The sequence below is a fragment of the Kogia breviceps genome, chromosome 10 (assembly GCF_026419965.1).
Source record: "Kogia breviceps isolate mKogBre1 chromosome 10, mKogBre1 haplotype 1, whole genome shotgun sequence".
NCBI classification, from domain to species: Eukaryota; Metazoa; Chordata; class Mammalia; order Artiodactyla; family Physeteridae; genus Kogia; species Kogia breviceps.
The window spans coordinates 18,241,575-18,313,663 of record NC_081319.1 but is presented as its reverse complement, the minus strand read 5'-3'; the positions used below and the strand labels follow the sequence as shown (position 1 = coordinate 18,313,663).

The 72,089-nt window shown below is 47.9% G+C and overlaps 1 long non-coding RNA gene across 1 annotated transcript; it reads left to right on the top strand.

Moving 5' to 3' along the window:
- The first annotated feature begins 51,194 nt into the window (after nucleotides 1-51,194).
- LOC136794972 (uncharacterized) lies at nucleotides 51,195-69,433 on the top strand. Its single transcript, XR_010842503.1, has 4 exons — nucleotides 51,195-51,628; nucleotides 57,372-57,499; nucleotides 65,736-65,882; nucleotides 67,144-69,433. It is a non-coding gene; the product is annotated as an uncharacterized lncRNA (long non-coding RNA).
- Nucleotides 69,434-72,089: the final 2,656 nt, after the last annotated feature.

Below are 72,089 nucleotides of genomic sequence, written 5' to 3'. Positions count from 1 at the left end.
CTCGGGGGCAGGGTGCAGTCCTGGCCACTCACCCTCTCATTCATTCATCCCACAAGCATCCGGGGGCACATTTACGAACCAGACGCCGTGCCGAGTTCTGCCCTGATGATGGTGTCCACACTCAGGCAAGTCCCTTGCCCTCTTGGGCCTCAGTTTCTCCGCTTGTCAAGTCCGGCTCGTGTGAACCGATACCCCACAAACACTTCTGTTCCCCTGCCTGTCTTTCCCAGCGCTTCCTTCCTTCCTCTGTGCTCCTCCCCCACTTCTCTTCACACTGGCGTCCATCCCTGTAGCCTGGAAACTCCCCACACCTCTCTGTCTTCGACTGCGGGTCTCAGAAACAGACCCCGAAGTGAGGAATCAGGCGCAAGTGACTTAGGAAGTGGGGGGAGCGGGAAACAGGACTGGGATGGAGGGGCTCCATCCTTCAGGGGAGTGTAGAGCCAGTGGGGGTCACACCTCAGAGCTGTCCCTGGACCAGGACCGCCAGGGCAGGGGAGCCAGGTGGGCCATACCTTCCCAGGGACTTCCAGCTCTACCTTGGCAAGGGCTATGGGGCTCCAGCAGCCTAAGGACAGCCCACGAGTGAGTTGGTGAGGGCTCAGGTGCGGGCGCGGGAGATGTGGCGCAGGAGTCTTGCAAAGAGATCCAGGAGGTAAGAGTGGAGTGCTGACGGCATCCACTACACTAACTAACTACAGACCACCCTGAACTGAGGTTCTTAAGACGTCGCCACCATCATCACCATCACCACCTCCTCTATGGAGCCCTTACTCTGTGCCAGGCACTGCCCTACACAGTGACTGCACAGTTGCTCATTCCTCTGAGGGGACGACTCTCTGAAGGCTTTTCAGCTTTCCTAATGTCCACCCCACCCACGGCCCACACACTGCCACTATTGCTTTGATCTTTCCTGTTATAAGCAAAACTACTAACATGTATGGAGACTGCAGACACGAACTATGAAAGCGGAATGCAGAAAAGTCTCCGGCAAGCCAGAGCACTTGAAATCTTCACTCCACCCCTTCTTCCAGACCTTCCTTCACTGCCAGGGTTTTGATAATTATCTGGAAGACAGAATGATTTCACTTCTCAAGCACTTGCACTCAGACTTTCCATTGGTCCTTTTGTGTGCCTGGAAAATTCTGTGCAGCACTGGAGATACACAGAATCGCACAGACTGAATTTTATGGTGATTTAAGGCATTTTTCAAGGGTATTTTGGACTCTACATGATATCCAGCTGACTTTAGAACCTAACCCTGTGTTAAAATGCAAGTCTGTAGCACAGTCACTATTTTGAGGCTGTGGCACAGAGAGGGCATATAACCTGCTTGGGGTCACACAGCCTAATCAGGGAGGCGGCAGGACTGTAAAGTGAGACCACACAAGCACCAAGCCCGTGTTCTTGATCGCAGGGCCACGCTGTGCCTGACGCAGAAGGAAGAGGAGCACACGGTGCTTTCTGGAAGCCATGGGGGGCTTGGTCACTGCGGACAGCGCTCTGAGCAGCTCTTGGCTCTGCCCCCTCCTTGGCCCTGCAGAGAGGAGATAATCCCTCATCCTTTTTTTTACCCAGCCTCCTGTGGTCCCTATTTGCAGCAGCTGCCTGACACCACCTCTGAAAGATGTTTAAGACTCTGCCAACCCGGTGTTTAATGCATGCAAAGCCTTTTCTAAAGAAGTCACTTAAAAAGATTACAGAGGACAGGATCGCCCCTCCCACCTCCAGCTTAGGAAGTCTTTGCAGCTGGCCTGGAGCTAAGCAAGGAAGCAGAGTCTTTAGCAGCCTGAAAATAAAGTGAGCCTTCATTGGAGAAATCACTCAGAATACCAGCTGAGGGCTCCATTCATTGAAATGTTCAGTAACTATTTGCTGCGTGCGGACCAAGTGCGAGCACTGCTCTGGGCGCTGGAACAGACTGGGGACTTGGTACCTGCCCTGCTGGGGCTTATGTTCCAGGAGAAAGTCCCCACTGTCAGGAACCCCACCTTCCCACATGCTTCCCTCACAGTAGGGGTTCTCTCTCCTGCTCTCCCCTGAGAACAGCTCAGATACCTCTTCTCTCCCATAGCATTTTGGGGAAGCAGATAAGGTTCGATCCAGCCCCGGGGAAGGAGCCAGTCTGGTTTCATTTCTTTTTCTCTTCAGCATCTGCTACCTCCTCTTCCCTCTCTGGAGAGAAGAAGGGGGGAGAAGAGGACAAGGATTAAAATGTTAGCGAGAGGACAGAAGAAGAAAAGAAGAAAAATAGTTGCGGGTGAGAGGAGGGGAAGGGAACAGAGAAAGGTCCAGGCTGACGGCACTCTGGCCAACCAAGTGACGGAGGGTGGGCTGACCATGCAACCACAAAAGGCCTGGCCGCCGCCTCCCTTGTGCCAAAGCACTCCAGGCACTGGAAGGACCAGGAAAGGAGGAGAGGATTGATGGACAGGAGGAGACTGAGGAGAAACATGACCTAACCTTGCAGCTGCAGGCTCCAAGGTCACCAATCTGCTCAGGTATTTAAAAAAATATGAAACAACCATCTTTCCACGTTTGTCAGCGCCCTAAGGCAAGAGTCAGCAAACTCTAGCCCATGGGACGTATCTCATCCACTGCCTGATTTTGTAAATAAAGTTTTATTGGAACCCAGCCACGCTCACCTGTGTATCATCTACGGCAGCTTTCACGCTGCCACGACAGGGTTGAGAGGTCATAAGGGAGGCTGGATGGTCCACAAAGCCTAAAATATTTACTAGCTGGCTTTTTGCAGAAAAAGTTTGCAAACCCCTGGGTGTTATTTCTAGGATCTCCAGCCTTCAGAGTTCTAAAATTACTTATCACTTCTTCAGTACTTCCTTTAAATTCACTCATCAAATATTTATTAAAGCTTACTGTATTAGAGTATTCTCCTTTGGTGGCAAGTGAGCTCAAGTGGGCTTAAGCTAAAAAAGAGGGAAAGGATTATTGTCTCTTGTAACTGAAAAGCCCAGGGATTGGGGCATGTCAAGTGTAGCTGAGCCCAGAAGCTCAAACTCTGACATCATGTCGGCGGCCAGGAGTGACTGGCTTCCAATCAACGAAACACGGGAAAGGTGATAAGATGTCACTTCCACAATGAGGTTACAAGAGCCTGTCCCCTCTGTCTTGCTAGCAGACTCTACTGCCTTCTCTGCTTGCATACTTTGATGATGCCAAGTGCCATATTGGAGAGGACATTGCTTTTTTCACCCAGCAAGAAAGGGAGGGTGGCCTCTGGCCAAGAGTCACCTAGAAACTGACACCCTCAATTAAACAGCACTTCAAGGGACTGAATTCGGCCAACAAAATCGTGAGCTTGGATGTAGATCCTTCCCCAGTCAAGCCTTCAGTTGAGACCCCAGCCTTGCATGACACCCTGATGGCAGTCTGGTTCCCCAGGATGACCATGTAGCAAAGGACCCAGCTAGCCTTTCCTCACAGAGCTTTCCCTCTCTGCGGGGAGCAACACCAGCTGGGCTTTCTCTCTAGAGAAGCTCTATGAGGAGGAAGGCATCAAGGTGGTGGTAATTTCTTACGCAGCAGTAGACAATGAATACATTGCCTAATCCCTGAGGGAGACTGCTAAAATAGCTTTTAGCTTGCCATGTTGCCATCACCAACTACACTGCGATTCTGTATTTTTAAAAGAGCAGGATAGGGCTTCCCTGGTGCCTGGTGGCGCAGTGGTTGAGAGTCCGCCTGCCGATGCAGGGGACGCGGGTTCGTGCCCCGGTCTGGGAGGATCCCGCGTGCCACAGAGCGGCTGGGCCCGTGAGCCATGGCCGCTGAGCCTGCGCGTCCGGAGCCTGTGCTCCGCAACGGGAGAGGCCACAACAGTGAGAGGCCCGCGTACCACAAAAAAAAAAAAAAGGGCAGGATATTACTGGGACAGTAGCAGTTATCCACAGAAGCTATGGAGGTATTTATTCCTGGGGGGAGAGGCTGGCATCCTGGATTAGGGCCATGGCAGAAGGAATGACGGGTAGTGACTGGATTCCTGGTTCCTTCTTTCTTTTAGAAGTAACTTCCTTTCACTCGGTAACAATCACCTATTAGCAATTTGCAAGGTCCCCTTTGCCCCCTTATCCATGACCTGGTTCCCACACAAAGTTCCTAAACAGAAGCTCAGATCAGAAACACAGGCGTAGCAGGAAGACAGACTGGACACAAAAGCCATTGGCTAGTTCACAATCACACATTTCCTCTCCTTCCATCCTACTGACCTTGCTACTTGTGGGAGCTGGTAGCAAAGCGAAATCTATTTCCTGGGGAGTGGAGAATGTCTGTGACCCCAGATGCAGAAATAAAACTTACCCTTTAAATTGTCTGCAGAAATGAAGAGAAACCCTGGTCCCTTTATAAACGTTTTAAATAGAAACAGGACAGATTTGGGGGTCTAGACATGAACTTTACGGTTAAAAATCCAGCTAGCCCAACCCTTCTAAGTCGTCACTTGGGGAGTTTGGAAAAGGCATAATTTTAAGTGAGGCTGAATTTATGAGCATTGTAGTTATAGCAACAGACACTTGAGCTTCTGGGAGGCAGGTCTATGAGACTGTTACATAACAGTCAACTTCGTGGTGAAAAAAATGTGGGAACACCAAGGCTGCTAAAAAAACATATATAAAGGGACCCAAAGAAAAGGAGATGGCGGGGGCAAGAGGAAGAGCAGTGAAGGCTGGAAAGGCTTTTCAAAGAACATAAGGAATCTTTTTGCGAAGGGACAGAAGCTTCATTTTGCAGGCTTGCTGCTGCCAGCTCAGGCGTGTAGGAAGAAACTTATCAGACAAAAGAGCAGACAAAAATATGGAGGCAGCACTCGAGGGGCCAGCCAAGTGGAGGATTAACAAACAACAGAAAACACATGGATTGTGGAAGGAAGATCTTTGGGTCCAGATAAGGCCCAAAGGAAGACCCTGGCCATTGTAAGGGTGCTGTCAACCCTGTTTTCTCTGCTGATCTCCCCGGTTCTGAGGCATTTCCTATCCTGGTGAGCCTTTTCCTTGGGATGCAGGAAAGCCAAGGATTCATCTCCCCCAGACTTCAGCAATCATGCTTCCTGCCATATGAGCCTGGTCACCAGATTGGTACGAGATCGTAATTTCAGGGTTGTTAGCAGGACAGAAGAGCCTTCAGAATCAGGCAAGAGGGAGGGTCTTGCCTGGCCCCTCGATTTAAAGGGGCCCTCTGGCTCTCCTCTGGCCTTGGGCCTCCCCACATAGAGCCTATGGGACCAAGGGGCTGTGCCCATGTTTGCCTCAGGCCCTGCTCCTCCTACATGCCCCTGTGGGCTCCTGAGACACCATAATTTCCTACCCATGTGGCCCCGATCCTGTATCCAGGACGCAAGTGCACTCCTCCCCTTCCTTCGTCCCTGGGAGACCAAACCTCCCCACCAGCGTGCACACCCCAAGCCTGAGAGGTGACTGTATGCAGGGAGGTGGGGACAGAGCATGGATACACAGGCCGGAGTATCCACACGCGAGAGAGCCCGCAGGGCTCTTCACGATGAGCGATGCGGCCAAGGTTGCAATAGGAGACTAGTGGCTGGAGGCCAGAGGCATGGAACACTGAGGATCCTGAAGAATCTAAATTCAGTCCTGTCACTGCAGGGCATTAGGATGGAGGGAAGAACCTATTTTCCATAACAATCTGCTGGTGAAAAGTATCATTTTGAGACACTTAGATGTAGCATATGTGGACCCCCGTCTGTACTCGCGCTCCAGGATGCGCAGGATTAGGGGCCCAGCCTGAACGCAGAGCTGGCAGTTCTGCTCTGCTCAGCTCCCTTCATCCTGGCCGGAGAGGGCAGGGCAGCTGGAAGTGTGAAACCCTGTCCCATTGTAAGGCCAGAAACCGGAGACTTTTGAAAACTATAAAAACCAACGAAAATCCACTGGATCCTCTGCTGGGGCAACGGGGCCGGTTCTTCAGAGGCATTCCTCACTGCATGAGGCACACGACGGCTGCAAAGAGTCATTACCCTGCTCTGACGTGCGCCCGCTCCTCCAGCGCCTTCAACCATCCCCTTCCCCGTCCCCCCCACCTCCCCCAGCCACCCTCACTGAGCTGCCTCACACAGCGCATGCAGAAAGCAGCCTCTTGTCTCGGCCTCAGACCCTAGCAAGAAAAATCAATAGCAGTTTGGCCCCTGGCCAGCCTCACGTCACTCTGGACAGGCTAGTCTTATATGCCGTCCACCAGATGAAGCCAGGGCGCCAGAGCCTTCAGACAGCAGGAAGCCCAAATCCTCTTCCTGGGTGACCCTGGCACAGCCTGATTTCCCACCTCAGGGACCTGCTCTGGCCCCAGGTGCCCCAGCCAGGCCGTGTCTCCAGCCCAAGGGACAGCCCAGCCCTGCCTTTGGCTGTCAGTGGGCGTAGCCGTGACCCGGGCTTGGGCTTGCTAAATGAATGGGCTGGGCCTCTGGCAGTCCATCTGCATGTAGGCTGGGACCCGCCCTAAGGGACCACAGAGCTGGACCCTTAAGTTTGGCCCCATAACAGAGCTTCGATTGTTAAGGAGGCCGTGTAGACTCTGGGGTCTGTTCTTATGTTTCATATTCCAGCCTGGAGTCCTAGGGACTTGTGTCAGTGCTAGGTTAGGAGGGAGGAGGGGGCAAAGACTGCAGGGGGAGAAAAAGGATTTTATGAAAACTCCATAAGGCTTTTCTGAGGGGGAATTGTTTTTAAGCCTCCTTTCTCATACCTACTTCCCTCAGGAAGACACAAATTAATAACAACAGCTTTCAGTCAGGGCTGACGCTGTGCCAGGCTAAGAATTTGGTTCCACTTTTCCATTTACCTTTTACCACTACAACCTTACAAAATAGTACTTTTTTCGTCAACTACACATTGTGGAGGAAGAAACCGAGGCACAGAGAGTGTCACCCAGACAGTAGGTAACAAGGGCAAACCAGGGTTGAACCTGGGCAGCCTGACGACAGCCTCTGGCTCTTAACCACTGAACCATACGGCTCTGATTGGTTTGTTCGAGAACCTGCTTGGATCGGGTCTGCAGTAGAGTGGGGTTATAACGCATTAAAAGATCAAGACATGATTGTAGCTCCGATCTTCCTTTCCTTCCGTGTAGCCAGGATGTAAAACAATATCAGACCTGGGTATCTGCAAGTCGGGGAAATTCAAGGGAGCAGAGCTCACCAGTTGCTCTGGTTTAAGACCTAAACATCTGAAACCTAAATAGTGTCCCCCCCCCAAATTTGCATCCACCTTGAACCTAAGAATGTGAACTTATTTGGAAGTAGGGTCTTTACAGATGGAATTGGTTAACATGGGGTCATAGCGGATTAGGGTGGGCCCTAAACAAAATAACCGGTGTCCTTATAAGAGAAGAGGACACTCAGAGGTACACAAAGGGAGAAGCCCTGGTGAGGACAAAAGCAGAGACTGAAATGAGGCAGCCTCCAGCCCAGGAATGCTAAGGATTGCTGTCAGCTTCAAAAGCTGGGAGGAGGTGAGAAGGCAAGGAAGGATCCTCCCCTGGAGCCTTCAGAGGGGGCGGGGCTCTGCCCATGCCCTGATACCGGACTTCTGCCTTTAGAACTATGAGAGAACAAGTTCTACTGTTTTAAGCCACCCAGTCTGTGGTCATCTTTCTATGGTAGCCCTAGGAAATGAGTGTACCAGTTTAGAAAGAAATAAGGTGTTCCATGTGGTCCAGTTAAGCTACTAGACTTGGCTGTGCTGCAGTTTGGGGCCCAGCTACCAAAAAGTGTGACTTTGCTTCCTATCAGCCATTATTCCACGTGCACATATCTCTCTTAGACTGGTGTACTGTCATCATTTTTGGGCTGCTCAGAATCCATTTTCCATTCTAGCCACACCCATATTTCTTTGGAGGGAATTATGTTTTCCTTGATGCAGGGAAATGCCTGGTGACCACCTCTCACTACAGAACTCAAAGGGACAGGCGCCCCCTCTCCATCCCCTAATGTAGCCAGAGGACAGACCCACTGTGTAAGCTCAGTCAAGTGGACTTCCTTTCCCGAGCCACTGCATAATGAAGGATCAAGAGCAAGGCCATTAAGTGCAGAGTGGACGCTAACACAGTTCCTGCTTAGAGACTGCTGCTGTCATTCAGGCCACCAGTCTCTTAAGTTGCCTTGGTCCCAGCCCATGTCCAAGTCTTATCCTTTGGCCCAGAATCCATTTTCTATTCTAACAACATCCAGACTTCCCTTTGGAGAACTACCTTCCATCATTCTGTGAGCATCTCCTATATGTCAGCTAGAGTTGATTTCTGTTGCCTGCAACCAAAAACTCTAACCGATATACACGAGAGACTAATGGAGAGGGATGCTTTAATCTAAGGCAAAATTTAGATATCTTGGGCCCCTTCGGACAAAAACAAAAAGTACCCTAATACTATACACATTTTTCTGCATTCCTGTACCACCGAGGGGAGTGTAAACTCATACAAAAACTTTGGAAGCCTTGCCAAACTTAGTAGATGCCAAGTTTAGATACTAAAACTGAATACATGCATAGCTCATGACCCAGAAATTCCACTTATTCAAACACACACATCTAACAGAAATGCATACGTGTGCATATGTATGTTCACCAAAAGACATGTACATCACAGCAACACCATTCATAATAGTCCAAAATTGGAAACATCCAAATATCCATCTACAGTAGAATGGATAACTAAATTGTGTTACATTCATACAATGGCATATACGCAGAAAGGAGAATAAACTGATAAACTACAGCTATACTCATTAATATAAATATATATCACAAACATAATATTGAGCAAAAGAAAGCAGAGCTTCAAAAGTCTATGGTTCCTATTTACATCAAGTTCAAAAACAGGCAACATGAAACTACAGCGTTAGAAGTCAGGATAGTGATTACCCTTAGGGGGAGGGTATCCTTATTAACTACTGGAAGGGGACAAAAGGAAGGTTCTATGGTGCTGGGAAGGTTCTGTTTCTTGGTCTCAGTGCTGGTTACATGGTGGGTTCATTTTATGAAAAACTCACGGAGCTGAACACTCATGATTTGTGTACTTTTCTGTGTGCATGCTACACTTTACTGATGCCCTCCCCCCACAATTTTACCCAGTTTCTTCATACTCTCTAACAGATTACTGAACTCCCCACTCCCAACTGGCCATTTGAGGACCCCTGAAAATGCAGCAGGTTGATAAGGTGTCAGGAGACCAGAGATGGGGAAATGAGAGTGCCCTCCATCATGCACAACTCACCCAGGGGAAGCAGTGATGGTACCTCGTACACTGCGCGTGTCCAGAAACATGGGCCCAGAGCAAAAGAAGGGACATAAAATGGCTTCTGCCACGAGTTACTCACTGGTTATATTCATGAGCACATGGTGACTTCTATGAATACTTATTAGGAAAAGATTCTATAAGAAGTCAGGGTCCTGACTTATAAGTGGGGTCCAGAGCTGGTAAAACCCAGGTACAAGTCACTGGTGCTGGCCTGGCAGCTCTTTAGCAATGCAATTCCACATAAATTAAAGATGGTGATAATAAGGAAAAAGAGTCTACTTCAAATAAAACCCACAGCTTCCAATGGGCCAATCCCTGCCGGTAGGGCAGTATCTAACATCTTCATGCATTCTCCCAGCATCCCTACGAGACAGCCATAAAGCCTACGAGACAGCCAAGGTTGAGACAAGGTCTCATCATTAAGTGGCAGGGTAACACATTAATTTTAAGAACACATATATTGAAATTAGACAGACCCGAGTTCAAATTCTGACTCTATGACTTATCAGTCATGTGGTCTTGAATTTGCCTCTTAATTGCATGGAGACTCAACTTCCTCGTCTTTAAAATGTAAATGACTGTGAGTATTAAACAAGATAATGCATCCAACGTACTTAGGAGAGTGCCTGACACACAGAAAAGACTCCATAAAGGAGAGCTGTTGTTGTTTTTCTTATTATTGACAACCTTATTATTTCACCAAAGAAAAATTACAGAACATTAAGAATGGTATTACATGTTTTCTGTAAACTTTAGAGTCTGCTAAGTACAATTCTCTGTGATGAGTTTCCTTGAACATGCGTTTGCTCTTGTATAGCTCTTCAGAGACAATGAAGATATAATTTCATTCATGCCTAGCACATAGTATTTTTAAATACTGGCCACCTAGCCCCACTGGCTCACACCTGCTGCATCCAAATTGCTCCCTTCTGTTAAGAGCCTCATCTGGGTATTAATCCCTGGAGCAAGGTGGGAAGGGGAGGGCAGGGCCCTTTCCCCATAGGTGTCATCTGTGATCGGAGAGAATGAAGACCCCTAACGGATTCCTGTCTGGGAGGCTACAGGAGCCCTCGGGATGCAATGAAAAAGTGATTGAGGACACTGTGGGAAATGTGTGGGGTCTCATTACCTTTTCTCTTAAAAACACATAAACCTGGCAAATTCCACATCTGTTTTGAAAAAAATTTTCTGAGAGAACAGAATAGCTCAAGAAAGGGCAACTGGAGGTGGTTTCAACCAACCATGTGACCCCATTTAATTTGGATTTAAAATTTTTTTAATTTTTGGAATTTTTTTCCTTTGCTAACATCTCTAACTCTAACGACCCATTTCCAAAGAACAACCAGAAGGTGCAATTATGCGGATATAATACACTTATATTTCTAAGATGCTCCATTTCTCACTAAGTACTCTGAAAACAGGGTCCTTGGATGAACTAAGTGTGAGGACACTGAATACTATTATCAAGGACATTTTGTTGCTGTCTCCCCAGCGACAGTTCCCCACTCTTCCACTTTTGATTGGGGATTCCACCTCCCCTTCTCTCTGAACGTGGAGTCTGGCTATGGATGGTATCATCTCTCCTTGAACAGAGCTTGTGGCCTTGGTCTCAGCCAATCAGCAAGCCATACTTCCCTCCTCACAGTGACTGGGTTACAAGTGGGCATGTGACACAGTGCGAATCAATGAGACACAATGAGGTTTTTGCTAGGGCTGCTGGGAAATGGGCAGATGCTCTTTCCCATTTGTTTACGCAGTGACATGCGATATTGCAGCCGCGGGCAGCCATCTTCCCATCATTAGAGGAGAGCCTGCCTGAGCATGGAACCAGCATGGAAAAGGCAAAATGAAAACAAAGAAACAGACCAGAGGGCAGACATCAGAAACAAGAAGAACTACAATCCAGCAGCCTGTGGAACAAAAAACACATTCACAGAAAGACAGACAAAATGAAAAGGCAGAGGGCTAGGTACCAGATGAAGGAACAAGATAAAACCCCAGAAAAACAATTAAAGTGGAAGTGGAGATCGGCAACCTTCCAGAAAAAGAATTCAGAATAATGGTAGTGAAGGTGATCCAGGACTTCAGAAAAAGAATGGAGGCAAAGACTGAGAAGATGCAAGAAATGTTTTAACAAAGACCTAGAAGAATTAAAGAACAAACAACTAGAAGAATTAAAGAACAAACAAACAGAGATGAACAGTACAATAACTGCAATGAAAAATACACTAGAAGGAATCAATGACAGAATAACTGAGGCAGAAGAACGGATAAATGACCTGGAACACAGAATGGTGGAATTCACTGCTGTGGAACAGAATTTTAAAAAAAGAATGAAAAGAAATGAAGACAGCTTAAGAGAACTCTGGGATAGTATTAAGCACACCAACATTTGCATTATAGGGGTCCCAGAAGGAGAAGAGAGAGAAAAAGGACCCAAGAAAATATCTGAAGAGATTATAGTTGAAAACTTGCCTAACATGGGAAAGCAAAGAGCCACCCAAGTCCAGGAAGTGCACAGAGTCTCAGGCAGGTTAAGCCCAAGGGGAAACATGCCAAGACACACAGTAATCAAACTGACACATAGTAATCAAATCAAAATTAAAGACAAACAAAAATTACTAAAAGCAACAAGGGACAAACAACAAATAACATACAAGGGAACTCCCATAAGGTTAACAGCTGATTTCTCAGCAGAAACTCTACAAGCCAGAAGGGAGTGGCGTGATATACTTTAAGTGATGAAAGGGAAGAACCTACAACCAAGACTACTCTACCTGGCAAGGATCTCATTCAGATTCAACACAGAAATCAATAGTTTTACAGACAAGCAAAAGCTAAGAGAATTCAGCACCACCAAACCAGCTCTACAACAAATGCTAAAGGAACTTCTCTAAGTGGGAAACACAAGAGAAGAAAAGGACCCACAAAAACAAATCCCAAACAATTAAGAAAATGGTAATAGGAACATACATATCAATAATTACCTTAAATGTGAATGGATTAAATGCTCCAACCAAAAGACACAGACTGGCTGAATAGATACAAAAACAAGACCGCTATATATGCTGGCTACAAGAGACCCACTTCAGACCTAGGGACACATACAGACTGAAAGTGAGGTGATGGAAAAAGATATTCCGTGCAAATGGAAATCAGAAGAAAGCTGGAGTAGCAATACTCATATCAGATAAAATAGACTTTAAAATAAAGAACGTTACAAGAGACAAGGAAGGACACTACATAATGATCAAGGGATCAATCCAAGAAGAAGATATAACAATTATAAATATATATGCACCCAACATAGGAGCACCTCAATAATAAGGCAAATGCTAACAGCACTAAAAGAGGAAATCAACAGTAACACAATAATCGTGGGGGACTTCAACACCTCATATACACCAATGGACAGATCATCAGACAGAAAATTAATAAGGAAACACAAGCTTTAAATGACACAACAGACCAGACTGATTTAATTGATATTTATAGGACATTCCATCCAAAAACAGCAGATTATACTTTCTTCTCAAGTGCACACAGAACACTCTCCAGGACAGATCACATCTGGAGTCACAAATCAAGCCTCAGTAATTTAAGAAAATTGAAGTTATATCAAGCATCTTTTCTGACCACAACGCTATGAGATTATAAATCAATAACAGGGGAAAAAACATAAAAAACACAAACACATGGAGGCTAAACAATACATTACTAAATAACCAAGAGATCACTGAGGAAATCAAAATATACCTAGAGACAAATGACAATGAAAACACAATGATCCAAAACCTATGGGATGCAGCAAAAGCGGTTCTAAGAGGGAGGTTTACAGCAATACAACCATACCTCAGGAAACAAGAAAAATCTCAAATAAACAATCTAACCTGGGGCTTCCCTGGTGGCGCAGTGGTTGAGAGTCCACCTGACAATGCAGGGGACGTAGGTTCGAGCCCTGATCTGGGAGGATCCCACAGGCCACGGAGTGGTTAAGCCCGTGCGCCACAACTACTGAGCCTGTGCTCTAGAGCCTGCGAGCCGCAACTACTGAGCCCACGTGCCACAACTACTGAAGCCCACATGCCTAGAGCCCGTGCTCCGCAACAGGAGAGGCCACTGCAATAAGAAGCCTGTGCACCATGGCGACAAGTGGCCGCTGCTCTACACTATCAGAGAAAAGCCCATGTGCAGCAACGAGGACCCAATGCAGCCAAAAACAATAAATAAAAAAAATAAATTTATAAAAATGAAAACAAAAAACAATCTAATCTTACATCTAAAGGAACTAGAGAAAGAAGAACAAACAAAACCCAAAGCTAGTAGAAGGAAAGAAATCATAAAGGAGCATAAATAAATGAAATAGAAACAAAGAAAACAACAGCAAAGATCAATAAAACTAAAAGCTGGTTCTTTAAGAAAATAAACAAAATGATAAACCTTTAGCCAGACTCATCAAGAAAAAGAGGGAGAGGACTCAAATCAATAAAATTAAAAATGAAAAAGGAGAAGTTACAACGGACACCGCAGGACTACAAAGCATCCTAAGAGACTACTACAAGCAACTCTATGCCAATAAAATGGACAACCTGGAAGAAATGGACAAATTCTTAGAAAGGTATAAACCTTCCAAGACTGAACCAGGAAGAAACGGAAAATATGAACAGACCAATCACAAGCACTGAAATTGAAACTGTGATTAAACATCTTCCAACAAACAAAAGTCCAGGACCAGATGGCTTCACAGGTGAATTCTATCAAACATTTAGAGAAGACCTAACACCCATCCTTCTCAAACTCTTCCAAAAAACTGCAGAGGAAGGAACACTCCCAAACTCATTCTAAGAGGCCACCATCACCCTGATACCAATACCAGACAAAGATACTACAAAAAGAAAAGAAAATTACAGACCAATATCACTGATGAATATAGATGCAAAAATCCTCAACAAAATACTAGCAAACAGAGTCCAACAACACATTAAAAGGATCATACACCACAGGCAAGTGGGATTTCTCCCAGGGATGCAAGGATTCTTCAACATATGCAAATCAATCAAATGTGATACACCATATTAACAAACTGAAGAATAAAAACCATACAATCATTTCAACAAATGCTGAAAAAGCTTTTGACAAAATTCAACACCCATTTATGATAAAAACTCTCCAGAAAGTGGGCATAGAGGGAACCCACCTCAACATAATAAAGGCCATATACGACAAACCCACAGCAAACATCATTCTCAATGGTGAAAAAATGAAAGCATTTCCTCTAAGGTCAGGAACCACACAAGGATGTCCACTCTCACCACTATTATTCAACGTAGTTTTGGAAGTCCTAGCCACGGCAATCAGAGAAGAAAAAGAAATAAAAGGAGTACAAATTGGAAAAGAAGAAGTAAAACTCTCACTGTTTGCAGATGACATGATACTACACATAGAGAATCCTAAAGATGCCACCAGAAAACTACTAGAGCTAATCAACGAATTGGGTAAAGGTGCAGGATACAAAATCAATGCACAGAAATCTCTTGCATTCCTGTACACTAATGATGAAGAATCTGAAAGAGAAATTAAGGAAACACTCTTATCTACCACTGCAACAAAAAGAATAAAACACCTAGGAATAAACCTACCTAGGGAGACAAAAGACCTGTATGCAGAACACTATAAGACACTGATGAAAGAAATTAAAGATGATACCAACAGACGGAGAGATGTGCCATGTTCTTGGATTGGAAGAATCAATATTGTGAAAATGACTATAGTACCCAAAGCAATCTACAGATTCAATGCAATCCCTATCAAATTACCAATGGCATTTTTTACAGAACTAGAACAAAAAAATCTTAAAATTTGTATGGAGACACAAAAGACCCCACATAGCTAAAGCAGTCTTGAGGGAAAAAAACAGAGATGGAGGAATCAGACTCCCTGACTTCAGACTATACTACAAAGCTACAGTAATCAAGACAATATGGTACTGGCACTAAAACAGAAATACAGATCAATGGAACAGGATAGAAAGCCCAGAGATAAACCCACGCACCTATGGACAACTAATCTATGACAAGGGAGGCAGGATATACAATGGAGAAAAGACAGTCTGTTCAATAAGTGGTGCTGGGAAAACTGGACAGCTACATGTAAAAGAATGAAATTAGAACACTCCCTAACACCATACACAAAAATAAACTCAAAATGGATTTGAGACCTAAATGTAAGACCGGACACTATAAAACTCTTAGAGGAAAACATAGGAAGAACACTCCTTGACAAAAGTTACAGCAAGATCTTTTTTGACCCACCTCCTAGAGTAATGGAAATAAAAAATAAATAAATAAACAAATGGGACCTAATGGAAACTTAAAAGCTTTTGCACAGCAAAGGAAACTATAAACAAGACAAAAAGACAACCCTCAGAATGGGGAGAAATATTTGCAAACGAATCAACAGACAAAGGATTAATCGCCAAAATATATAAACAGCTCATACAGCTCAATATTAAAAAAACAAACAGACCAATAAAAAAACGCACAAAAGACCTAGATAGAAATTTCTCCAAAGACATACAGATGGACAAGAGGCACATGAAAAGCTGCTCTACATCACTAATTACCAGAGAAATGCAAATCAAAACTACAATGAGGTATCACCTCACACCAGTTACAATGGGCATCATCAACAAATCTACAAACAAATGCTGGAGAGGGTGTGGAGAAAAGGGAACCCTCTTGCACTGTTGGTGGGAATGTAAATTGATACAGCCACTATGGAGAACAGTATGGAGGTTCCTTAAAAGACTAAAAATAGACTTACCATGTAACCCAGCAATCCTACTATGGGGCATATACCCAGAGACAACCAGAATTCAAAAAGACACATGCACCCCAACGTTCATCACAGCACTATTTACAATAGCCAGGTCATGGAAGCAACCTCAATGCCCATCGACAGATGAATGGATAAAGAAGATGTGGTCCATATATACAATGGAATATTACTCAGCCATAAAAAGGAACGAAATTGGGTCATTTATAGAGACGTGGATGGACCTAGAGACTGTCCTACAGAGTGAAGTAAGTCGCAAAGAGAAAAACAAGTAACGTATATTAACGCATATATGTGGAATCTAGAAAAATGGTACAGATGAACCGGTTTGAAAGGCAGAAATAGAGACACAGATATGGAGAACGAACGTATGGACCCCAAGGGGGAAAAGCAGGGGCAGGGTGGTGGTGGGATGAACTGGGAGATTGGGATTGACATGTATACACTAATACGTATAAAATAGATAACTAATAGGAACATGCTGTAAAAAAATAAAATAAAATTTTAAAAAAAGAAAAAAAGAGAAGAAAAGGAAAGGAAAAAAAACACAGAGGGAAAGCATGTGGCAGCTAAGAAAATGCTCCCCTCAGATCTCCTGCTGCGAGGAGGGCAACTGACTCATGGCCCAGCTATTGCTCTCTGAATCTCCCACCATTTTGTGACCAAGACCACTCTTCCCAAGGCTCCTCCCAGCCAATGGCCATCACGGTTGGGAAACTAGTCCGGGCCTATTACTGTGGGAGACGGGCCCATTGCCACACCCAACTACAAGGGACCTCTTAAGATTTTGAGCTTTCATACACGAAGGAAGAAGGGGCAAAAGGATGCTATGGACAACTAGGTATCTCTGTCACTGTTATCTAATGCTTCCGAGTTTTCAGAGCATTATTCAGGAAATTATGCAGAAGGCTCCTCGGGCTGCTTCTCACTGCACCTTTACCTAATAACTCCTGGGCAGTCTTTCTTTTCAGTGACCCTTACTCCCCATCCCCTATGCTACCATCCAAGTTACAACTCGGTGATCTTTCTCCTACTGTTGTAAACATAGCCTCTTGCCTCATCCCTCTCTCTGGCAAATTCACCCTGGTTAAGCCACCAGACGAAGCTTCCTAAACATCACTTTGCATACATTTCTTCCCACTTAAGCTACATCTTTGAGGAAAAGAACCACCTCCTTGATTTTGCCTGCCCTATGGGCTCTCCTTGATCTAGATTTTTCAAAACCATCTGAAACTATTCTCACCACGACCTGGTGAATGGGGCTACTTCTCTTCACCAATACACAACTCCTCACTGGCTTCTCTTTTGTGTCTATTACCCGTTGTTTGCCCCACGTCCCCTCTCCTTGAACTTCTCCTGGACTTTTGGTCTTTTGAAGACAAAGAACTTGACTACGTCAAGTCATGGGGGGGGGGTGGGGAGTGAATTGCAAAGACATATATATAGCACACTGGGAGACAGAAATCTTAAGGGAACCCAAGAAAGGTATGCTGTTGAGCCTCATGGAGACTCAAATGAACTTTGGGATTTGGCAAAAAAAAGATGGTTTGTTGGTTAAATTGTGGATTTTGGAGTCCGACAGGCTAGGTTTGAGACCTATTCTTCCACTACTAGTTGTGCGAGCTTCAGCAAATGAATTCAGCTTGCTTTCCACATTTAGGAGATAGGATAAACATCAAACCAACTCTGTTACGTTGTTGAGAGGCTAGACGAGATGATGTATAGAAGCCAATCAGCCCAGAAAACAGAAGGCACTCAGTAAATGGAGGTGGGTCTACCGTTTGACGTCCATCCGAGAACCAGATCACCTGGCCCTACCCACAGGGAGAGTCAATGGATCCTTGCTCCATTCCACCATTCATACGACTGTTACTCTGTCTCCACTTTTCTGTGGTGTCTCTGGTTCCTCCTCTCACTATCTACTGATTCTTTCCTCCTATTTTTTCTTCAAATCCTTCGGACTGGCCACTGCTCATGGTAGCATCTCTTGGACAGCATTTCCTGACCCTGAGCAGCTCCTATTGGCTGTTCCTGGTCAAGGGTGCACTCTGGTCCAGCCAGCCATGGCACACAGGACAGGAGGTCTATGATACCTGGTACTGCCATGCCCCTTAGCAGGGTGGGGAGGGGAGAGGAGACCGTGGCCACTAAAGGATTGAGCCATTGGGTATGTGTGGTGTCACAAACGCCTGCCCTGCATTTTTTCCTAAAGCACAGATGGAAGGAAATGACCCTTGTCTAAGCTCTACTCTGTACCAGATTCTGGGCATTTACACATCATGCTCTCCCATTCAGGGCTGCATTAGAACCCTTGTGAGCCATTCCTCCATTAAAAAAAAAATACTAAAAATTATACTTTATGACTATATTGGTATCAAGATGAATGTCATTTAGGCTGGATTCATTATTATATATTTACTATTATATATGTACTATTATTCTCTTCTGTTTTAAAAAGACATTTAAGTCACAATACTATTACAGGCCCCTAACAGTATCTGGGCCACAGAGACCATGTCTATTGGGCCTAATGGAGAGGTCGGTCCTGCAGCCATTCAATGAATATTTATTGAGCATCTACTATGGGTCAGGCACTGCTCTAAGTACAGGTTATACAGCAGTGAGGAAAACAGTCTCTGTCCTATTGGACTTTTTCTAGCATAAGCTCCAGATCATTCCTCGAAACCTCCGAATGAGGAATGGAGTTTTCTGAGGAATTTTCCCACTAGTGATTATGGGGAATTGGGTTTAAAAGGATCCTTCCTTCAGTTTCTTTTACATTTGGATTTAGGACGAAAAGAAAAAGTCACTAGACGTGCTAACTGAAGGGTCTACAGTTCATCTCAGTCTCTTGAGAGCAGTGACAGGTGGTGTGCATATCTGTCCCGCGGGGCTCCCTTCTAGAATGGACTCTTTTGGGAGGCAGTGCGGGGCAGTGCCAGGCAGCAGGCGCTGGAGTGTTCAGCTTCCAGCCGGGGCCCTTCCTGGCTGCATAGCTTCGGGCAAGGTGCCCTCACTGCAAATGTAAAACGTTCCCAGTGTGCAGGATTTTTATGAGGATTAAAGGGAGAACTCATTTGTAGCACACTGAGAGCTCAAGAAATGTTCACAATTAATATTCGAGGCTGCCAGAGCCTGAGAGGCCATCTGCACGCTGGGGCAAAGAGGAGCTCAGTCCATTAGTGATGTTGGCCGTGAACAGCTCATTGCTTCCATAACTGCTACCCTAAGAGAAAGCTTGGGGGGGCAGGGTGGGAGTAAGACCAGGGTGCCAAGACAAGGACGACAGTAAGATAGCCTGCATTGGCTGAGTGCCCTGTGGAGGGGTTCTGGGCTGCTGACTTGACTCACAGTATTTCATTTAATTCTCTCCAGTCAGTGGGGAGGTAGGCATTGTTGCTCCCATTTTACAGTAGAGCAAAGGGAGACCTGAGAAGGTAAGTAGGTAGGAGGGTACAGTGGAAGCCGCAGCCGTGTGGCCATCATCCTCCGTTGGGCTCTTCTCCTCTCAGTGGAGTTGGAGGTAGAAGTGAGAGACATCCCCGGCATGGGGGAAACCTGGCTTGCTGTTAGGATATGTTAAATCACACACTTCCCAACTCTGGCGGACAGGTGCTTTGTGGACACATCACCAATTCAAGGGAAGTGTCTCTGGCTGCTGCTGAAAGGGAATCTAGTACTTCCCTGGCACGTAACACTTCCCAGACCTGGGAAGAGCAGCGGAAGAGCTATGAACAGTGCTTAACCCTTTCCCCTCTTTCTTTGGGCCACTGAGGCCAGTGAGCACTTGCTTTTACCAAGCCTTTGAGTGGTTCTTGTCGCAGCTGCCAAGGACAATAACGGCAGCAGCCGTGGGGAGATTTCTAGAGGATGTTCACATCTCCACCTCTCAAAACTGTAAATAAAACAAAGCTCCCGCAAACCACGTGGCGTGCCAGTTTGAACCCCTCGCACTGAATCTCTGATTCCAGCCCCTGCTCACCTCTCCCGGCTCCGCCCCCAGGTCTCTCCACCTGACCGTTTGCTCTCTCTTAGTATTTCACTGCTCCTAATTCCTCAATACCCCATTCTGTTTTTTCCTTCTATGTGGTTTTTCAAGATGCCCTTCTCCACGGATGCCCTCCCCATTTGGCAATCTGCTCTTCAACTCCCAGCTCAGGGGTCCTTTCTACCAGATCCTTTTCTCTCCCAGTAACCCACTGCTGTGTAATAAAGCACCCCGAAGTCAGCAGCTCAAAGCAACAGTTATTCCTTTCGTTCACGGTTACTCAAGGTGCTGTGGGTTGCCGGAGCTCAGCTGAGTGGTTCTTGCTTGGGGTCTCTCACGCACTCGCAGTCAGATGACAGGTCGTCTGAAGGCTCACCTGGGCTGGGCGCCCAAAAAGCTCCTTCACGCAGCCCTCCAGCGCTTGGCTGAGATGGATGGAATGACCGGCTGCTGGGTGGGTATCTTTCAGTCTGTCTCCTCGTGCTGCCTTCACAAGGCTACGCTGGGCTTCCTTACAGTCTGGTGGCTCGGCATAGTCAGACTTTTTACATGACAGCTGGCTTCTCCCAGAGCAGGTGTTCCAAGAGACCAAGGCAGAAACTACACGGTTTTTTACGACCCAGCCTCAGAGGTCACACGGGGCCACTTCCACTGACTTCTGTTGGTTTCTCAGGTCAGCCCGGGTTCAGTATGGAGAGGGCGTACCCAAGGGCGTCAATGCCAAGAGGTGCAGCTCATTAGGAGGCCACGCTTTCCCATCTCTCCCCTTCTCTGCTCCCACAGGAAACAGGAATACCCCCAACCTCTGTATTTCTCCCAGGGTGCTACCGTTGCTTCTTTTTCTGCCTTCCCTGCTCCACTGTGAGGGCCATCGCTTGGCTGGTTATTTTTGAGCCTTCTGCGCCTGGTCTAGTGCCTGGCCCTCGCTGAACACAACTTCCCTTTGTGGAACTGAACTAAGCTACGACTCAGGGCTCCCTCCAACCCGCTTCCAGCCACCCCAGATGTACTCTAGCCGCCAACCAAATGGCTCCCTCACCTCCGGACTAAAGACAGTCACCCTGAAACCCAGACCCGCTCCAGGCCAGTCACAGGCCAGACAACATGGAACCAAGCATTTCTCCTTTTTTTCCCTTTGACGATAAGTTAATTCAGTTCTTGAAAAAGACACCAGCTGACAGCCCCACAGATTGAGAAACATATGTCTTCCTCCAGAGGGGCCCCTGCACACAGAGAAGCACGGGTGGATTCTGAGGAGGGCAGCTGAGTGTGGGCACACACAGAGACCCAGACTCAGACCTTGACTCCTAGGGGCCAATCCCGCCCCTCCAGAAACAGCCAAGTAGAGAGGATGTTTCTTTAACAAAGACATCACCTCCGGGCACAATCTGACAATCTGACAACCTGCCTGGCTTCAAGCTTCAGTTCTGCCTGAGTTCTTCCGCCTTTACTAGATTGGAGTGGGAAGAAAAGTGAAGAGAAAATTTATCTTGATACCAGAGACCAAGGGGAGGATTATGGGTTAAAGAAAAGAAAAAACGTCTTCCTTCAACAAGGTACGAGAGAAATAAACGTACAGCTAGTTCCCGCCTGTACAAACCACATGCACTCACCTTTCTCCAAATCATGACCCAATCCTTCTGCATTAAAAATAACAAATATTACAAGAGCTACCAATTAATGAGCGCTCACTCTAGACCAAGTATGTAGGTCACCCCGCTGAATCCACACCATTCTGGGAGGCGGCTGTGTAGCCCTCCCTTTCCCCCTGTCCCCAGTTTCCAAAAGACACTGAGAGGTCATCAGAGAGACAGAGGAGCCTGGCAAAGATCACAGAGTCTGTAAGTGGCAGGACCAAGACTCTCACCCCGGCCTGTCTCCCTCTAGAGCTTTGACGCTCACAACTGGTCTAGCAGCATCAGCACCACCTGGGAATTTATCGGAAATGCAGACTCTCAGGCCCCACATACAACCTACTGGATCAGAATCTGCATTTGAACACGGCCAGGTGGTTCTTTCACACAGTGGAGTGGGAGCGGTCTCAGCCTCTGTTCTCCAGGTCGAGGCAGTCCTGAGGCCACTGGCTCAACACACCAGCCTTGACTGGGGCTTGGGTGACGGGCGCCCATCACCCAGCACGTGTCAGCAGGCGCACATGTGACGGCTATCTCCAAATGGGGCTGAGAAGACAACGCTACTCCTGTCAAGCTGCTTCTCCCAGGCTTGGTCTTCGGGACGGCTCGTTCTGCAGTCCCTCCAGACAGCCCTGCCAATGGAAACGAACTCCCTTTTTTCTTTTTAAGGACTCTTCTCTTAATGTATAATTTACTTGCAGTTCAGTGCCCAAATCTTACTTGTGTAACCATCACCCAGATAAAGGTATCAAGCATTTCCAGCACCTGAGACGGCTGCCTTAGGCCCTTTCCCAATCGACACCTGCTTCATATTCACTCTTCAGCCCTTTACCATCATACTTTCACTTCAGCTGTCTCTAAACTTCAAATAAATAGAATGACACAGAATGTCTTCCCTTGCATCCATGTGCCGTGAGATCCAGCCATGCTGCTGCGTGTTTCAGCACGTCATTCTTTTACGTTGCCCGGTAGAACTCCACGTGTGACTGAACCACAGTTTACTGATCTGCTCCAGTGCTGATGGACATTTGGGTTGTTTCCATTTTTCGGCTTTTGTTGTTTAAACCGCTGTGAGTACTTTTGTACACGTGTTTAGGTGGACATGTACTCATTTCTCTTAGATAAGTGCACAAGCATCAGAATGGCTTTTATTCAGCACACAGGAGGCTTTATTAGCTACTGTCAGCTTCCCTAAGCAGTTGTACCAATTTATACTTCTGCCATGTGAAAGTGAGGCTTCCTTTTTAATTCCTGTCCCAAAGTCAGCCAGGATTCCATTACCCTGCACTGAGTCATCCTCCTTTGAAAAGGAGAAAGAAAGACTTGCTCCTAACTTCCTATCTGAGAGATGAAGGCATCACACGTCATCTGAAATCAACAGATTGTTCGCACACGTTTGTCTGACATCAGATACCAGATGCAGAGGCCTTTTACGGCGAGCTCCAACAGACACTTGATCCCAACGAGCTGCCACAATTGAAACTTTACAGCTTCTGCTCACATTAGAAAAAGGTCCCAAAGATGTAATCAACCTTCACAAACATATGGGGCAAATTTCAGGGCAGTGCACGGAGAATTCAGGGCACAGCTCACAGCCATGATAACCTGAAATAATAAGAGCTCCGTGGAGAACTCCTGGGCGGCCAGGAGAAATTACACCCTTGAGGTGTTCTCCACGTCAGAGGCCATATATTAACACACATTTCCCTCCGCGGACCCTGCAGTTTACTAGAAAGAGCCACGACTTGGGTCCAGAAGTAAGGGTTAGGGGCTCAAAGTCCACGCTCACTGCTCAGTGACCCTCGACCTGCCATTTAGCCTCTCCACGCCTCAATGCCCTTTCCAATAAACCAGCAGCTGAAACTCCTGGCTTCTCTCTTTCCCCTCCCTGACTCCTAACCTACACTTTCTTTTCCTCCACGCATTTAAAAAAATCTTTTTATTTTAAAATCATTTGAATCTTACAGAAGAATGGCAAGAAGAGTAGAAGGAACTCCCTTAAACCTCTCTGCCCGATGTTTCCGTTGCTAACATTTCACCCTATCTGTTGTAATCACTCCCTCAGTCTAAATAAACAGAAATTTTCCCTGAAATATTTGAGAGTTCATCGTAAACACCATACCCTCTTATCCCTAACATTTCAGCCTAAATTTCCTAAAAACAAGGACATCCACTTACATAAGAGAAAATGGGATTTTATTTAATATCAATACAAAACTATGATTTAATAACAGCCCCTGATTCAAATTTTGCGAATAGCCTCATTAATGCTTTTGTAGAGCTCCTGCTCTTCCCCAGTCAGGACCACTTCAGGACTGGGCAGTGCATTTAGCTGTCATGTTTGTATAGTCTCTTTTAATCAGAGACAGTATTTAAGCCTTTCTTTCTGTTTCATAATGTTGATGATTTGAAAAGGGCAGGCCACTAGTTCTACAGAATGCCCTTGAACTTGTCACTCTACACTCTTACCACACACAGATGCACAAATCCACAGAAATGAAGTGTTTTCCCTCCACCAGGCTTTTGTTGGAGCCAGCCTCTCCGCCGAACTCCCTTCCCTTCCTCTTTCCCCTGGGAAATTCTCATTCGGTCTTCTCTGAATGACCCCCGAAAGCTTGGATAAAAAGCCCCTTCCGTGGGTTGCCGCTGCACCCCGAGCTTAGCCCCTCTGGGCATCTGCCCAAGTGTACTGTGTTGTCTGTGTGGTGAGGAAGCACTGACCGCTGCCCTACCGAGGGCTCCCCCAGACACGTACAGGCAGGAAGGCTTTGCACACCAGCCCCTTTGCCCTACATCACCCGCTGTGTGCCCACGGCCCCCCTGCGGCTCACAAGTACCTGGGGCATTAGAGGGTAGAGCTCTCCAGGTTCCGTCAGAGTTGGCATGGCCACGTGCGACCAGTGAATCCTTGGGAAGCCCTGTGTGGATGGAGCAGCACTGCAGACATCTGCACATCAACTGGGTCCATGTGACAACAATAACTACAACAGCAGCAGGAATTTTAATAGCAAACGCAGAGCACTTACTCTGTGCTGTGCCTAAATTATTTATGGATATTAAAGCATTTACGGCTAAGAGGGAGATATTCTGGTTGTGTGTTGGAGGTGGCTTGTACTGGGTTCATGAGAACCAATTGTTAAATATTTAGGAATTTCACCATCTGGGTTTTAAACCATTGCGTGCTTGAAATTGACCACTGTGGGAGTATTTACACCACAGAAATCAGCAAATGCAAAAAATCAAAAGTTTTTTTTTTTCTTTTTCTTTTTTGGAGAGCTGATTTACCAGCACACTGAATATTGTAATTAGCCCCATTTTATAAATGAGGAAACAAAGCAAAGGGAAGTTATGTAACCTGTTTGAGGTCACATAGCTGGCATGTTAGCCATCTACTGCTGCACAACAAACTTAGTGGCTTTAAACAACAAAAATTATATTATCTCTCAGGGTGTCTGTGGGTCAGGAGTTCCGACAGGGTCTAATAGGGATAGCTTATCTCTGCTCCATGCAGAAGCCTAGAAAGCTGGGTCCCAGAATAAACTGAAGGCTCGCTCACTCACATGCCTGGTGATTGATGCTGTTGCCTGGGGGCCCAGCTAGGGCTGTCAGCTGCAATGCCTGCCCAGATGCAGTCTCCCCATGTGGCCTGACCTTCCTTATATCATGGTGGGTAGGTTCCAAGGGAGAGTGTCCCTAGAGAGAGAGAGAGACTGCCAGAGGGGGAACTAGATCCTTTTTTATGATTCAGCCTGAGAAGTCACACAGTATCCCCTCTGCCCACTCCTTGGTCAGGGAGGTCACAAGCCCTGTTTTGTATCCAAGGAGAGGGAGCACAGATCCCCCTCTCAGTGGGAGGAATGCCAGCCACGTTGTGGAAGATACAGTCTGACACAGCCAGTAGAGCAGTAAAGCAGAGATCAGAACCCACAGTCAGGCTCCGGAGTCGGTGCTCTTAACCAGGCCACGCTGGCAAGCGCTGCAGGCCAACAGAACACTGAGCCTGGGCCCAGCGCCCCTCCCAGGGTTCCTTCTCGTGTCTGCCCAGCACGCATCCACCCCACGGCCCCAGACCTCACTCCAGTCCATTTCAGCACATCTTTCGTCCACAACCTCATCCTTCTCTCTTCTTTCCCAAAAGACCTTGGAAGCCATTAAAACCAATGCCCAAATCATTAGTTATCGAAAACCTGCCAATGCTTTCCTTCTGTCAACCACCTTTGCCTTGAGATGACATATTTGCCTGGACTCAATCATGAGCGGCTTCCTGGAGGAGAGCTCGCTTTCCTACCTAAAACAGGCCAAATTCTTTTGATTCAGGGAAGAGACAGAAAACATAAGATTGTGGTTTCCTGGAGGCAGTCTGAATAACCGTACCCTAAATTATCTTCCATTAGACCCTTTGGGGCTCACTTAGTCACCCTGCTGCCTCCCGACCCGCCATGAAATAGGTGCTTTATTGATTTTATGAATGAATTGATAATAAGAGCAAATATGTTTTGAAGGGTTATTTGTGCCAGGTACCGTCCTAAGTGCTTTACAGGTATTAGTTCATTTCATCCTCACAAAAACTCCACAAGGCAGGATAACAATAATCCCGTCATTACCTCCATGTTACAGGTGGGAACACAGACACAGAAAGAATAAGTAATTTGCCCAAGATCACAAAGGTACTAACGGGTAGAATCAATTGTACTACCTTTCTTGACAGGAAGGAAAGAAGGAAGGAAGGGAGGGAGGGAGGGAGGGAGGGAGGGAGGGAGGGAAGAAAAGCACTATAATTCTTTACCCCAGGCCAAGGTATCCCCCTGCCAAAATGTGAATGCTATTTGGAGAGTCACTAAAAACTTCCTACCACAGTGCCTGAAATTCCCATATTTACATTCACGTCTCTGGATGAAGGTCCCCAGCTTACAAATGTCCTTCAGCAAGAACTCTTCTTCAACACCCTAGCAAGCACTTACGGATTAGCTCAAATCAATGTATATGTTAGAGTACTTTGGCAGGGTTCTCACACTTTGGACCCTCAAAATGGCAAATCTGAGGAAGTATAAACTAAAGAATATGGGCCGTGTTTGCAAATATATATATATATTTTTAACTCTCTCTGCTCGGATGAGATGTCACCTCAGGTAACAGTCTAATAACAAAAAATTCTTTAAAGAGAGAATTACAAGAGAAAGCTGAGCTTTGAAAGCAGGGTCAAGAGAATTCCTTCACCTACCGCACGGTGTGGCCCAGGGCTCCTGCTTCCAGCCCGAGGCTGAGTAAAGATTTATTGATAGGAAAGCCCAGAGAGGAGCCAGCTGAATTGTGAGAGTGGATTAACTCAGGGACAAAGTGACAAGAGGAAAAACAAGAACTACCCATCGGTGACAAGCCGGCCTTGGCAAAAGGCTCGCATAAATCTGGTGGCAAAAGGACGAGAAACTTGGAGGCCAAAGACTGAGATGTCAAACCCAGGAGGCACAGCCAAAGCGGCCTAAGTGAGCCAGTAGAGCCCTGACCTCTGGGTACCCGACACCAGGCAAGAAACTCAGCTCCTGAAAAGTGGTGTCAAGTCAATCACTGGGAAAGGGAGGCCTTTCTAACCCAAAGCTGGTGATCGCTGCATTAGTGTGGGCCCCCGAGGAGCAGGCCCAGACGAGGATTCAAGCGCAGGTGGTTTATTTCGGCGGTAAAGGAGAAACGGGTAGTGAAGCGGAGAAGGAAGACGGGTGAGGGCAGGCAGTTAATAAAGGGCGAGGTACCCGTCAGCGACAACTGGAGGTGACTGAAGCTTCATCCCATAGGGATTTCTGCAGGTGCTGGAAGCCTGGAAAAACACTCCTGAATGCCAGACAATAGGAGATTATGTCAATAAATCATGGGCTGTGCTCTCAACAGAGAGCTACAGAGAGAGAGAGGGAGGGAGAGAATTTAATACCAATGTAAGCAATTTTTCACAACAACCAAAACTTTCACTTATCTGTTCTTTCTCAGATTTTTCCATAATGAACACAGATGACTTGTTTAATCAAAATGATAGTCCAGGACTTCCCTGGTGGTCCAGTGGTTAAGACTTTGTGCTTCCAATGCAGGGGGCACGGGTTTGATCCCTAGTCGGGGAACTAAGATCCCATATGCCACGAGGCGTGGCCAAAAAAAATGATAGACGTTCCAGTAACAAAAAAAAAAAAAGAAAGAAAAAGTGCAACTCCCAAAGATAATAGGAAATTTGGTGGGTAAAAGAATTTTAAGGCAAATCCTTCTGGAAAACAAAGCCCCCCACCCTCCAATAAGGTCAGCATGGGTCCCTAGTTTATCTTTGGTACCAAAATACAATTTTAAAGGGAAGAGGGGTACTTCCACACAGACAGTGGGCTCAGAGCCGGAGCCCACCTCCACCTGCTCCCTGAATCAGCCAGAGATTTGCTGGGTTCTGCAGGACACACACGTCTGGTCCAAGGAGCTCTCCTGGCCAAATCTTGTCAACCCATGATGAGCTACCACCAGTGAACCCCATCTCTGCATGGTATCTGAAGAGTCAGTCTGGGGCCATATTGCCCTAACTTCCCCATCAAGCCCATGGTCCAGGGCCCAGCCTGGCAGGTCGGAGCCTGTTTGTCAAGGCCTGGCTGAGTGGAAGACTGCAGGCTGAGCAATGGGGGCGAGCCTGCTGGGCAGGACCAACCTGACGGGCAACCTGCTCAGTGTCAACACGGGGGCAGAGTCTTCTCCCTGAGAAACTGAAGCTACATTCCCCAGGGGAGTCGAGGAAAATCCCAGCTCTTTCATCATCCAGGGGCATACACGGACTTCCTTCCTGTTGGATGCCGGACACAGAGGCTTTGAATATTCTTGCACAGCCTGGTGGGGAGGTGGGGGAGCTCAAATCATTTAATGATCATGATGAGTGAAGCAAGAGGACTCATTATGATGCACATGGAAATGTGCCCCAGGTACAAAGACCCTCGGCTCCACACAGGAAAGCAGGTCCGGTGCCTCTTGACTCTTCTCCTACAAGGGTAAGGGTCTCCTGCTTCATTTAGGCAGTAAACTCCTTGCTCCCTGCTCCCCTCCCTCTCCCTGCAGTGGCCAGCCCAAACCTATCCCCCCTCTCCTCTTCACATAATATGCATCATCACTCCCTCCTCTTCAAAACTTTCCAAGTAAGTTCTCATTTTCTCAGTGCTTAAGGTTCAGCTTGATATTCATGGAAGAAAAGGATCTACTCAACCAATTCATACAAAGTATGAATGAATAAGGACACCTAAATGTTTTCAGCCAAAGGAATGAATCTCTAACAGCTGAATTCTACCATTTGGAGGCAGAACAGTAGGCAGAGGTTTGCTTTGTTCTGTTTAATATCTTCCTAGAAAAAAAATCCCAGACCAGATCACCTTGCAACCAGGAACTGGGTTCTCAACAGAATATAAAAACAGCACTGCCAACCTGAACCTCAGAGATGCATAATTTATTCAAATTTTAAGGGAACTTGAAAAGTACATCATAATAATAGCAAATATATATTGAGTAATTCTTATGCTATACAAATTATCTTATCTTACTCAATCCATGCAACAACTTTATGAAGTAGGCAGTGTTATTCTCATTCCCATTTTATAAATGAAGAAATTGTGCTTGGAGAGGATAAATAGTTCTCCTAAGGCTACAATGCAGCTAAAGAATCTGGGGCTGGAACCCTGAAAGTCTGGCGTCAGGGTCAGGACTTTACTACTGCATGAGTGTCTTCCACCTACTTTTTACCGACTAGGAAAACAAGACTGCATGGGTTACTGGGCATGGTGAGAACAATGAGTGCATGGCCAAGGTCAGCATCTTCCTCCTTCTTGGCATTAGTTCTCTTTCACCAGAAAGCAGGAAGTGCAATTCTGTGAGTCACACAGGAGGCAGCAGAGATCCTGACAATTACTTCCAACAAATTGGTATTCAAATATCTTTTAACAATGACAATTTCTGTTCTAATGAGAAGTTACTTGGAAGTCCAATATATCTTGCAGATAAACCCCAATGTTCACTGCAGCACTATTTACAATAGCCAAGACGTGGAAACAACCTAAAGGTCTATCGACAGAGGAATGGATACAGAAGATGTGGTACATATATACTGTGGAATATTACTCATCATAAAAAAGAATGAAACAATGCCATTTGCAGTAACATGGATGGACCTAGAGATTACCATACTGAGTGAAGTAAGTCAGACAGAGAAAGACAAATATCATTTGATATCACTCATATGTGGAATCTAATTTTTTTAAAAAAAGATACAAATGGGGATTTCCCTGGTGGTGCAGTGGTTAAGTATCTGCCTGCCAATGCAGCGGACACGGGTTGGATCCCAGGTCCGGGAAGATCCCACGTGCTGTGGAGCAACTAAGCCCGTGCACCACAACTACTAAGCCTGTGCTCTAGAGCCCGTGAGCCACAACTACTGAGACTGCGTGCCACAACTACTGAAGCCCACGTGCCTAGAGCCCGTGCTCCACAAGAGAAGCCACCGCAATGAGAAGCCCGTACACCGCAACGAAGAGTAGCCCCCACTCGCCGCAACTAGAGAAAGCCTGCGCACAGCAACGAAGACTGAACGCAGCCAAAAACAAATAAATAAATAAATAAGATACTAATGAACTTATTTATAAAACAGAAACAGACTTACAGATATTGAAAACAAACTTATGGTTAACAAAGGGGGGAAACGTGGCAGGGAGGGATAAATCAGGAGTACGGGATGAACATACACAGACTACTATATATAGAAGACAGGTAACCAACCAAGGATCTAGCATAGGGAATGCTACTCAATATTCTGTGATAACTTACATGAGAAAAGAATCTAAAAAGGAATGAATGCATGTATATGTATAACTGAATCACTTTGTTGTACACCTGAAATTAACACAACATTGTAAATCAACTATGCTCCAGTAAAATTAAAATTTAAAAAGTGAGTTACTCTGGTTGAGGGTGAGAGGGGGCAGCCCAAACTCGAACCTTGACCCGATGGTGGCCCCCGAGGCTCTCCCATGAAAGCACTAGGCTTGAAAAGCACATTTGGAAATCACTCCCTGTTGTAGATTATAAAAATGGCCAAAATTCTTTGTAGCCCTTCCCATCAAGAGGTGGGGTCCATCTTCTCGATTCCTAGCACTGGAGCTAGGGTGCTGACTTGCTTTGATCAAAAGAATGGAGTGAAAGTGTCATCATGCCAATTCTGAGTCTAGGCCTCAAGGAGCTTCTGTGCTTGCTCTTGGAATCCTTCTGCCACCAGGCAGGCAAGTTTAGGCTAGCCTGCTGGATGAAGAGAGCTCATGTGGGCCCAGCCATCCCAGCCCAGACATCATAAACCAAGCCACCAGCTGATCATGCCCATCTGAGATCAGCCAATTCCAGCCCAGACCATAAGGACTGCCCAGCTGAGACCAGCCCAAATTGCTGACTTACAAAATTAGGAGCGAAGTAAACGATGTTGCTTTAAGCTACTAAGTTTCAGAGTTATGCTCGTTATGCATATGTTGCTCTTATGCAGCAACAACTAAATGATAATAGTTCCCTGACAGAAGAATCTCAAAATAATGTGATGACCTTCCCCATGGGTCTCGAAATTCGAGGAAATGCACAGCAAGGAGTCCAACCCCAGAGCAGACCCTATCCCCAGTCCTAACCAAAGCCCTTCCCGATCCACCTATGCTTCCAAATGTGGGGGGCAGAGGCCAGACATGTCCCCTTCTGTGCTAACTTCAAACAGAATTACGATCACAGAGGGGGACAAAGACTCTATTACTTGGCCCCAAGAGGACCAAATGTCCAGCTAGAGAATTCCATTCAGAATCCACATGTGCAGAGAAAGGGCACCTCCCGGGTTCCCCACAGATGCCTCCAGGCTCATAGCACTCTTAAAGATTGGGGGTGGGGAAAGAGGTGGCAGAGAGAAGGGGAGGAGTTCTTCAAGTTTAAACCTTGTATGTTACAGCTGCTCAGAAAATGCCAAAAAAATGAAAACGAAAATTTTCAGCCGCAGTGGGAGAAATCCAGGCCCAAGGTCCCAGGTTAATCTTTCAGACTGCTGGGCACACTGCAAAGCTGTCTCCATTTATTTACTTCTAATTGAAAGCTGGCGTGCTGAGGGTTACTCCACCCAGGCGTGAAGCGCAGCCATCCGTGAAAGATTTCCCAAGACCTCTTCCTTTGCAGAAGCATCCTTCATGTGCTTGAAAGGGAAAATGTCATGGGGACACTAAATTAAAACTCAGTTTTGTCTTTGAAAAATAGATCCAATCCTCAATAGGATGTGGTTGGAAAGATACCAGCATTAGCTTAATTCCTTAGTACACTTTATAGGCCAATCAGAAAAAAAAGGATATCCAGAAACCTATCAGATAGAAAGGTCTCGTGGGGGCCACGCATGCTAATTTTCACAGATGGAGACTCCTGGGACTCACAGTTGACAAAGGGTGGTTTTCTCTGGGAGACTTTTACCTCTTACAGGGGTGGTTTCAACACAGTTGGTCAGCTGGTGGGAAATACCAACCAGGAAAAAGAAGTTCACTAGCTTTCAGGATTGTTAGCTATGCACAAATTCATTAGTTCACTTACTCACTTCTTCATTGATTCAACAAATGCTTACTGAGCCCCTACAGTGGGCAAGGCACTGTCTTGGCCAATGGGGATAGTGCTGGGGAACCGGCCCCTGAGAAGCCTACAGTCTACCAGGAAAGAGAGATGGGCAAACAAGTTAAGACAGTCCTCCATTTATGTAAGGGTTCCCTTTGGAAAATCTTCTGTGAGTCAGTTTTGGACACAAACCAGAATTGTTCAAAACTCTGGACCCATTCAGCAGGTGTCCATACAATAGCAGTGGAGACATTTGAGCACACAGGGAGCAGCCTGTGCAGGCTCCTGCCTTGCTTCTTAGACAAACTCTATCATTAGTGTAAAGAGGTAAAGAACATGGGCATTGGAGTTGGGCAGACCTCCACCCAAGTGCTGACTCTGTCTTACCATCAGTGAGGTCTTAGGCAAGATCCCTGATTCTCAGAGCCTCACTTTCTTTGTCAGTAAAATGAGGATAGCATGGCTGAAGGCTGCAGAGAGCCCAGCTGAAAGACTACCTTGGCCAGCCTCGCTTGCAGCTAGGTGTGGCCATGGGAGTAATCTCTGGCCCATGAGATGTAAGTGGCAGTTGTTGTGTAGGATTTCTGGGAAAGTAAGCTCACAAAGCAAGCTGGAACTTTAAAAAGTATCTTTTGCTTTCCTCTTTTTCCTTACTGTCAGGGATGTAGATATAAAGACAGGAGCTACAGCAGCCATACTGGGCCATGAGGTAACCCTGAAGATGGAATTTTGAACTAAGAAAGACAGAAGGAGCCTGAGATTCTGATGATCAAGGAGCTACTATTAAGACCATGGCCAACAAGGTTCAGGCTTCTTTTATGTGTGAGAAAGATTAAATATTTCTTTAAATCACTATTATTTCTGGTCTATTTTAAGGCACCGATGGCAACTCCTAATACAAATAGCCATAGTGTTACTGTGAAAATTGAATGAGGTCATTCACGCTGAACGCTTAGCCCAGCATCTGGCCCACAGTGAGCTCTCAGGGCAGAAGAGTTCACACTGTCATTATTCATATGAAATATTTACATTGTCTTAGCTCAGGACGCTAGAGCAAAATACCACAGATTGGGAACCTTACATAAATGAAATTTATTTCTCATAGTTTTGGAGGCTGGAAGTCCAAGATCAAGGTGCTGGCCGATTTGATTCCTCGAGGGTCCTCTTCCTGGCTTACAGCCACTTTCTCACTGTCTCTTCACATGACAGCAAGTGAGGGAAAGCTCTGGTCTCTTTTCTTCTTGTAAGGGCACTAATCTCATCATGGGGCCACACCCTCATGACCTCATCTAAAACTAATTATTTCCCAAAGGCCTTACTTCCAAATAGTATCACACAGGGCAGGGGGCAGGGTGGTGGGGGGAGGGCGGGGGTTAGGGCTTCAACATATATATTTGCTGGACATCAGTCCATAACATACATAGACCCTACCGGAAGTTTTAAACACAGTTGGTTTGCTTAAATTAGATTAACAGAAATAGAAAACCTCCTGGATTATACTTGAGAATCCTGAGGGTTACGATAAAGGGAGGTCAGGATACCGGAGGACTGAGAGTCCAACATGATGACTGGGGTTTGGAAGTTGTGTCCATATGCCTTGCTTCCTGGCAGCACTTAGATGGGAGGACCAGTCATTCGTCAAGGTCGCTCCTAACTCATGAGAGTAAAACCACATCATCTGATTAAGAAGACCTCAAACAATGAAATCCATGGTCAGACCACACATCCATCTTACGTTTCATTCTTTGCTTCACAGATGACAAAACAACAACAGCAGCACACTATGAGGAGAATCTGCTGTGTGCCAGGCTCTGTCCTGGCTCTGGCCTCAGAGTGAATCAGTCAGGGCCTGCAGATGGCATGCTCAAATTCGGAACTTTGAGGAGAGTTTATTAGAAAGACCGCTTCCAAAGATGTGGGCAAGATATAGAGAAACCGCAGGGAGAATGCAGCACCAGGGGGGGTAAGGGGGGGCTGTCACCCCCTCCCCCAGCCCCCTGGGCCTACAGCCTTGAGCACACAGAGCGGTCACCAGATCCTGTAGACAGGGCTGCCCGGCAGGAGTCACGGCCAGCTCACGCAGACCCCACAGGAGTGAACGTGAACCTCACTCTCTTCCCACTCCAGCCACATGGTTCCAACGAGGTGAACCTTCCAGAAACCAGAGAGCAGTGGAGCCTGTGCCCACAGCCCATTCAGGTCAGTCTTCTAGACACAGAGGAGGGTGGGGAGTGAACTTGGAGGGGCCCAGGGCCTTATTCTTTTAATCTTCAATAACTATCCTATGAGGTAAATACTATTATTACCTTCCTTACACACACGAGGAAACTGAGGCCCAAAGAGAAACCATTTACACATTTGAAACAACTAATTTTGTAAAGATGTACAACTTGGATTCTCTAGGATGAGATGTTGAACTCTTGTTACTTAAGCTATTTAAAAGAAGGTAGTATTCCAATTAAAATATATGCACATCTATGTCAGAGCTTAACAGACATGACAGCTCATGCCGCTATGAGATGCACACTCTGATTACCTCTATTTTACTGTTGAAGAAGCAGAGACTTAATGATGTTGAGCCAAGTGACTTCTAGAATCTTTTAAAATCAGAATTATCTCTAATTCAGTAACTACTTAAACCATTGCTTGTGATTTGTAAAAAGAAGACCACAAAAAGTCCACACCACCAACAACAAAAATTTGTACTGAAATTATAAAACTCTTTCCAGCGAAATACATCACCGCAGTAAATCCTTCCATTCAGGGACACAAAAGTGGTTGACATTAGTGGAAACAGCACAGACAACCTAAAATCAGAGGCAAGCATGTTCTGCCCCTCCCAGGTGCATTCCTGGCCATTAGGCCCCAAATTCTTTCTTTTATTCCTCCTCTGTATCCCAAGACCAAAGTTTCTTGGGAAGAAAGAAAAGGGCTTTCTGGAGACGTGACATATCATAGTGTTATTGGCCATAGTATTAGTTGGGATTCTGGTGGTACAAGTTACAGGAAATCCAGCTCAAACTGGCTAAAGCTAAAAAGGAAAGCTATTGGCTCATGCCCTAGAATAATCGTGGCTTCAGGTATTGATTGATTCAGGGCTCAAAGGATGTCACCAAGAACTAGCTCCCTTCTCTGTGTCTTGACTCTGTTCCTTGGTGTTGGCTCCATGTAGCTGAAAAGTGGCTACCAACGGCTCCTCAGACCACCCTCTGCTAGCATCTAATCCAGCAGGAAAGCAAAATTCCACTTCTTCAGTAATTCAAATGAAAGTAGTAGAATTGAGTCTCTCTGGCCCTGACTGGCATGGCATGGATCCTATGGTCACTACGGCCAAGGAAATGTTGTATTCCAATCAGCCAGGGTGGGGCTGACCTCTCCTACAACATGGGGACTGAGGCTGGACAAAGGATGATCTCAAAGAAGCATCAGGGCTGCTGGTCAAAGAAAAGGGAAATGATGGGGGGCGAGGAAAGCAACCCCTCTCCACCACAGTCAGCAATACCATCACCAGAAAGATGCACCAGGGAACTTCTGCAGCCCAGAAACTGGCAGCGGAAGTCCCAGAGATGTCCAAGCCACAGAGGGATTCAGGAATGTGTCCGTAACCTCCTCTCCCCACCCTCCCCCAGTGGTCCCCCCATCCCAGCCTTCTTCCTAACTTGCAGGAAAGTGGTCACAGGGTGGAATACATGCCTCCCAACACAACCACCTTCAGCTTTCCACTCAGTTCCCGGAGAATTCCTTCCCCTGGCCCTCAGTTCTGAGCTGGAACCTTGCCTTCTCCCTGAAGCCATCACTAACAAGCCTCCCCAACTTCCCCGAGAGCTACCATTCCCCTCTTCCAGGAACTTACAATATTTTGTACATGCATTATCTTCATTCGAGTGCTTCTTTTCTTGTGCATCAAAATGATTCGTTCTACATTCTAGTCTACATTCACTCACACACACACGCTCACCCCTAACCAGATTAGAAGCTGTTGGAAAGCAGAGATCAGCTTATCTTCACTCTGAGTGCCTAACACACAGCATAACATCTGAAATGGTGGTCAGAAATGGTGGGTGAATGAATGAATGAATGAATGAGTGAATGAACGCTTTCTACAGCTCTTGAGCACCAGATAAAACGTGCAACACTCATTTGGGCATTTGGTCAATCAACAGTGCTTCGTAAAGAATGAAATAATGCCATTTGCAGCAACATGGATGGACCTAGAGATTACTATACTATACTAAGTGAAGTAAGCCAGACAAAGACAAATATCACATGATATCACTTCTATGTGGAATCTAAAAAAAAAAAAAATTGATACAAATGAGTTTATATACAAAACAGAAACAGACCCACAGACATAGAAAACAAATTTATGGTTACCAAAGGGGGAAGGGGTGGAGGAGAGAAATTAGGAGTTTGGGATTAACATATACCAAAAAAAAAAAACCCAAAAGCAGTGTTTAGCAAACTCCTACTGAGTATAGACTAGACATGAGCAAACTGTCAAAAATCAAAGCAAATAGGTAAAGGGAAAAGCAATGGTAAGCTTATTCTGTTTTAAAATAGAAAAAACCTGAAATAAAGAGAATGTGCCTGGTCAATGGATTCTCGGGCGGGAGCTACACCATAAGGTAGGGAAAGGAGACCCAGAAGGGCCGAAGAAGTCACCGTGAGATCCCTGGAAATGTGCCCCGTTTGTCCCCACGAGTGCAAACCAGTGGTTAAGGGCAAACCATTGAGTTGTGAAAGCGCCCTTGAGAGATCCGGTCTGAGAGGCAGAAAGGCCCGGGCTTGCTTCTCACTCTGCCCCTTACTAGAGGAGCTCAGGCGGCTGATTCAACGGCTCTGGGCCTCCTCTGCTCATTTGTAAAACGAAGAGATGACCGCCCACTGATCTGCCCGTGTGGGTCAAGCCCCAACCGGGTGCGTTGGGACCTCCCTCCCTTCGTCCCGCACAAGCCATCTCCATCGAGCTCACCTGCTCAAACGTGCCGGAATCCAACCGCCTCTCTCCCACTTACCTACTATTGGTCTGAGCCTCCGTAGACTGGGACGAGCATCCTCGGTGTCCAGAGTTCTTCAGTTCCTGAGGTGCCCTGAATGAGCGGTGGAGCCAGCACAGCGTGCCTCGCCGCAAACAGCTGTTTGGTCCACTGGGCTCCTGAGTTTGGAAAGGGAAGGGAACCCATACCCACTGGTTAGCGTAGCTTCCTCGTTTCCTTTCTCCTGCCTTCGCTCCTCCTATCTCTTCTCCACCCAGCAGCACGCAGAGGGACCGTGCAGCGACGCAGGACCGGTTCCATCCTGCCCCGGCCGAACTCCAGAAGCTTCAAGGGCGGCCCGTGAATCCCTCCGCGCCTGACGCAGGTTCCACGCCGGGCACGCGCTACGTACGCGCCACGTACGCACCGCTGCGTAGTCCGCCCGCCGCGTAGTCCGCCCGCCGCCTAGTCCGCCCGCCGCTCCGGCGTGCAGCCTTTCTACCTGATCCTGGATGTGCAAACGCGTTCCCACTTTGTGACTTTGACTTGGCCCTTGTCCTTCCCTCTGCAGGGCAGCCGGGGTTCCCAGATATTTGCAGCTGCATCCTTGCCGTCCCTCCGATCTCCGCTCAGTCCTTCCTGACCACGCGTGCAAGTCCAACAGGAGTTCTTTTGCCGCCTCTATTTTATTTTTTTAATCACACAGACTCTGCTTGAAACCATCTTATTCGTTTGCTTAATTGCACCCAAACTGGAATGTCTGCTCCGCCAGTGTAAGGATGTAATTTGGCGTCTGCAGACCCTAGAAGAGTGCCTGACACATAATAAACGCTCAAAAAATATTTGATGGTTGAAAGAATGAAGGAAGGGAGGAAGGAAAGAAAGGAAGAAGTGAGGGGAGCACATCCCTCAAAGGATGATTATTTAGTCTCAATTAGAGAGTTCTAAACCACTCAGCACAGTGCCTGGCACTCAGGAACGACTTAATACATCAACTATTGCTCAGTTACTAGGATAGAATAGGGGGCAGCACACAAGCACAGGAGAAAGAAAAGCAAAAACAGCCCCCCCCCCCACTTTGCCTGGATTCACCTGGCTTCTGAAGAGAATATTTGAGGTCTCTGACGAAGCAACATCCCCTTTGGCTCCCCTGGAACTTACGCTTGAACCCAGTTCAGACCCCAAGGGTTTGGAGTTCATTTACTTTTGGCAAACCATCGGCTCTTTTTTTCTAAGGGAAAAAATAAAATACAAAAAGATAGTCACATAATATCTTGGAGATCAAATGCCTCTTGGAAAACTGCATTTTGATGAGTGAGGGAATCAAAACCATATGGATTAAATTCTCCTTAGATCTCTTAAGGGGAAATGGGAGTGGGAACAGGGGAAAGGCAGGGAAGGCAGTGAAATTCAGCACTGACTTTTCCGAACATAAAGCTAGCCATGAAGGATGGCCTGAGATGTCTCAGGTCCTTCAAAACAGTTTGTTGACCACGTGCCAGCTGACTCATCAGAGAAGGAAATGTGAAAGGTTTTTTTCTTGTTTTTTTTAATCACCCCTGTTTCTTTTCTTCTGATTTCCCCTCCTCTATGGGGCTGACTTTGGGGTCTTGTTAGTGTCTCAGAAAAGGTACTGGGACATTAAGTGTGTATAATTTCTCCCAGAAAGCAACCCCCACGTTTCTCCCTGAGAAAAGGGCCTTAAATATCTGCTGAAGCTAAGTATTTGCAATCAGGTATTTAGATGAGCTCCTTTCTTTCTCTCTTTCTTCCTTCCTTCCTTTCTTTCTTTCTTTCTTTCTTTCTTTCTTTCTTTCTTTCTTTCTTTCTTTCTTTCTTTCTTTCTTTCTTTCTTTCTTTCTTTCTTTCTTTCTCTCTCTCTGTCTCTCTCTGTCTCTCTCTCTTTCTTTCTTTCTTTCATGGTCATGTTTCTATCTGCATTTTGCTGATGTGGGCAAGTTGCTGAAAGAGACTTCACATCCACAGCGTGATTGACGCTGTCACTTGCTGGGAGAGGAAACCAAGGGGAACAAATGCTTCCAACTTCTTTACCTCAAGCACAGAGAAACCTCAAAAGCCGTTTCCTCTGTTCTTCTCACCCTAATCTGAGAGCAGGTGACACTGCTGACTGCCCGCCTGGCTGGGGTACTGAACTCAGGTAACACTGACTGGATGTTTACACTGTAGGAGACCCCAAGCGTCCTCTCATTTCATCCTCCCAAACCACTTCAGGGGAGGTGCTCTTATTGTTCTCATTTTACAAACGAGGTGACTGAAGCACAGAGAGGTTAAGCAAGTTAACCAAGGTCAAACAGTGAGGAAATAGCAGAGCTGGGATTTGAACCAAGGTTTTGCCACCGCCAGAGTCTGTACTCCCAACCATTATTTCCCTCAAAATATCCTGCATTTCTGGAATTTCTGTCTTTGCTCTTGCTGTGCCATTCATCTAAAAAGCCTTTCTCGCTACTCCTAACCTTTCTCCCAGCTGCCCGACAAGAATCTTCCCCACCCTCCAACGTGTGTCTCAGGTGTCCAACAAAGCTTTTGGGAAGCCCCCAGGTTGGTTGGGACTTCTCCCACCTCTGAACTCCAGGGCACCTGGTGCCTCTCTGCGCTGTCCAGCCCACCCTACGTCATAAAACCAGCCATTTGCGCCCTGGCTTTAAATGAGACGCACCTGCGTTTAATCGCCTGCTGGGACCCTCTACATTTACAAACCACTCCAAGACTCAGATTTCTTATCTACAGAAGGGGGAAAACGAGATGACTGGTGTGAGCAAGCGGCCAGCTGATACGCGCAAGGCACACAGCAAGCACGCCCTCCGCCTCGGCTGCTGTCTTCTGCTTCCTGGGCTGCTTGTTTGAGCTCCCGCACCTGACTCTAAATGCTCTGAGGAAACGTAATAGTCACTGATTTAGGCAGTGATTGGATTAGGCATTTTGCTGAGTTTAAAGGAGAGGGGAGAGGGGGCCGGTGGGGACAGCAGACGGAAACACAACTCAGAGGGAATAAGGGCAGCCACTGTGGCCTCAGTGCCTGTTGTGTGACAGGGTTTTCAAGGATTAATTCATTTCATCCTCACAGCAACCCTAGCAGCTAAGTGCTATTAGTATTCCCATTTTACAGATGAAGAAACTGAGGCCCAGGGAAGTTGAGTGACTTGCCCTAAGCCATATATGTATTCGGTAAGTTCAGAGTCAGGATTTGAGCCCTGACATTCTGGGTCCAGAGTCCAAGGTCTTCCCCGCTAAACTAGATTACCCCTAAAAGGGGGGATTTTAAAGCTTTCAAATAGCAACGAAACAAAAGGCTGAGAGTCTCCAGCCAGGATTGGCACCTATTTAGTGGGTACACATGTTGAGACAAGTTTATAGACACTTTCCTGGGAGTTTATTCAATGGGAGGAAGTGTTGGGGGCTCCCCCCGCAGGAAGCCATGTTGGCTTTGTGGTTGCATATGAGCTTGATCATATGAACTTGATCATAACCGGAAAAACGCTGACTGAGGTGAGGAGGCTTTGGGTGGCATCGTATATATACGTATTTTATCATGCTTGTATATAATTTCATATTTTTTCTGGAAGAACTTGATTTCACATATACCTCAAGGTGAGGTTCAGCAAATAAATGCAAGACTGGGGAAAACGTAAAAGATCAATACGATGGTGAAACATTTAATTAGTCCTAAAAAAGTGAGGCATCAAGGGAGTCTTCTGAGAGGAAGGGACAGCTGGACTGAGGCCAGAAGGGTGAGCCAGAGTTGGCTTAATGAAAAGGACACTGAGGGTTGAATCGCTCCATAGCCATTTCCAAACCCTTTCCCTTTTATTGTTCTCCACTATGGAAGTTTGAATGAGAAGCTTCCCAGCCTCCCTTGAAGCTAGAGGGGTCTATGAGACCAAGTTTGGCCAATGTGACACCAGCGTAAGTCTGCTGGAGGTTTTTCTGGGAAAATGTTTTACTTTCTTTATGAAAGAGACAGAAATGGCTTGTTTAGCCCTTTCCCATTCTTATGGGAAAGGAACGATGTAACACCTGGAGCTGTGGTAGCCATTTTATGACCATGAGGCAACACAGAACGAGCCCTGTTGTCATCATGCTGCTGAAGCAATGCTAGCTGCTACCCACCTCTATATTTCTTATTATGTGAAAAAAAGAAGAGCCACTATTTGAGCCCATCTGCATCCATTTTTTTTCATTGCTTTCAATCAGAAGCATTTATAACTCATACACTAGGCAAAGCAGGAAAATAATTATGAAAAAATAAGCTGTTCAAGACAGAGGGTCCAATATGTGCAAAAACCTGGAGGAGAGAAAGACTGCAGCATAATCTGAAGATGAGAGATTCAGTATACATCAAGTATATGTTGCTGGTGCTGATGCTGGTGGTGAGTGTTGGCTGCTGGCTGTGGTGAGCAATGAGACTGGAGAACCACACGAGGGCTAGAACACGCAGGGCCTTGCACAGCTTGTCACTTTAGATTTGGACATTGTCTGTAATATGGGGACACCATGGAAAGCCGTGTGTGTGTGTGTGTGTGTGTGTGTGTGTGTGTGTGTGTGTGTGTGTGTGTGTTGAATCAGGGGAGTGCCTGGGATAAAGTTAAGTTCTAAAAAGACCCTTCTGGCCTGAGTTCGTTCCTTCAGTAAATACTTTATAAGCATGGGAAAGTAAACTGGTAGAATCACTTTGGAAAACTGTTTTGAAGTGTCTACAAAGACTAAACATCCGCTACCCTACAAACCCGGCAATTTCACGACATACAACATACCCGAGAGAAATAATTGCATGTGTCCTCCAAAAGACAAGCCCAGGCATACTCATAGCAGTTTTACTCACAATGGCCAAAAATAGGTAGCAATCCAAATGCCCATCAAGTCTAGAAAAGCGAAATAATTTTGCGGGTGTCCTCATACAAGGGAACAGTACACAGCAAAAAAGAAAAGGGACACCTTGCTGCTGCATGCAACGACATGGATGAAAATCCAGACTTCATGATGAGGAAGAGAAGCCTACAGACAAGAGTGGACATTTGTCTGGGTCATCCAAGAAGGAGGTGCCAAGATTAATAAGTGTCCAGGAGATGATTAAGGGAAACACCTCTGGGGAAATGGGGAGGGAGCCTGGAGAGGCTAGGACCATCAGACTATGATGCAGATCTGCCCCTTGTGAAGGAGAGAGGGGGTGAAGGAAGGGATGCAGGAGGAATATTGGTCAGATGGAAACATCTTAGACCACCATGCAGTTCTAAAGAAGCTCAGCAAAACTGATGGGGAGTCCTTGAGCCAAAATTGCCAGTCAGTGGAGCTGCCTATCTTCCAGGAACGGCCTGCACTCATGTCCCTGCCACACCCAGTCAAAGGCTGGAGCAGCCTGTGGGAAGCGTGTCCTCCCACGGACGTGGTGATGATGGATTTCAGAGCCCAGCACAATCGGCTGTAGGTCAGTCCCCACAGTCAGAGATCAGAGAGATGTATTTTCATGACCACAACATTGAACAATTCCATAGATGAAGGTCAAGAGCAGGCAGAGATCAATGTTCAGTGATAAAAGTCACAATGGTGTGTTTACTTCCAGAATGAATAGGGCTAGGGGTGTGACAGAGAGGGCATGAGGGAACCTGCTGGGGTGGCTGGAAATGTTCAGTATCTTGATGGAGGGGGGGGGAGATTGAGTAGGTAAAAATCTTTCGAGGGTATCACCTAGGGTTTGTGCATTTTGTAGAAAAAATGAAGAAGTTCTTATTGAAAGCGAATGCTTTCTGTCAAACGCGCAGCCCTGGGCACAGAGGGGTGACTAAAGCAGACGGTGCTGCTAGCCCCGAGGGGCATGCAGCGAGAAGCATGGTCTGGAACACAAGACCAGGGCAGGGAGGCCCATTAGGAAGCCGTGCGATGTCCCCGCTGAGCACCGTTAGTGGCAGGGAGCCCGCGGCATAAGAGACTGTCTGCAGACAGCCGAGCCCAAGAAGCGTTTTGCCAAAGATTCTTGAAAAGAGAGAGTAAAGCAAAATGACTGACTTGCAAGAAACAAGAAGTAGAGATATGAAAGCAAGTCAGGAGCCATCAGAACTGCTTACAGAGGAAAATGCTTTTAGAGAGATCAGTGACAGGAAAATTCGGCGTGACTGTTCACTGCCGGGACCCCAGGGAGCGGAGCCCCGGGAACCGCATCTTTTCCCGGAGCCACGCTCATCTCCCTGTGCCCAGCCATCAGGTTCATTGGGTTTTCAGGGACCCACTGGGAGATAGTTTTCAAAGCCAGCGAAAGATTTCACACCTTTGTGAGGATTGCTGGGTGGCGGGTAAGAGAATGTAGCCTCTGGGAGGGAAGGGGTGCCAATTAGGGCCAATTAGAACTAAACTGACCTGTCATTTGGCAGAAATGCCTCATGGAACTCACTCTGTTCTAGAAAACGGAGGATTTCTCCTGTGCGTTCATTTGCTCAGAGAAAGTTCTCTATGGGAAAATGCCTGTATGGCATTTTTCTAAGGAAAAAAAAATTTTTTTAAAGTAAACTCATCTCAATGACTCTTGTGTTTTTCCATTGCTTCTGTCATCAGTCCTGAATTTCCAACCATTTTCAACTTGCGAGGGTGATGTTGACTGTCATGCTCTGAAACAAAACATGTTAATATCTGTATATTTCAAACCAGCATGCCCTCAAAATGTGAACTCGCCACAGCTTTCCAGAAAGAACCAAAAATAGAACATTTTACACTTGTCTAACTTTTCCTAGGCTTTCAAAAAAAAACTCCTGTCTTTTCAGACTGTGATAAATGCAAAAAAACCAAACGTATTTATTCAATAATTTACTGTGCAGAGACGGCAGCATAGTTGAGTCACCCAAGTGCTTTAGGAAAATTTCCATCAGGTGCCATCATGTTCTCGGCCTAAGCTTTATTTAAACTCGCTGGATCAATTTGAATCAATTTGACATGTACACACTTCAGGGTATGGTTAGTTTCAAATCAATTAAGCTCCTTATGACTTTATGATTAAGAACCCAAGGTTATAAAACATGAATATAAAAATCACAAATTATAAAGTGAAAAGTAAAATCTCTACCCAAGGTTTCATAAAAATCACCAGAATCATTATGTAAGCTTCATTAAACAAACAGGTAAGAGTAATTAGGTAGTAAATTGAGTACAGTGGTTTCAAAAGGCTCTAATTGGGGGCTTCCCTGGTGGCGCAGTGGTTGATGGTCCGCCTGCCGATGCAGGTGACACGGGTTCGTGCCCCGGTCCGGGGAGGATCCCACATGCCGCGGAGCGGCTGGGCCCGTGAGCCATGGCCGCTGAGCCTGCATGTCTGGAGCCTGTGCTCCGCAATGGGAGAGGCCACAACAGCGAGACGCCCGCCTACCGCAAAGAAAAAAAAAAAAGGCTCTAATTGGGACAGACCAAAATTAGGAAACCAGGGTCCAGGGCAGCTTTCAGCGGGTTCAGATCTGAAAGGAGATCCTCAGAGGTCTGGTGGCCCTTGCAGCAGCAGCTCAAGGTTCCAGTAAAAATCAGGGAGTGGGGGGCTTCCCTGGTGGCACAGTGCTTAAGAATCTGCCTGCCAATGTGAGGGACACGGGTTCGATCCCTGGTCCGGGAAGATCCCACGTGCCACAGAGCAACTAAGCCCGTGCGCCACAACTACTGAGCCTGCGCTCTGGAGCCCGCGAGCCACAACTACTGAAGCCTGCACTCCTAGAGCCCGTGCTCCCCAGCAAGAGAAGCCACCGCCATGAGGAAACCCGCGCACGGCAACAAAGAGTAGCCCCCGCTCGCCCCAAGTAGAGAAAGGCCGTGCACAGCAACAAAGACCCAACGCAGCCAAAAATAATAAATAACTTAATAAATCTTTTTTTAAAAAAAGCAGAGAGTGGACCTTCCGGCCCTTCCCTGACCTTGACCAGCCTGCTCTTCACCAGCGGACACAGGATGACAACCTCCTCTTGGCTGGAGCCAGCGAGCAGCCAAGTGAAAGCATTTTAAGGATCACAATGAAATGTGATTCCCACCTTCTACAGTTACATGGGATTTTTCTCTCCTGGTTTTTTTTTTTTTTTTTTTTTTTTTTTTTTTGCGGTACGCGGGCCTCTCACTGTCTTGGCCTCTCCCGTCGCGGAGCACAGGCTCCGGACGCGCAGGCGCAGCGGCCGTGGCTCACGGACCCAGCCGCTCCGCGGCACGTGGGATCCTCCCGGACCGGGGCACGAACCCGTGTCCCCTGCATCGACAGGCGGACTCGCAACCACTGCGCCACCAGGGAAGCCCTCTCTCCTGGTTTTGAAGCTCAGGAAAAAGTAGTAAGGAGGAGGGAGCGGATTAGAGTTTACATTAAAATAATAAAGAGGGCTTTCCAAGTGCCAGGCCCCTTGGTAAGTCTGATCATTGTCATCTGTCTTTTTTTTTTTTTTTTTTTTCTTTTTTTGCAGTATGCGGGCCTCTCACTGCTGTGGCCTCTCCCGTTGCAGAGCACAGGCTCCGGACGCGCAGGCCTAGCGGCCATGGCTCACGGGCTTAGTTGCTCCACGGCATGTGGGATCTTCCCGGACCAGGGCACGAACCCGTGTCTCCTGCATCGACAGGCGGATTCTCAACCACTGCGCCACCAGGGAAGCCCTGTCATCTGTCTTTACAACTCCCCATGAAGCTGAGGTGGGTTCTCTTAACTCTCATCCCATTTTAGAGACTGAAGCACAGAGAAGTTAGGTAACTTCTCCGATGGTCACACAGCGAGCAAGGGGCAAAATCCAGGCCCATGTGATTCCAAAGGATGGCTTCTTCTCCTCCAAGGGTCGAGAGACCACTTGCGTTCATTTATTCAACATGTATTGACTGGGGACTTTTGCCTCCTCTGTGTTCTAGCAACTAAAGATACGGAGTGAACCAATCAGCCAGGTTCCTGCCCTCGCGGGGCTTTCACTGCTGGGCAAAGACACAAGTGAAAGTAAATCATTAAACAAACCGACAAAGTCAGGGAGTGATACTTCTCTGCAGAGAACGTTCAAAGTGTAACATAAGAGTGACTGGTGGCTTCTTTCACTGGATGGTCACCTTTTAACAGCTGGCATTTGAGGTGAGATTTGAATGACAAGAAGGTGCCAGCTGTCCCGAGATCAGGGAGAAGGACGCTCCACATGGAGGGGAGGGCAGGCGCAGAGGCCCCCAGCGATGAATGAACTGGTCACGTGCAAGTAACAGGAAGAGGGTCAGGGCTCTGGATTCAAGATGGCCACAAATTCTTTGCCAATTTCCCTCCCTTTCAATCTGGGTGCATCTTGTGACTTGCTTTGACCAGCAGAATGTGAACAAAGTGGCTGTGTTTTAGTTCTGGGTCTAGGATTCTGGCAATTTCCTATTTCACTCTCTTGAAGAAGCCCCAAGCCAACATGTACAGGGATCTAGCTACACTGTTGGAGAGACCACATGGAGAAAAGTAGATGCTCGGCTGGTCCCTAGCTGAGGAACCAGTCATGTGAGAGAGGAGTTCCAGCCCCAGTAGGAATCCCAGCTAAATGCAGCCACATGAGTAAGCCCAGCTGAAACGACAGACGAACAGAGATGAGCCTCCCAGCCGAGCCCAGCTAATCCACAGAATTGTTGAAAATAACCCATGGTTGCTGTTTTCAAGACACTAAGCTCCAGGGTGGTTGGATTTGCAGCAATAGATGATTAAAGCAGCCAAAGTGAGTGCAGTTAAGTGGGGCAAGGGGGATGGTAGAGAATAAAGCTGGAGGTCATTCTCCATCAAGGGCTAGATCAGGCAGGGTCTGTAAGCTAGGTAAGCAGTCGGGATTTCATTGAAAGTGCGATTGGGAACCGTCGGAAGAGGCATGACATGATCTGATGATTTATGTGTATTTTTAAGCTTATGCTGGCTGTTGTGTGATGAATGAATAGTGGGGTGGAGAGAATAAGAGAAGAAGCAAGGAGGTATCAGTTACATGGCCACGGTGGGAAGGCTGGGAAGAGATGATAGCAAACTGGACCAAGATGGGGGCAGTGGAAGTTCAGGGAACTGACTGATGCTGTGTTTTGGAGATAGAGTCAAAAACTGTTGCTAGGGGCTTCCCTGGTGGCGCAGTGGTTGAGAATCCGCCTGCCGATGCAGAGGACACGGGTTCGTGCCCCAGTCTGGGAAGATCCCACGTGCCTCGGAGCGGCTGGGCCCGTGAGCCATGGCCGCTGAGCCTGCGCGTCCGGAGCCTGTGCTCCGCAATGGGAGAGGCCACAACAGTGAGAGGCCCGTGTACCACAAAAAAAAAAAAAAAAAAAAAAACAAAAAACAAAAAACTGTTGCTAGATGGAGTGCCCTAGGACTGCGGAGTAGAAATGCTCGATCCTTGGCTTTGGGAACTCAGCTGATGGTCCACGGTCCACTGAGATGGAGAAGACTGGGGTATAGGAGCAGGTTTGGAGAAAAGACAACAAGAGTTTTCTTAACCATGGCAAGTAGAAATGTCACATGGACAGTCGACTACAAGGGTGTGGCATTCTAAGGCGAGGTCACTCCAGGAGGCCTTTGGAAGTCCTGGGAAAAGCATGGTATCTGAAGCCGCAGATCTAAAGAGAATGTTTAAATGGATGAGAAAAGGGGGGCTCTGGATTGAGCTTCACGGCACTCGACATTTGGAGATGAGAGGAGGGTGGGATTCAGTCACACAGGCAAAGAAGGAACAGCCAGTGAGATGGAAGGAAAACCCAGAGTCTCTGGGATCACGGAAGCCAGGAGAATACAGTTGTGAAAGGAAGGGTGGGATCAAATGAAGTCAAACAGGAACAGACATGAGCACTGGTTCACGAAACCAATGGAGGTCACTGGCGATCCATGAAGTCATTGGTGATTCAGAAGCAACCATCCAGAAGGATTATACGTTTCAGAGGATGATGGTGTAGAACAGAAATGAGCTCCCACTTGCCCCTAATCAATGCCATGAGAGTATTTAAACCTCTCAGTCTTTGAACAACACAGAGCGGAAATAAAAGAATCCTGAATTGGGTGAGTTTAAACTTTAATAGAAAGGGTTTTCCCACAGATGTCATTAGGAAAGATGAAGGTTCAAAGGCGAATACATAGAAATGAGTTCTAGGAACGGGGAAAAGAGATACGAAGTGCGTTAAACTAGAACGCAGAGCTCAAAGCCACGTGCCTGCTGCACCGCTTCCATCACTGTCACCGCCATCACAACTGTGGAGAGAGGAAGTCACCTTTAGTGGCAGTGCAGCATTTTTCAAGAGAGGCCCTTTTCTTTTCTTTTGCTCCCTTGGTGAGGAAGTGTGTTCCCACATCCAAAGTCAGGAAAGGGAGGCCCCGAGGGATTACACCCTTGTGACGGGGGGCACCTGCAGGCATAACACAGTGGAATTCCATTGGCTGATGGGAAGCCCTGCTGACAGTTCTTTTTTGTGACCAGAAAGGGGATGATAGAATTGGGGTAGGATGGCCTGGTGGAGTCCAAGAGTAAGAGAGGGCCCAGAACACCCCACTCGAAGTCCCTAGTCCTTGAGAGGTACAGGAGCTGGATTTCATATGTGCCCAGAGGCCCTAAAGCTGGCCGTGGAAGGCGGATGGGCGAGGACCCTACACGCAGAGGATGATGACAGAGTCAGCTGTGGCCAGATCCAGGAAGGAAGCCACAGCGCTCAGTGATGTGCTGGGAGACAAGCCCCTTGTAAGGCCAAGTGGGCAGGCAGCCTACAGAGCCTTGGGGCCACAACAGCGCTGGCCAATGGGAGAGAAGTCTGTGAGCTCATCAGTAAAGGCAGAAGGCCTGGCGGTGCCTCCTCTCCCTCCTGCTGCACCTCCCCCGCCAAGAGCCAAGGCAAGGAGGGGTGGGAGAGCAAAGGGTATGAGGGAACATCTTCCTCGCCCCTCCAGACCCTTAGAATCATAGTTCAGGCCTGACCCAGGGCAAGAGCAGGAAAAGGGCTTTCAATCCAAAACCAGGTTGAAGTTTTAAAAATGAACAGGATACAGTGTAAAGGAGCAAAACTGATGGCTTTAGTAAGGGAACTGGTACATTCTAGAATCCAGCTGGACTTCTAAGGATGCGTTTCCTGATGGAAAATGTCACGTGGCTGGACTGGGGACAATTATTAGAAACAATAAAGCCATTTCTTATTTATCTCGCCAATGAATGGAGACATTTGAAAAAATAGGTTACAATGGACTGAGGAGCGACCCTGTGCCAGGCACCGCCCAGGGCATTTTGCATGTTTTGCTCGTCTCATCCTTACACGCCCTGCACGGTGGGTGCTGTTGGTACGATTAGTATGGTTCGTATGGTTAGTACTCTTATGCCTGTTTTGCTGATAAGAAATTGAGGCTCACACTGAGGCCACATAACAGCTAAATGATAGGGTTAGGGTTAGGGTTCAAATCCAGGGTACTGTGACTGAAAAATCGAATATTTTAACTGGGACCCTGATTTCTTCAGAATGCCTCATTTAATCACAACAGCCAGAACCGGACCACAGTGCAATCAATGCATGTAGAATTACAGGCTGCAAGCTCAACCATGGAGGAATATTTCTCCATTTTCTTGACATCCAAAGTTAATTTCTTTGTCAGGTCCCTGAACCTGGAAGTGACAGAAACAAAATGACTCTCGTGTAGAAATTTCTCTTACTCTCTCCCAGGCTCAGTCCAAGCTCTGGGGCCCTCAGGAGTGCCAAGGTGTGAGAGGCAGAGGTGGACACAGTCTCCTTGAGGCTTCCACACCCTATTCGTGTTTCACCTGTCACCCTGAGACTTTCTCAGACCCTTTCTACCTAAACGCCCGATTGACCATCATTAGCCAATTGATCCCACGCTAAGCTGGGCATAGGAGCCCCTGGGCTCTCCCCTCATCTGTCCATAGAATGGCTAGGTACCCAGGCTCTGGAGTCAGATTAGTTTTGTGACTCTGGGAAAGTTACTTAACTGGCTGGTGCCTCAGTTTCCTTTTCTGTAAAACCAATGGTCTCACAGGATTGATACAGGATTTTTAAAAAGAGAAAGAATACTTGGCAGCAGTGCCTGGCACATCATAAATGCTTAACTGAAGTTAACTGTCCTTATTTGGGGGTGGGAGGGAGGAAAACGATGACTCGTATTAATCAAGTCTTTTTTTCTTAATGCTTGGACAGTAGCTTGGGAAATTATTCCCTGCGTTCTGTAGCATCCCTTCTTTCCCTAGGCAATATAGGCAAATTATCTGGCTTCCCCCAAATGGGGGAGTTTGGGGTTTGGGTGTGGTATTTCAAAATTCCACCCTGCCCAGTCAGAGGTGGACAGTTCTGGTTGAAACCCTATGAGCTGCCCTGCAATGCCCTTCCCCCGACACACACCCCCCTCACTCCCTCCAGCATCCCTCTCTCCCGGTTAGAATTCTCTGGCATCTAACTCTCCTGCAACAACTCAGTTTATCCTGCAGCCACATCCATTCTTTGGAGCCTTATCATGACCTTTGAAAATAAAGAAAAGCAGATTCGGTTCTTAGGTGCCATCCTTTTTTTTTTTTTTTTTAAACAAAAATTTTTGCACTGTGGACAATTTCAAACATATACAAAAGTGGATGGAACAGGACTTAGAACACCCATGCATACACCATCCTCAACTCATGGCCAATCTGGCTTCATCCATCCCTACCCATGTATTTTGAAGCAAATCTCAGGGATCATATTCCATTTGTAAATACCAGCGTGTGCTTCTAAAGATTTGGAACACTCTTTTAAAGAAACACATTACCATTATCAGAACTTAAAAAAAAAAAAAAAAAAAAACCAACAATGATTCTTTATCATCAAAAAGCCAACCAATGTTCAAATTTTTAGCAACATCCAATATAATCCATCAGGAGCGGGGCTGCTTCTCGCAAATTGTTTTAGGAAACAGCGCGAGGCTCTCCAGGAGAATAACTCCATCCCTCTGTTTCCTCCACAGACAGAAATGTCATAGCCAAACCCACTGCTGGCGGTGCCAAGAACTCCAAAAGACAACCACGTGTCAAATAACCATGGAGACCCGGTGAGAGAAGGAACTTCCTCCTTGCTCCGTTGTTTAGAAAGGGCAGCCGAAAAGCTGCTGAGCGCGGAGGGCGAAGGCACACGCTGCGTGCGGCTGCACACACCCCATGATGCGCACCGCGGCTCTCCTGCCGCATCAGAAGGGCCAGCAGGGGCTGGTGCAGCAGCTGTCGGTACCGGGGATGAGCACGTACGCCTTCGGGAGCTGGGCGGCCCTCAGCGCTGGAACAATTGCAATCGCCCTGTTCCTCGTTCCTTTCTTCTAATGGTTCAGCGGCAGCAGTTCTGAGCTGAATCCAGCGGAGAACTCATCTGAGGTATTTTGATGTATGATTGATTGATTGACTATTTTATCTGGTTCTCCTCGTGGTCATTTACATGACAAGCCTTGTGATATCTCTAACTGAAGGGCGGTTCCAACCCTGATTCCTTGAAGTGCCTGCAGTATTTAGAGGTGCAGCCTTCTAATGGCTTTCCTTTCGACACCTTACATAAATCAAGGCGCCGGTAAAGCAAGAATGGACTGATCCTATTTTTACTTTTAGAAAATGTGTGTACAGCAGTATTCCCACAGCCGATGCTCTGGTGCTCTGCCCCTGCTCCTCGGCCTTCCTGCTGCTGTGTCTCTCTGCCCTGGGCTTTTACTGGGCTGCAAGAGGTGGTCAGGCCTGGAGGCAGAGAGGCGGTACCCTCAGTATCCACCAGTGAGGGACCCCTGTTGAGGGATAAAAGCTCTGCAAGCGGGGTCAATATGAGGGGCGATCTACAGCACTGCCCAGAAGTCCCAAACCTTCCGGAGCCCCAGCTGGCCCCAGGGCTAACCCGTTCCTTGTCCGCTGCCCTCCCTTCCTATGTCATGGCCTCACCCCTCTAGCAGTGCTTCCTGGCATCCCTCCCATTACAGGGTGACATCACTGGGAAACCTCCCAGCCCCAGACAGAACAGGAGAGTTGATCACCTTGCCCCTCAAATAAATCACTCGTGCTCAAATCCTAGTCTCAGGCTTGGCTGCTGTGGTCCTCAATCCAAGGCAATCCACATGCAGAGAAGAGTCTGCAATGAGACATGAATCTTAACTGGGTGTCCTTTGGGAACAGAGCGCTCTGAAGTAGGGCAGTGGGGTAGTGCTGGGCTCCTTGGGCGTTTGGGGGTGGGAGTGAATGAGGATGGGTTTTTCGCCAAATCTGTATTTGATTTTTTATGAAAAACATATAGCATTTGTCTCTTTTTTTTAAATACACAATAAAAACTTGGGTTTTTAAAAACTAGTAGCAGATATGTGTTTTATAATTTTTAAAGGGTCATTGCCATTTACATTTTTTTTAAAGAAGGAAAGAAACTAGGGTTTTTTTGTTGTTGTTGTTGTTTTGTGGTACGCGGGCCTCTCACTGTTGTGGCCTCTCCCATTGCAGAGCACAGGCTCCGGACGCGCAGGCTCAGCGGCCCTGGCTCACGGGCCCAGCCGCTCCGCGGCATGTGGGATCTTCCCGGACCGGGGCACGAACCCGTGTCCCCTGCATCGGCAGGCGGATTCTCAACCACTGCGCCACCAGGGGAGCCCGAAACTAGGGTTTAAAAAAATTTTTTTATAATGACTTAGGGCAAGAGTTTTTTATTTTTTTTAAGCTTCTGAATCTTTCTGTGATGGAATCCCTACCTGGCTCCTCCAGTTACCACCAGATGCAAGTGGCACTGCTGTGACTAAAACAGGGTGCTGGGGCCTCCCCTGCCAGCCTTGCATTCTCTTCCCCTGCCTCAGGTAACCACTAGGTACTTCCTAAGAACCTTGAGGTTTTTGTTGCACCCAGTGTGAAAACCACTGTTATAGATTATTTAATGGCATGAAAAAATTATCGTTAACTTTTTACTTTAAAATGCATTCTGAAATGAAAAGAGCAGGTCAAAACCAGCACGAACAGTGCTCTCTTGATGTTTGTGGAGAAGAAAACCCCTGTATTCATGTACATTGAGAAAAGACTAGAAGGAAATATACCAAAGATATTCATGGCAGTTGTCTTGTGGGGGCTGGATCCCCAGTATTTTTTTTAGTCTGCTTTCTGTGTCAGTGCTATATTTCCTTTATCTTCTACGGCGAATATGAATTATGTTTTAGCAAAAAAAAATTAAATAAAAGCACAGCTCATGATCTTAAGGAGGTGAGAGAGTAGGAAAAATGATCCCAAAGTCACACACAGACAAGTAGCAGCATCCGGACCAGATTTTCATTGTTTTTAGGCACCGATCTGAAAAGCAGGGCCTTCCTCAGGTTAACAGGGTTTAGACACCGAAGGCTGCATAGCTCAAGTTATAGCCTGTCAATTCCATGCTCAGCCAAGCCTTTGATGTTTCTGATGATGATATATGAGTACTGTCCACAAAACAAGCAAAACAACGGGCTTTGCTCCTGCCTCCATTGTATGGAGTGGTTCAGGTTGGGAAGTGGGCGGCGCCTCCCACAAATATGGGTGCACTCGGGTCAGACTCTCAGCCACGGAGCCTTTGAAGGGAGATGGAAGCTTTGCCAGACCGGAAGCTACCCTAGAGAATTGGAGTGTTTAATTCAGCGGTTCCCCAACCTGGCAGCCCATCAGAATTACCTGGGGAGTTTCTTAAAAATGGGTTCCCAGGCCCACCCACTGATCCTCTGGTTCGGGAGGCCTGGACAGCACTCATCATCACCTGCATTTTTCACAGTCACGCTGGGGGATTCTCACGAGATGACTTCGTGAAGTTCACCCTCACTGCTGGGTTGTAAACTCTGGGAAACCTATATGCCCGTTGGTGGCTGTAACCTGGATACCGTCTGCACAGCCCCCGATACCCTGTAAATATTCAGGGAGGCAACTCTTTACGGAAGGCCCACTCTGTGCCTGACGTTTTGCTAAGTGGTTTCAACTCCCTTTGCCTTAATTACAGCTCGGAGGAAAGTATTCTTATATCCATTTTGTAGATGATGAGGCAGATTCAGAGAGACTAAGAAATTTGCCCAAGATCACTTAGGAAGAAAGAGAGGCTGCATTCAAATCCTGATCTGAGGGCCAAACTCTAGCTTATCCCACTCAGCCATGTCACTTCTAGAAAGTTCCATGACATTTCCTTTCTTTTCCTGGGAGAAAAACGGTACCAGAATTCTCCACTCACCTTCCTCACCTCTTACCTTCTACCTGTTCCTCTGTTCATCTACACACACAGACACACACACACACACACCCACAGACACACACACACCTTCTAAGTTTGACCTGCGTCTAAAAAAATAGCACTAGAACTCCACCCCAGGACATGCTATACAGAGTGTTATTCTCACAATTTTCTGACTTCCTGTCATAACACGTCTTTCCTAAGCTGGAGGAAACCAGTTATTCCTTGATCCCATTGTAATTCTCTTACTTATTTGAAAACAATTGTTGCCAACTGTCCTAAGCAATTTGACTATTCAAATTATAAGGTGTTTGATTATAGCTTCCCCATCCCCTCAAAGTTAGAAGGCTATGAAGGCTACAGGTTTCCTCCCCTACCTCCAAACTGGATGGTATGATACAGAGAGAGCCCATCTCAGCCTGAATTCCACCAGCAAGGAAACAGTTATTAGCGAGCAGGCATATCCACAGGCTCCACTCAACCCGTCCCGTGAGCCTGGGGACCCCTCAGCGATCTGCCCTTTTAGATACTTGGACAGCCTCTTTCAGGAAAAGTTCATTTGCGGCGGGTGTGACAATACCGTCAGTGCAGTATTTAGCTAACCCAGTCAGGCAGGTGATACAATCAACCCTTTAATATCTAGACTCAGGACTGACTGGAGTTCAGAGCTCAGGGCCTTTCCAAGAGAATGAGCAACTGGTCTCACTCAGTTCGTTTGCAGACAAGGCTGGTGCATCAGGAAATATCTCTAGCCATCTACCTTTCTCAAACCCCATTATTTTCATCAATGAAAAACCATTTGAGAAATCCATTATGCTAATGAACACACCCATGGGCGCCCGGCTAAGCCAGATAATTGAAGCACTTAGGGAAACTTCCTCTGGAGTACGGGGCTGTGATCTTTCAAATGTTAGATAACTGCCCCTACATTGTGGATGAAAGCACGCCCGCGCGCCCGCGCAAACACACGTAGGCACACGCGGCATATTATCTATGCTTTAGCTTCAGAAGTAAATTACAGACAACGTAGCCTAACTGCCACCATGCAATGAGAACTTACTGGATGCCAGGTACTGTGCTAAATGTTTGACCAGAAAGAAAACTGATCTCATTGAATCTTCACTGAGGAAACTGTGGCCCCAGGAAACGCAGTTAGGAAAGATGAGCTGGACTCGCACGTTGGCTGACTTGAAAGCTCTAAATCTCAACCAGGACACTGGTTGCCAGTGAGTTCTTCTAGGCCTCCCAGGAATTCCCCAGTCATCATCAACAATAATTTTTCACCGTTGGCTCAAAACTTTGAACGATAAATAAAAGCCCCATCTCCGCAAAGTATTGCGCAGCGTGACTTCTGAGCAAAAGCAGTCCTGAAGCGGGCTTAGGAACTCCTCTCCCAAGACAACCATGTTCCACATGCAGCCATGCAGGGCCGCCGGCTCTGAGAGACCCCAAGGCCAAGGGTGGCCAGAGTTTGAACATTGTCTGCTCCCTGTTAGGTCTCCGTGTGGATGCCCCTCTTCTGCCATCCTCTGCTTTGTGTCTGTATCTGAATTTATCAGCCACCCCGACAGGTCCATACAGAAGCCAAAGAAGAGGGCAGCCAGCCACAGCCCGGGAACACCCTCCCTCTCCTGTCTGGGAAGTACAAGGACCCCAGCTCCCCTGTAATCAACTACAGAGCTGTCAGGGAGTTTATGAAAGGAGAAGGGCCAGGGCAATGCGGGTGGTGAAACGTGGTCAAAATCTGGATACATTAAGAAGGGAGAGTGGAAAGAATGTGCTGATGGATCCAATGTAGGGTCTACAAGGAAGACAGGAGTCAAGGCTGACTTGAAGATTTTGGACCCGAGCCAAGAAGAAGCGAGTTGTAATGAACCAGATGGGGTAGAGTAGGAGGAGTAGGTTTGAGGGAACAGCTGAACACGTGAGGGTTAAGATGCTATTAGGGGACTTCCCTGGCGGTCCAGAGGTTAAGACTCTGTGCTTCCACTGCAGGGGGCATGGGTTCAATCCCTGGTCTGTGGACTAAGATCCCGCGTGCCGGGGGCTTCCCTGGTGGCGCAGTGGTTGAGAGTCCGCCTGCCGATGTGGGGGACGCGGGTTCGTGCCCCGGTCCGGGAAGATCCCACATGCCGCGGAGCGGCTGGGCCCGTGAGCCATGGCCGCTGAGCCTGCGCGTCCGGAGCCTGCGCTCCGCAACGGGAGAGGCCACAGCAGTGAGGGGCCCGCGTACCGTGCCGCACAGCACGGCCAAAAGAAAAGATGCATTAGGTAGCCAAGGTGTAGTCATTTTCAACTGCCATGTAACACATTTCCACACACTTAGCAGCCTGAAGCAACACCCACGAGCCCAGTTCTGTAGGTCGCAAGCCTAGCAGGTTGTCTGCTCAGGGTAGCAGAAAGCTGAGGTCCAGGTGTTTGCTGGGCTGGGTTCTTGTCTGAGGCTCTAAGGAAGAATTGAATTCCAAGGTCATTTCCTCATTGGGGGGATTCAATTCCATGCAGTTGTAGGCCTGAGGTCCCTGTCTCCTTGCTGGCTGTCAGCTGAGGGCCACTCTGAGCTTCTAGAAGCTGCCCACATTCCTTGTCGTGGGGCTTCCTTCATCTTCAAGCCACAAAGCCTGGGTCAAATCCTCCCGCTTTGCACCTCTCAATTGCCACCAGCCAGAGAAAACTCTGCCTTTAAAGGGTGCTTGTGATTAGATCAGGCCCAGGTGGATCATCTCCCTTTCTTAAGGTCAAGGGTATCTTGTAACATAACCTACTCATGGAAGTCAAGTCCATCGCATTCTCAGTCTCGGGGAGTGTACAGGGAGTGCGCCCTGGGGAAGTGTGGCGGAAACAGTGTCCTTCAGAAACTTCCAGGGCTGAAGGATGGAGCGGGAGGGGCAGGGGACGAGCCCATCTGGATCTCTTTAGCCTCTGGAACCTGGAGCAGTGAGGGAAGAAGGCCCAGCCCTTTGAAGCTGCCCCACAACGGTCCTGCTGGCCAGTCCTCCCACACGGGCCCCGAGGCGTCTTGGCTGCAGCATCCCTGTGTCTGGCAGGTGAGTCAACATTTGGCTTCTCTCCTGGGCTTTCTTGGAAAGGGCTATGTTCCAGGTTGGCAGCTGGGCTGACAGGCAAGGCGGAACGAGAAAAGGCAAGTTCCGGGGGCTTTGCCGCCAGGCAGGACACCTGGGCCTTCTCCCCCGCAGCCACTGAAAACTACAGCAGGAAATGTTACTGTCACTCCAGGGAAGCAGGAGGGATAGTAGAGCAGGGTGGTAAAACTCCAGGGCAATGCAGTCAGATGGGTAACTTAGCCTCTCAATTTCCCCATCCATAAAATGGGGATAATCATTAGTAGCTACTGCACTGGGCTTGTGACAGTTAAACAGCGTGGCATCTGTAAATCATTTAGCACTGTGACTGGAATACAGAAAGTACCAACAAAGCCCGCACGATGCATACAATTAACAGAAGGAGAAAGAACTGGCACAGTTCATCCAGATGGGATTAAAAAGGAGGAAATGGGGCTTCCCTGGTGGCGCAGTGGTTGAGAGTCCGCCTGCCGATGCAGGGGACGCGGGTTCGTGCCCCGGTCGAGGAGGATCTCGCATGCCGTGGAGCGGCTGGGCCCGTGAGCCATGGCCGCGGAGCCTGCGCGTCCGGAGCCTGTGCTCCGCAACGGGAGAGGCCGCGACAGTGAGAGGCCCGCGTACCGCAAAAAAAAAAAAATAATAATAATAAATAAAATAAAATTTAAAAAAATAAAAGAGGGAAAGGATCAGGCAAAGAGGCCAAGGGGATGGCCAACTTCCTTTACAAGAAACTCCCGTGATATTGGAATGCAAGTTTGTTGTTTCTATAAAGACCTTCCTTTGACTATAGGGACAGTTGCTAAACTTCAAGGCCTGAGGGATTTTGATTGGGCAATGCAGTAAATCTGGCTATGACGTTTCCAAGACCCCTGGGTAGCCAGATAGGGTTTCTACTCCCTGTAGAAATTCAGAAGGGAAGGGAGGGACAAGCAAGGGGCAGATTACTGTGTCGGTATGTTGCATGACACGTTTGGTTGCAAGGAATAGAAATTCAGCCAAGCTAGCAGGGTGGGGTAACATGTGAGGCATCAACCGTGGGTTCACCCAGCCCTTTCATACTCATCAAATTTCTCTGCTGCATCCAGAGGACTTTGTTCCCCATTTCCACCCCCAGTGTAACTCAGCAAGAAGTGAGGTTACTCCATGCGGAAACAAAGCAAAGACAGCTTACACTCAGGGCATCACAGTGAGAGGATGAAGGTCACAGCCTCCCCCGGTGGTGCACCAAGGAGCCGGGAATTCCTTGAGTTGACATCAAGGCTACTCTCTTATCTGGGAAGGCCCACCAAACCCCATCAGTCATCCAGTTTGCAGTGATGTGTCCCATGGATAACACCCTTCCCCCATTCAATGGCCAGGACAAAAGCCTCCCAGGACAGAAGGGCCCATGGAGACCACTGGACCCACTGAGACCAGACGGTAGAAGATCTCACTCCTGACCACGCTGGATAAGCTGGGACTAGTTTGGGATCCCCACTGAGTGGGAGATTTGACCATGCTTATTCTAAGGATGCAGCAGGCAATCCCATGGACACCCAACAATAGGAAATCAAGGTAGCCAGGCCCTGTCTGAAAGGCAGAGGCTGGTTGGCTCATGGATTGATACCTGGGTCAGGAGCTTACCTTTGATCCGGTTAGTGGTAAGGGGTGGGGTGCGTGGGTCCCTTGGCATAGGCATGGCTGCTTAGACCCCCTCTTTCTTCCAGTGGGGTTGTGGGTGACTAGATTCTCAGAGGAGAGACAGGGCTTGGCAGGCACCCCAAATGGGTCCACCACAACCCACCACAACCCAATTCAGATTTCACAAGTTCTCTCTGACACATCATTACAGAGTTCTTGAAATCTAATCTGTTCCAGAACATTCCCAAATGGACCAGGAAGGAACCCACACATCTTTGAATCTATCCCTCCCTTTCTTCCAGAATCAAATTTCCAGGGTTATTTTGAGACGAGCTATAGCGAAATGCCATTCTGCAAAACAAAGTCTCTTGTGGTTAAATAATTATCTCCCATTTATCTTTTCGACTCTCAGTTTTCATAGAGTAGGCTCATATATGGGGTACACCCATATGGGTATTTCTGGGACAACAGTATATCACAGAACAAGCCAATTAATGACAGGAGTGTTAATGGCCTTGACCCGGTTAACAGTAATGCCAGGGGCCACTTGCTGAGTCTTCAAGTCTTCATCGACTCAAATCCCACCTGTAACTTTCTGCTAGGTCTGGGAGTTCTGGCCTTCCTTACTCCACCAGATAGAAGCAGAGCCACAGGAGAGGCTGTAAATACTCTGTCAGGGCGTGAAGAATAACAACAATAAGGCATTCATATGAGGAGAGGAGGTTCATCCATCACGGTTTGTTTACCGTCTCAACAACCCAGTAGATTTGGTGTCGCTGGCTGTCTCTGCGTAAGGAAATCGACTGCAGTGAAAAGCATGTAAGCTTTGCAGTCACATGGGCCTCATTTCAAATCCTGCCCGAGGCCCTTCACTTCTCTGATGGGACAAACCAGTATGGCAGCTCTGGTTGGCCAGCGCCCATGCCCTGACCCGAGGTACAGAGCTTGAATGTCAACCTGTTTGTCTTATCCTCAGTTTTTCTTCTGAAAAATGGGGGAATACTACTACCTACTTCAGAGGATAATTGTGACGATCATATGAGACCACATACGTGAAAATACCTTGTGTCTCGTGGGTGTTTACTTCTTGCTCATTATAACTGACTTTTTCGAGGTTTGGGTTTGGACCAATCTTCTGTTAGGGTTTTTGAAAGCTTTCTCCTATTAAGTTTTCGTGACTGAACGGTGCAAAACAAAGAGAGGAAAGCCAGGCTTTCTTCATTCTTGTGAGAAAAAAGAATCTTTCTCAGGTAGGTCCTGCCTCAGATTTGAATCCCATCCTTTTTTCCAGACCCTTCCTTTACTGTGGCAAAGGCTTCTCACTGTCCCCTAATATCAGCCCTTCCTTAATTCCGTAAAAATATAATTTTCACACACACACCAAGTTTAAGCTGAACATATAGCCAACGAGAGACAGAGACCACATTCCGCACCATCCCTTGTAGCTAGACTTAGTCACCATGTGACTAAGTGACCATGTGACTAAGTTCTGACCAGTGGGATGTGAGAAGAAGTGAATGGTGCAATTACCAATTAGTGGAACTGACTGAGCTTCTCTTTCCCCTTTGCTATTAACTGGAAGGTGGACAGGGAACTAGTGAGCCAGCCCTGACCACATGGATGAAGACAACGCTCTGAGCAACAAGATAGAAGAAACCTGGGTCCCTGGACAACCTCAGGCAGCAGAGCCGTCCTGGACCATCCACCCACCTCCAGACTTTACCTAAAAGAGAAACACACTTCTGTCTGGTTACCAACACTGTCCTACAGGGTCTCTATAATACACCAATTCAACCTACTCCCTAACTAATACCTATCCTTGTGAGAACTCATCTTTGGAACTTGCCTTGAGCAAAAATGGTCTGGAGCCAAGATCAGCCATTAGGATGGATCAGACTTCCTAATCTGGCTGCTTGTAAACCGGATACAGCCCACAGACATGCTCTGGTTAGCTTCTACAGTATATTTAAAACATTTTAGGGCTTCCCTGGTGGCGCAGTGGTTGACAGTCCGCCTGCCGATGCAGGGGACACGGGTTCGTGCCCGGGTCTGGGAAGATCCCACATGCCGCGGAGCGGCTGGGCCCGTGAGCCGTGGCCGCTAAGCCTGCGCGTCCGGAGCCTGTGCTCCACAACGGGAGAGGCCGCAACAGTGAGAGGCCCGCGTACCGCAAAAAAAAAAACAAACATTTTAGGTTTGTTAGGAGTAGGGGAGGGAGGGAGGTCCAAGAGGGAGGGGATATAGGTATACATAGAGCTGATTCACTTCACGGTGCAGCAGAAACTAAGACAACATTGTAAAGCAATTATACTAAACAAAATAAATAAAAATAAAATAAAATTTAAGGTTTGCTGTCAACATTTACAAATTGAGAAATTTCACATAAAAATCGAAATGTCCAGCTTTTCTTGGGAAATCAGAAGGTCTAGCAACCCTGGGACCACATTCTTTCTCAGCAGAATTCAGCTGCAAGCATGCTTCAGCTCACCACGGTCAATGCCTGTTGCACCCTCGGGTCTTACTAGCTTGGGGTCCAATGGCCTGATTTCCAATCCCCAGAACCTGTGCTCCTTTGCCTGAGGGCTTTCTCTGGTCCCCTGGAGCCTACTCAGCCAGAAGGGCCAGAGAATTAAAGCTCTACCACCTGCCAAGAACCCCTAACCAACAACTGATGGAAGTTGATGTATAAATACCCCAGCTCCCTAGTCCTCCGATGGGCTAGCTGAAGGGCAGCTTTTACACTTGCTTCCAGAGTTTGAGTCCCAGCTGCCCATAGTGGCAGCTCACTCCCCAAGGCATCCGTTATTGACAGGCTGCCTTCCTTTCCCTGTCCTGGTTTCTAGTTCCCTCCCAATGTTTCCCAGGATCACCTTCCAAATAAACTAATCGCATCAAATCATACTCTCAGAGTCTGTTTCTGGGGCAGCCCAAGTCACCAGTCCCCTTAGTGTTCCACGTGACTGTTAGCATTTATCACCATGCTGCACTGTCATTTTTCTCGTGGTAGAGAAATATTTCTCTGTATTTGATCTCTATTAAAAATGAAAAGAAAAGGGGACAATAGTTCCAGAAGACAATGTGGTTTAGAAAAAAATAGGTGAGGGTATCTTTGTGGGAGTGAAGAATGTTACTGCATGTTTAACACGCAAATACAGGCCTGCTTAGTTCGCTGGTGTTATCAGCCTGACCTTCTGCTGTCCGTGCTGGTGACCCCTGGTTTACAGCACTGAAAACTCTTGTTAAAATTCAGGAGTCATTAACCCTTGACTTTGAACGAGGCTCTGAGATTAGCTAGGCAGCCATCTGGGAGCATACGGCGGGAAGAAGGAGGAAGATACACACGTTTCAGTGAGAGGAAGGACCAAAGACAATCTTGGCACTTGGGCCAGGCAAGGGAGCCCAAGGTGGCATCAGGGTAGGGAGCCTCAAGGGAGGTGAAGGAGGGCTTTTCCTGATCTTGTGACAATCTCTTACCCCACAGTATCCACGGGTCTCTGTGTCCACACCCTTCACGAGAGCTTGGCTCTCCTTAAGCCAACACAGCTTCTGGGTGTGTCTTTCTTGAACTGACAGTAATTCCTGGAGGGTGCAAGCTATACCTATTCTACTCGTATCCCCAGGGCCTGACACAGGGTTTGCCACATAGTGGGTGCCTAATAAAGGTTCATCTTAAATTTCTTTGGGCCGACTTGACTCTAGAGTGAGGGATCAGATTGCTGTGTAAGCCAGAGGGCGCTGTGGTTTAATGTTTGTTTCTCAGTTGGGGCGCTCAAAAGGGTATTGAGCTGTACACTGCAGTGATTAAGAGTGTACTAGCTGGGCCCACACCATTAAAAGCCAGGAACATGGGCTTTTTGGAAAACTAGCCATCTCCTACCTGGTTTGCAATCAACAGGTTTAAGAATGTGTGCTCTGGAGTCAGACTACTCAGGTTCAACTCCCAGCTCCCCCAGTTACTAGCTGTGTGACCTTGGGCAAGTCTCTTAACCTCTCTGTGCCTCCATAAAAAAATGAGAATTAAATGAGCCAGTGCATGTAAAGTGCTTTGCACTATGCTTGTACGGAGGAAACACTTAACACACGTCAGCTCCTATTGGCCCCGAATGAGGACAACAGGATCCTAATTAAAAAGAGAGCCAGAGTAGAAAATGATCTACAGGGATATGCAAGCCCTAGCGTTCCAAGCCCCCAAGCTAGACCTAAGACACAAAGAACCCACATGTTCCAGAGCAAGGTTCTGACCTTTCCCATGTTGGCATCCAGTGAAGTGATGGACCTCTTTTTAGAATAATGCTTTCAAATGCACAAAATAAAATACATGGAACTACAGAGAAAACCAGTTTATGTGGCTCTCAAAATATGAAACAAATTTATGATCTAGTAATACCGGTGCTACTTTATTAACATTAAAAAACAAGATCTAGCAGCAGATCTAATTATGACTGTAATCCTTACATGGAGATGAACATAAAATGTCATTTTCAGATAGCTGACAACTGTAGGGTGATATGAAAATATCTCTGATTCTGATGGATGACAAAGTCACAGGCACGACTAATACTGTGGGATTTGATGTGTACATTTTGAACAGGAAGAAATGCCAACTTTCACTTAGAGATTGGTGAATACAAAAAGCAACGCTCCCACCCAAGGTGAGAACCTCTTTCCTAAGGGAGCCACAAAGCAGCCAAAGCACATTCAGGCAGACGAAGCGATACCCAAACTGGCCCAACCACCATTCCTTCCTTCCTTCCTTCCCTCCAACCTGCACAAACAAACACGGGGATCTGAGCAGTGCTGTGAGTTCCGGGGGAGAGAGGTGAGTCTCCTTCTCTAAGTCAAGAAAGGAATGTTCTGGGAGAGGAGCTTAGAGACTAACGGGGCTTGCACGGGGAGCCAGGCATCTCCTTTCCTGGTTGGACCCTCGTGAGCAACAGGGATTTCAGACCGATTCTAGAAGGGTCAGGAGAGAGTTGGAGACAGTGAGGGAGAGAGAGGGATAGTCAACGCTTCCACCACTAAAAGGGATGGGGCAGGGAGTCTGCCTCAGGCAGAGAGAACCCCATAGGCTTCAGCCTCAACCAGGAAGGTGGCCCCCAGGCAAGAAGACCCCAGGAGCCGGTGGCCGGGGGGATTCTGCTGAGGGGGTGTCAGGAGAGGTCAAGCAGTGGTGGTTCTCCTACATCGGAGATCTGTGCATTGAGGGGACCTTCCCCACATCCCACCCTGCCCACGCGCACCCGGACGCGCTCCAAATGGACCCATTGGGAGCTCATCGCGCGGAGGGAGCACGCAGACAGCTGGTGCTGGCGGAGAGGTGACTCCTGCAGTTCCTGCTGAGTCAGAACAGGCGCCTTCCCTATCTCCGGACCCCTCTCCCTGTCTCAGCACCTGGTCCCATCGCAAACTCCAGGGAACACCCTTCACTTTGTCCTCTGCAGCCCAGAGGAGAGAGGAGGGAAGGGGGGAGGGGGAGCAGGAGGAGAGATCCCTAGAGTGGACCCAGCTCCCTCCTCACTGCAACCCCTCAGGCCAAGTCAAACCTGAGCAGGGCAGAGGGAGGTGACGAGGCTAGGACTTTTTCTTTTAATTAATTTATATTTATTTTTGGCTGCGTTAGGTCTTTGTTGCCGCGCGTGGGCGTGAGCGGGGGCTACTCTATTGCGGTGCGCGGGCTTCTCGTTGCGGTGGCTTCTTGTTGCGGAGCACGGGCTCTAGGCACACGGACTTCAGTAGTTGCGGTGCGTGGGCTCAGTAGTTGTGGTGTGTGGGCTCAGTAGGTGTGGCGCACGGGCTTAGTTGCTCCGCGGCACGTGGGACCTTCCCGGACCAGGGCTCGAACCCGTGTCCCCTGCACTGACAGGCAGATTCTTAACCACTGCGCCACCAGGGAAGCCCGAGGCTAGGATTTTAAACTGGACCCTTCTACATCCAACGTGAACAGGAACCTATGGGCTCCAGCCAAGGTGTCATTAAGGGACAAGAATTGCCTGGCTGAATGTCCTTTCCTACTGCGGACCCAAGGTCCCTCTGGTAGGGGCACCAACCACCTGAAGGCTGTCCCAAAGGCAGCAAAATGCCTTTATAATTAGAGGCTTTAAAAGAAGACAAAGAAATGAAAGAGTTCACAGCCCAAGAGAAAGTCCCAGCTCCCAGGCGTCGTGGACGTGTAACTGGCCGGAGTGAACATCTGTGTGCACAAGTCACGTGAGCTCTGATGGAAATTTCCACAGATGTTTCCCAAACTCCACCTCTAGCCCTACTCAGTTTCCTCCAGAGCCAAGAAAGGCCGCTTGGTTGCAAGGGCACAGAGAGAAAGGCAGGGAAGTTCGTGTTCTCAGGGACACCCCTCCAACAAAGGGGGTGGCAGCCAGCGGCTAAATGCTCAGCCTCCCCACCCTCCAGTGGGACAACACAAAGGTCCCTCCCATTCCTACAGTTCCCTGCAGGTCACCCAGTGGGTACCCAGAAGATGAGGTGGCCGTTCTGGGCCCTTCTCCCTTCCCTCTCTCGCCCTCCCTCACTCCCGCTTCCTGGATCACTTTCCAAATCAACTACTGTCTCCGTGCCCTTCTCTCAGGACCAGCTTTTGGAGGAGCCCGAATCAGGACAGTGATGCGATGGTCCCCACGGCTGAATAAGTCAGGCTTCCTTAGAGGGTCACCTGCACGGCTTTGGCGCCCCAAGAAGGAAGCTGGAGAGCAGCGATGGAGAGGAATCATGGCAGGTGAGGAAAATCATTGGGAAATTATAAAACTAAGTAGCGTTTAAAAAGCTGAAACCTGGCTGGGAAATCACCGGAAGAGCACAAATTGAAAAGTGTGCCCGCAACAGTTGAGAATCCGTCAAGTGCCCAGAGAGGACTTTGCGGAGAAAACAAAGCAGAGCGCGGTGTCAGGGCGACAGATTGGCCCAGTTGAGGACGGGGAGGCTGGGGAGGAGGAGCGAGTTATCGGGTGGCAGGGAGAGATGGGCCCAGACGGGAGGTGGGCAGGAGTCCCTGGGGTGCCTGTGTGCTCCATCCCCAATGTCAGATGACCCTAAAGGAGACATGGATGGATGAGACACTGAGTCTCAAAGGACCAAGAGGCGGGGAAAGGACCCTGCAGAGAGCTGTGTGTGTAACTGCCCCCTGCACCTGTGGGTACGTCACTTCATGGAGGTGAGCTTGGCGTTTCCTAAATGTGCGCTCCGTGGAATGCTGATTGTGTAAGAGTCTCTAGAAAAAAGAAGATAGGGGGGCTTCCCTGGTGGCGCAGTGGTTGAGAGTCCGCCTGCCGATGCAGGGGACGCAGGTTCGTGCCCCGGTCCGGGAAGATCCCACATGCCGCAGAGCGGCTGGGCCCGTAAGCCACGGCCGCTGAGCCTGCGCGTCCGGAGCCTGTGCTCCGCAACGGGAGAGGCCGCAGCAGTGAGAGGCCTGTGTACTGCCAAAAAAAAAAAAAAAAAAAAAAGGAAAAGAAAAAAGAAGATAGGGTGAGGGTTCCGTGGAGAGCCCCTCTTGGAGATTCTTTCCTTCGACCAGTGTCCATCCATCGCGTCTGTTCTGGGCTTGGCGCTGGGTACCAGGACCGCAGCAGCGGACGGTACAGGTGACGCCCCTGCCCCAGGAATGCCGAAGTCCTTTGGGGGAAACAAATATTAAATACCCAATGCACGGAGAGCGCTAGTCTAGGTGCTCGGCATGTACTACCTCATTGAATCCACACGACAACCTGTGAGGTCGTAACTACATCATCACTATTCTAGAGATGAGGAAACAGAGGCGCAGAAATGGTAGGTAAACGGGCCAAGGTGACAACACTGGTGAGACGTGACCCAAACCCAGACAGTGCAGCTCCCAAGTCTGCGCTCTGACCCACTACAGCGCGGTGCCCTTTATGTTACAGGATCTGACAAGTTCCACGGGTGGGACCCCAAGCAAAGGGAGAATGCACAGCCCTGGCGGGTGAGGGGAGGGGGCAGGAATTCACCTTCTCTTCCCATAGGTGCCCCGACTCACAGCAAATGGGTGATCCCCAAGGGATTCTAGCCTCCTTGGTACCTGGGTCAGAGGGAGGCGAGAGGCCCCCACCAAACTGTCTGCCCAGCGAGCCGTGGCACCGCCAGCCCAGCGTCGGGAGAGCTGCCGCCTTGCCCTGCGACGCCGTGGGATGGACACTGGACCCCAGCCCTCCCCCTCACCAGCGCCCAGGCCCACGCATGCATGCAGGTGGCAGAGCGTGACAGCAGACCAGTCCACCCCCAGTGAGAACCAGTGTCCGTCCTCAGCTCCGTGATCTGGGTGCCCTGGCGACGTGTCTCTGGGCAGGGCAGGGAGAGCCGGTAGGCAGCAGGAAAGAGAAACAGGCAGTCAAGAGCCCACCTTCAGGGTACAGTGAGAAGGGGGCTCCTGGGACTCGTGACGCCCACTGCCCGGCAAAAGCTCTATTGGCCCATCAGTCGTCACTTATAAAACACAACTTCAAAGATTAAAAAAAAAAAAAAAGGGTACAAATGAACTTGTTTGCAGCACAGAAATGGAGTCACGGACGTGGAGAACAGACTTGTTACCAGGGGAGAGGCAGGGTGGGGAGGGATAGATTGGGAGATTGGGCCCGACGTATCCACACACCTACACGTAAAATAGATAACTAATAAGAGCCTGCTGTAGAGCACAGGGAACTCTACTCGGTACTCTGTAATGAACGGCCTATATGGGAAAAGAATCTAAAAAAACAAAGAGTGGATATATGTCTATGGGTAACTGATTCACTTTGCTGTACACCTGAAACTAACACAACATTGTAAATCAACTGTACTCCAATACAAATTTCTTTTTAACGTATTAAGAATTTCAAGGGCTTCCCTGGTGGCGCAGTGGTCGAGGGTCCGCCTGCCGATGCAGGGGACACGGGTTCGTGCCCCGGTCCGGGAAGACCCCACGTGCCGCGGAGCGGCTGGGCCCGTGAGCCACGGCCGCTGAGCCTGCGCGTCCGGAGCCTGTGCTCCGCAACGGGAGAGGCCACAACAGTGAGAGGCCCGCGTACCGCAAAAAAATAATAATAAATTGAAAAATTTCAAGACAGCAATAATAGGGCCCTTCTGAGTTCGGGGCCCTGTGTGGCTGCCCTGGCAGCAAGCCCATGAAGCTGGCTGTGCCTGCCATCAAGGAAGGTGGGAAATGGCTGGAATTTGCTTAACACGGGAACCCACGCTCACTCCAGTACAGAACACCTTTGGGGGTTAACAGCCCATGCTGCTAGCGTCCCATGGACCCGCCTCTTGGCAATGCTACATCAGCTCATGCACACCAAGTAATATAGCCCTGTGAGTCAGGGAGGACCAGGATTTTCACCACTTTTATACCTTCGGCATATGAAGGTAGGTAAGAGGCTAGGGCTGGCTCTCAAAGCCAAACATCCAGCCTCTGGGTCCAGCACTTTCCCCTGTGATGTACCAACCTCCCCAACCCTGTGAGATGCTTTACACATCCCTTGTTTGTCACTCAGGAGAGGACTGTAATGCTGGCAGGTTGCCAGCCTGAAGCTACTGTTTATTAGGAAATCTCCAGACATGCCAGGAAATTACAGGGCAGCAAATTAGTTTACTCATTTCACTAGTTTATTTAAGGAGCTCTTTGCAAGCTCTGAAAAAAAAACTCTTTCAAGCACAAGTTGTTGGAAGGGGTGGTTTTTTTGGTGCCTCAAAGATGCCATGTTATCCTGAGCATCCAAAGGCCTCCTTGGTGAAGAGAAGTCCCATCAGACCAAGAAGAAACTTGAATGAAAGTTAAGAATACCACTGCTCCCCTCACAAGCGTGGCAGCCAACCTCTAAGATGGCTCCCAATGACCCCTGACCCCTGGTAGTCACATCCTTGTGTAGCCCCCTCCCACGCTGAATAGTGCTGAACTGTATAGTCAGAAGAATATTGCAGAAATGATGTCTGTGGCTTCCAAGACTAGGTCATAAAAGATATTGCACCTTCCATCTGCCTCTCTCTTGGATCACTCACTCTGAGGAAAGCCAGCTGTCATAGCCTGAGGACACTCCAGCAGCTCTGTGGAGAGGTTTATGTGGCCAGGACCTAAAGTCTCCTTCCAACAGCCATATGAGTGTGCCATCTTGGATGTGGATCCTCCAGGCCCAGTCAAGCCTTCAGCTGAAAGTAGCTCTCTGGCTGATGTCTTGCCTTCAGCCTCTTTAGAGACCTTGAGCTAGAACTACCCAGGAAATCTGTTGCGGCATCCCTGACCCACAGAAGCCATGTGATAATAAACCTCTGGTTGTTTTAAGCTACTAAGTTTGGGGCTCATTTGTTACACAGCAATAGATAACTAATACACTCTGTAAGAAAGGTAATGGGGAATCAGTTGCTATGGAGTAGGAGGGAGCTGGTCTTCTTAAATTAGATCTAAACACAGTTACAACCTTCAGGTCATTGTGTTCTGTTTCTGTCACCGACACTTCAAGAGAGCCCCAGGGGACAGAGGAGTCACAAGTTTTGGAGGGAGATGGGGAGGGAGGAAAGGGGAGCTTGAGTCACTACCTGAGGCTTTTACATCGGATCGTGAAGGTGGTGTATAACGCTTTGTGGGGTGATAGGAGACTACACACAGGAGGTGAAAAACAGCACACGCTCTAGTTATGCATTCTACAGCTGTGAATTGTGACCCAAACAGTAAGCCTCCATGGTGATTACTGAGCACTCTGCAAGGTGAGCACTTCACACTTGCTTTTGGCTCTCTACCTAAATTAACCCTCACAATAACCCAATGATGTGGTTCATTGGTCAGAACACATCCATTATGAGTGACAAAACCCAACTCACATTGGCTTACGCCTGAATGGGCACCGATGGGCTCACTAACGAAGCGCAAGGGGTGCTTTGGGCTTCAGGAACTGTTGCATCCAGGACGTCAAAATTTTTTTTACTCTCTCTCTCTCTCTCTTTCTCACTCCTCTCTTTCTTCCTCCTCTCCCTACCCCACTCAACTCCCTTACTTTTTTCCCGAGAAAATGGGACACCAGTAGGTCAAGTCTACGGTCTTATAGCTCGCAATCTAAAAGCAAGAAAGACCCTTTCCTCCAGCAGCCCCATATCAGATTCCACGGAGGTACTCTGACTGACCCTGCTTGGGTCCCTGAGACCAACCTCTGGGGACAGGGAGGCGGGGCCCAAGGGGCCTGGATTATGTGCCCGGAAGGTAAGTGGGGCTGACGAATCCCCCGTCCCCCCAGAACCACATGCAGTGGTAATTTCCTAATCAGAAAGGGGGTGATAGGCAGACAAAAACAACACGTTTATTACTATCAGTATCCTCGTGTTACAAACAAGGAAACAGGCTCAGAGAAGCTGCAAACCTGCCTGGGATCTCACAGCTGATAAACAGCAAAGCCAGATCTGTCTGCCTTCAGGTCTGAAGCTCTTTTATCCATAGTGAGTGACGATCCTTCCACCTTCCTTGCTCGTAGGATCCTCTGACCCACACAGGAGGTGTGCAGGCAGGCTACCTCCCTTTCAAGAAGCCAGAACCGTTGCCAATCCAGCCCCTGGGACCAATGCTGTATCCAACCCAATCTGCTTCTTCCAAGTCCAGGCTGTTCACCTGAGGTTAGCAAGGTTCCCCAAAGGACCCACCTCCCACCCCGCCCTCGACGGCACCAACAGCCAAACCGATGACACTCATCCACCACCCTGCCTCCCGGCCCCCGGAGAAACTCTTCAGCGCCATCCCCTTGTTTTTGGAGTGAAGACTCAAAGTCTTACCCCGGGTACGAGCCCTGAACATCTGGCCTCTGCCAACCTCTGCCTTGTTTTTTCCACCCTCTGTCACGGCCACACTGTTCTGTGAAAAGTGCCTTGCTTCCTCTCAGCGTGGGGCCTTTGCACGTTCTGTCCCCTCTGCTTGGAGTACGCATTCCTCTTCGCTCTCATTTAGAAAACCCGTCCTTCAGATCAGCTCCTCAAGGAAGCCTCCACGTCCACACGGGGTCAGTTCGTCTGTTTAGATCCTCACAGAAATTCAGAGCTTTCATGGAGGTCGTGAGAATACATGAATGTGTGATTTGTGGTGAAAATCTGTCTCTCCCCCTAGACTGTAAGGTCATCAGAGGAGAGATCATGTCCATGTTTCTATGCACTGTGTCTAGCACTTAGCCCAGAGCCTGGCCCAGAACAGACCCTCAAAGAACATTTATTGAATAAATGGAAGGAAGGAAGGAAGAAAGGAAGGAAGGGAGGGGCTTTCCTTGCCTCTTCTTAAGGCTCCGTGGAGTAAATCACAAGTTTTTCGAAGATGTTGATTAAACTCTTAAACTAGGATGAACATGAAGAAAATGAAACTATTACAAGCATTAGAGGATTTATTGGCTGAGCCTGGCTGCTTCCCTTCATTCTCATTTCTCTGGAACCACAGGGTGAAGGTCCTGCAGGGGGAGGGCGGGGTGGAGGAAAAGGAAAGAGAAACAAGAAAGGAAAGAGTGAAGGGAAGACAGGTGGAAAGGGTAAATAAAGGGAGGGAGGGAGGGAAGATGAAGGCGAGAGAGGGAGGTAGAGATGAGGGCAGAAGACAGAGGAGGGAGAGAGGAAGGGAAGGAAAGGGAGGAGGGAGAGGGAGACAGCAAGGAGGGAGGGAGGGAAAGACAGAAGGGAGGGAGAGAGGAAAAGGAGGAGGGAGGAGGAGGAACCCACCCAAGCCTAGAGGAAGAGGGACAGGAGATAAAGCAGGCCGATTCTGGCAAGGCCATCACGGAAACCTGCGTGGCCCACCATACCGAAGAGATGTCCTGCTCTGGGTCCCTGCCAGTGACAGGCCGGAAGCTGGATGGAAAGTAGGATCCGTGCAATTGAAGCCTTGAGGTAGGAGGCGTGCTCCGAAGCAAAAGGAAGGAAACCAAGATCGGGGCTGAAGTGGTGTGTGTGTGTGGAGGGGGGGAGGTGGAAAGAATAG